The 61,594-nt window shown below is 38.2% G+C and overlaps 1 protein-coding gene across 2 annotated transcripts; it reads left to right on the plus strand.

Annotated features, from left to right (window-relative positions):
* Nucleotides 1-6,658: 6,658 nt before the first annotated feature.
* GLCCI1 (glucocorticoid induced 1) lies at nt 6,659-60,682 on the plus strand. Of its 2 annotated transcripts, none has more exons than XM_017817735.1 (8): nt 6,659-7,612; nt 27,052-27,203; nt 34,532-34,618; nt 41,873-41,986; nt 43,869-44,021; nt 50,801-51,011; nt 56,642-56,762; nt 57,822-60,682. In XM_017817735.1, the coding sequence occupies exons 1-8, from the start codon at nt 7,171-7,173 to the stop codon at nt 58,168-58,170; spliced, it is 1,629 nt and encodes a 542-aa protein (XP_017673224.1). In that variant the 5' UTR covers nt 6,659-7,170; the 3' UTR covers nt 58,171-60,682. The 2 variants fall into 2 exon arrangements, with proteins under 2 accessions (XP_017673224.1, XP_017673223.1); XM_017817734.1 differs by having other exon boundaries at nt 6,660-7,612; nt 41,870-41,986.
* The last annotated feature ends 912 nt before the right edge of the window (nt 60,683-61,594 follow it).

Raw genomic sequence — 61,594 nt, forward strand, 5'->3', positions numbered from 1 at the left:
TCCAGTGCTTTGTTTATTTGGTATTACATGACTCATGGAATAAGGTTTCCACCTCTCCCCATGGGAGATTATCCCAGCTGCTGAGACGTACTAGCAGTTCCCTTTCCTTTCTCTTTTTTTTTAATGATGCCTAAGTTTTGCATTCTATTTTAGTTTGGGATGTAAAAGCAACAAAGGAAATTCATATCCCCAAACTTGCTTTTAAATACAATTAAAGCTGTGGCATGGACTCACAAATCCAAGGAAACATGCAGTTAGAACAGAAATGCATCATATATTTCACTTAAATACTGTGCCACCTCAATGGTACACTTTTAATCTAACTGCACACTTCCTTGTTTTTACAGGTTTGTTCCTTACTGTTAAGTAAATGCACTTTTATTGTATGTAAATTAGCATTAGTCAAACTCTTAAAGCCTGTTTTATAGCTGTCACACCAACAAAACACATTTGCAAATAAATATTTGTTCTCCAGGCAAATATATTACCTACCTGGAAATAATAATTATTTCCAGCCTTTTGACTCAGTGCTGTGGCTCTGCTTTGGACCTGTTGTATGTACAGAATAGAACATTGCTTACAGAGTAGCATACCCTAAAATTCTTAAAGTAATGTAGGTCTCTAATGCATTTGATTCTTATTCTTCTTACCAGGCTGCAATATCTATATAACAAGAGAATATTCTCCTGCTTTGAAGATTCAGAGACAGCATGTTTATCTTCCAGTAGTAGCTGTGTAGTCTACCACATCACTCAACAGCATCCCATTTGGCTGGTAAAGGAACAGTGATGATAAGCTCCAAATAAAGTATAGTGCTGTTTGTTGTGCCTAGAAGGAAAGGTTGTAGTGAACAAGGCTTTATTTGTGAGAAATAGTGACGTAGGATAAAAAGAGAGGTAGAAGCAACCCAGAAAAGGACTCTCTAAAATGAAGGTTGAAGTTCCCGAACCCTCAGATTTGCTTTTCAAATCAGAATTGTTGAAATGTACCCTTATTAACACCAGCACAAACCTGACAGCTAGGGCACTGTTGTGGCAGGGGCATTCGTGCCTAACGCAGTTCAAAAAGAACAACACAAAACCAGATACAGACCAAATCAAGAAATCTTAGTAGAAAGATGTCAGGGACTGTACTATCAGACACTTATAACTGTTTTAATGATCATAATGCCTTCAAATCTATCTTGTTAAGGGGATGCTGCTCATTTAAAAAGTTAAATATCATATAAATCAAAGTACTATACAGTACATTTGTTCTTTCCTAACATCCTTAGCAAGGTAACTGTTTGCATGAAATGGTGCTTTTCCTTTCTTTTATTATATTGGTATGATTGGTAATAGATATAACAATACAAATATATTCAAATTGCTACCGGTATTTGCTTCCTGTTTCTACTTTTTCCATTCAAGGTATTATTGCTGTACATAATATAAAGTACCTAAGATACTTTGGAAACATAATTTGTTTCCTCACAGATGGTTCTATGATATAGCTTGAGAGCAGTTTTAGGAAGAATTATTTTTATTATGTCTGTGCAACATGACGTGTTGCATTATTTTGCTATTATTATTGATATTTTACAGGTAAGAGACTGGCAACAGAAATTAAGGTAAAGAAATGCTAAAAGTGTCCATTACGCTTGACATGGCAGGTTATTGGAATATTGACCATTTTACACTCTTTCAGTCAGCTTCACTTTGGTGTATAGCAACCACACATACTTGTCCACAAGTGTTCTTGTACCAATTGCCTAAAAATGGAAAAAAGGGAAAACAAACCTGCAAAACCCCTCAGCTTCTCCTGTGAAAGAAGTTGGGCTTAGTCCCAGCTGTAACAATTTGATTTTTTTCCAGATGATGAACTGGGAAAGGGAGGTGGAGATGGTGATTAAGTCAAGTAGCCAAACTCAAAATAGTAATGTAGGGCAGTGTTGCTGGCTGGAGAAAACTCAGCTTGTCACAGGGTACAGTCTGACATGGTTAACTTGCTAGCTGAAGGGAAGTGTTGAATGGAATTACCTGTACCAATGAATAGAAAGAAAAACTCGAGACTGAATGCGGAGCCCGGAAAGGTTTGGTGATTTTAGCTGTGAGTTGAATGTTTGCCTTTATGTTAGAGCAGATGCCTAAGGAATACATACTTCAAAAGTCCCAAGTGGTTGGCCTATTTTCCTGAAGAAGAGAAGAGGATGTAGCAGTAGGTCTGATTCCAGATGAGATAAGACTTTGTTATAACAAAGGTAATGTTAATGGGCAGATTCTGCTTTAAGTGAGTTATTCAATATCACAAAAGGGCTTCTGACAGATAGGAAATAAAAGATAATTATCCAAAAAGGTATTCAATTTTCTTAAGGGGAAAATCTTACGGTTTTTATTCTGTAGTTTCCTGGATTGTTCATTATACAGTCCTTACTCACAGTGACAATCCTATGCACTGAATGAAATACAGTAACAATAGCATTTGACTAAAAAGACAGTACTATAATACCTTCTGACTGAAATTTTGATGCTAAACTTAATTCTGAAATTTTCCAGTTTGTGAGTATTCCTAAATACTAAATTTGACCTAGTATAAATACTGATGGACCATAGGTTTAACAGCCCTTTACTTAATCCCTTTTCCCCATATCCAGGAAAACAAAGACACAAGGAAAGGAAATCTAACACTTGACCACATGTTTGGCCCTAAATTGGATGACCAGCAATGTTAAGGTAAGTCCTCAGTAGTGGGTTTCCTTTTATTGTTGGAGGATAACTTGAGCATGTAGAGACTTGTAAGTCATCATAAGTTGGAAGTCTCTTCCCTGGCGAGTGTCAACAAAGTCAGCAGTGGAGATAATGACATTGTATCAGCAGCCCTGGAGAATTTGAGGGCCCAACTACAAGGTAAATCCCAAGAGGCCTGGGGATAGAGAGTGCTCTGCTGATCTCAGTAGATCATATCTGTGCCATGCATCATTTGGGAGCTGTGACGAGATGGAGTGGGGATAATGAAGGTAGCGAAACCTTGTAGTAAAAATAATTCCATCCATATATATATATATATTTCCCATTCCTGGGTTATTCTAGCTAGAACTTTGTTTAAAGGCAAAAGAGGCCAAAAACTAAACCAACACCTCCACAGCTTGAGACAGGTATTTTCTAGGAAAACATGTCACTCTTGCTTCAGCAGAGTTATTCAGCTCCAGCTAGCAGGAGCATTTCACACAGGGGCCCTTACTACAGGTGGTGTTTCCATTCCTGCCTAGGGATGCTGCAAGTCCACTGAGGCAAGCCTGTTTTAGTCTCAGTTTTATCATTTAAGAGTTGCACCTTGGGTCATTTGGGGTTATTCTAGTCTTTGGCTACAGATAATGCTTTCTGGTCATCATCTCCTTCAGAATATTACAGTGATGTAAGTACTTCTTGTTATTTCTCTCTTCCCAAATATAATATTCCCAATTGAATATTTATTGCAAATAAGTGAAACACAGGGAGTAGATTTGAACATATGTGAAGATCAATGCAGTCTTTCTCATTACTATTTTTGTTCAGGTGCTGTGTGAATACTTCAGAGATGGTCACAAAGGACTTGATTCTAAGTGGAGTAGGTAAAGGGCAGCAAAGAAAACATAGAGGGAGATAAGAGAGGAATAAAAATAATGAAATAAGCAAGTAGATACACTGGGAGCAGAGTACTGATGGCCTTATGACCTGGTAAATGCCTAGAAACAAAAGCTATGTCCAGATTTTAAGAGTTTTTCCTCTCTAAAACCTTGAAGTAGGAACAAAATAAGGATTAGGATTGCGCAGTATCTAGTGACTGCTTGAAACTTCTCGGTTTCCATGGCTCATGGCACTCAAATAAACCTGTTTCTGACCTTGAGAGATGAGCCTATTATCAATTGATAATAGTAGAAGAGATGTGTGTAGCTTTGATTCACACTTGCCTGTCACTGCCCCACTCCCTAAGTTCACTCCCTAGCTCTCATGCTCTTGCTGTGATGTATAATTTCCACTGTTCTCAGGATGCCTCTCCCAGAAGCTTTGTTAACGATTTCTGTGTCTCCCAGAAGGATTTAAGATTCAGAAATACCCGTTACCTCCAGTATAAACTCCCTGAAGCACATACCAGATGACAAGGTAGTTTCTTAAAATGGAAAAGAAAAGCAAGAAATGCCTTTTATATGGCTTTTGAAAAGTTGTCTCAGGGTATTTAAAATAAACATGGGTTTCTGAAAGATATGAAGACTCTGATGGGAGCTCAGTTTTTGCTTCGCTTTCTCTGTAATATCTTCTGAATATTACAGAGCAATGGTATTCCCTAAGGGAAGTACTCTGAAACCTAGATGAAAAACATACTGAAAAATTCAGCAGTTGGTATTCCACTTTAAAACAAGTAAGAATACTTTCTTCATCTTTTCTGAAATCACTGTTTCCTGGGCACATGGCACTGTGCTGTTACACTATGTATGCTAACTCTAGTTAAGAAGGAATGAGGACGGAAATAACTTTTGGGGAGCAAAGTCTCCCTGTACAGCTGTTGATGTGCCTGGTAACCATTTGACTGGAAGCAGACTCAGTTGATCTTTTCTTCTCCAGTTGCTTTGAAGGCAGGCAAAATGTTGGTTCAGTTTGAACTGTAAGGCTGTGGTGTGGTGGGGTGTATATGTGTTCTTGTTTTGGGGCTTTTCTTTGTGTCAGACATTTACCTTGTCTTTATGCATCTGTTCTTCATGCTCAAACACTTTGCTTGTTTGATGGGCAAGAACATGATGGAAACTGCAAAATTTAGGCATTGTAAAACAGTTTCTAAACAGATAAATTCAAGAGTTATACTAGTTCATCTTTATTTTATTCTGATGTGACCCTAAGCACCGGCAATAGCTGAAACATATCAGCTATTGTCTTAGTCAAAGATGCACCTTCTCTCTCAGCTGACACCAAACGATTTTTGGTCTATAAGACATTACGGTCTCAGCAATGTTAGCTGACAAAGTTACAGACAGAGGAAAATGTGCTTACTGTTTAAAACACCACTGATGTCAGTGTGGGCAGATGGCTACTACAGGTGAATGCTTTCCAGCCATTTTGATCCCAGTGTATTGAAGCAGAAAAACTAGATGCACTTCATAGCTGTGATTAAGCACAGTGTAAAATACTTGAGGGAAAAAGTCTCTACAGCCCAGTTATAAAAAAAAATTTGTCTCATGCTAACAGAAAACAAAAAGACTGGACTAATGGAAAAATACACGGCTGCTGATTTTTCTTAAAATTAATTTATATGAGTGGCTTTGTTGACTGAGCACATGTTCATGTGGATCTGGGGTGTATTATTCCAACCCTTTCTGTAACATAACCGCGGCGACTGCGTCACATGGTGCTAGTGCAAACAAAGTCTTGCTAACAGCCCATGAATAGAAGCATTTTCCGAGAATACAGTTTCTCACTGGGACTATCGACTGGTTCCTGTGCTACCAAGGGATAAGGATAACTGTGGACAGTTTTGGAATTATAGAGTAAGTGTAGTAACCTGAAGTGTGCAAGACCATTATGAGTGTTTGTTATATAATCAAAAAGAGTACAAGGGAATAGTTAATTGTGTGACACTTTTGATTGATTAGATTGGAAGGCAGTAGCTAATATAGTAGAATACAGCTTGTGAAACACCAACTATTTTAATTCTATCTATATTCCATGTCCTTTTTGTTCTCTTAATGCCTGCAGTTTGAATCTGAGAGGCCATCACACTGAGCTGACTTCCTCCATATAGCAACACTCCCTGCATTTTCCTTCACCTCCATTAGCATCCTATTTGCATCAGATCCAACATAAACACTGCTTTCTTGATGGACTCAGCTCAACTTATCTTTCTGATCTTACAGCCATTTATTTTCTTAGCTATTAAGCTACTCATCCTAATCTTTATTTTGTTTCTGTCTCATTGTCTTGTGTTATCAATTCATCTTGTGGGAGCTTTTTCTCCTAGAACAAAAACACTTTTTTTAATATTACTGTAAAACTCTTTGTTTTCTCTTGACATTCTCTGAGAACTGTTTTTGGACGTACATTAGGAAAAAAAAAATTAATTCCATATACACATATAGGAAATGATGAAACTACACTTTAGACTTTGAAGAAGATCTTGATCTTCTAACAGAAGTAAAAATATTTTAAAGGCTTGATGGGTGTGAATAAACTTTGTTGCAGGAAACGTTGGCTGTTTCTCAGCCGTCCCCGCAATGTAGTGGAGTGAGCGAGGAGAGGCAGAGAGTCTTCTGGGAATAGGGGCAGTGCAAGACTCGGTCCAGAGCACTGGCTCTCTTTAATCAGTGCCAAGTCTGCATCGCCATAAAGTCCACTGTGAACTCAGAAGCGCATCTTGGCACCTCAGGAGCGTCCCCCATTCCCCCAACGGGCGCTGTACCCCTCTATAATCCCAAACCGAGCCCGGGCCCGTCCCCGCCCCTCCCGCGGCCGCCACATCCCACTTCCCACAGCCCGCCCCCACCGCCGCCGGCCACACCCCCTGCCCCGACGCCCCGCCCCCACCGCGGGTCGCCGCGCTTTCATTGGCTAAATGTTAAGAGCGACAGGGCCGCTGGCCAATGGAGCCTGCGCTGGCGCCCCTGTGGCACCCAATGGGCGCGCGCGCCCGCCGCCCCTGCCCGTCGCGGCCAGGCGCCGGGGCTGCGCGGTGCCATTCGGAGGGCGGGCGGCGCGGCGAGCGGATGGTGGTCTTTGCAGCTCTGTGGCGCCGGCGGGGGCAGGAGCTGGAGCAAGAGCTGGCTGGGAGCGCCTCCCCCCCTCCCCATCCTCCCTCCTCGGGCAGCGTGTACCCTCGTCGCGCCCCGCCGGCGACCACCCTGAGCCGGCAGCGCTGTACGATGTGAGCGGCCGCTGGGCTCGGCAGCGCCCCCGGTGCTCTCGACGCTGGGGCGGGCAGCGATGGCCAGAGCCTGGCGTGGGAGCAGCAGCCGCCGTCGCCGATAGGAAGCGCCGGGGGCAGCTGGGCAGGCGGCGCGGAGACTCCCTCGGGCCGTGCAGCGCTTGTCCCGCCCCGCCCCCTCTCTCCTTCCCCCCCTTCCTCCTCCTCTCCCCGCGGCCGGTGCATGCGGGGCGCCGGAGGCCGAGCTCGGGTTCCCCGCAGTCGTCGGAGCGAGTGACCCGCGGGGTCCTGCGCATCCCCGCCATGTCCTCGTCCAGCTCCTCCCAAACTCCCCCGTCCCACCACCAGCCCCCGCCGCAGAGGATGAGGCGCGGCGCCGCCGGGTCCCCCACTGCCGGTTGCGGCACGGCCGGGGGCCCCGGTAACGGCGCCGGGGGAGGCGCGGCGGGGACCAGCCGGCTGCTCCAGCCCATCCGAGCGACCGTCCCGTACCAGCTCCTGCGGGGCAACCAGCACAGCCCGACCCGGTCCCCCTCCGCCTCGGTGGGCAGCGGCACGGGGCCGGGGGGTCGCGGCGGGGGCAGCCCCCCTCCACCGCCTAGCGCGACGCCGCCGCTGGCAGCGGGAGGCGGCGGAGCGGAGCCGGGCAAGGTGAAGGGCAGGCAGCGGCGCTCGCCGGAGACCGGCGGCAGCAGGAGGAGCAGCTCACCTGAGAGACGGAGCCCCAGCTCCCCCGTGTACAGAGGTAAAGTACCGGGACAAAGCCGGTCCCGCTCCCCTGCCCCCCGGGCTGCCGTATGGGCTGGGGCCGCCCAGCCTCCGGGCACCCCGGGCTCTGCTACCCGCTGTGGGGCTGCGTTTTGTCCTCCCCCCGGGCCAGAGGAGGTGGGAGACTGGGGGACTCCCGGCCCGGCCGGAACAGCCCCTCTGGAGCCTTGGGGAGCGAGGGTGAGTCCTAAAACACTCCCTCTCTCCACCCCCCACCCCCCCCCCGCTCTGGTGTCGTGCCCGCGTTTGCCCTGCCAGGAGTGCAGCCGAACAGGGGAAAAAACATTTCGTCCCGTTGCCCTCCCTCGAGGTTGGGGGGAGGCGCCCCCTGAAATGTCATCCTCCGTCTCGGTCGAGGTGGAGATCCTGCTTGGGAAGAACACCCCTGTGCTCCCATCCGCGGGGCCTCGGGAGGACCGGAGCCGGGGCGAGGCCCAGGGGTCCCCCTCCGGCGGCTCCCCCTGCCCAGCCCGGTCCCTCGGGGGGCGGGCATCGGGGGCTCCGACCGCGGTGTTCCTTCTTCTTTCTACCCTTGAGCTCGGGCCCTGGCAGCAGAGGTGTGTAGTAGAGGAACGAGCCTAAAATTAACCCGCTTCCCTGTCTACAGCTGTAACTATTTAGTAGGGGTGTTAATGGGTTAGATTTATATCTGGGATGTCACAACTGAGTTCCAAAGTGTGTGCTAAACCCAAGCCTCAAACGCTCTTTCTTTCTGCAGAGCTTAATTTCTTACACTTGCATTTTTATAGCATCTTAGGTTAAAAGATGGGATGTTTTCAAGCACAGACTCCAAAACAAGGAAATTCCCATACTAAGATGCTTAAAAACAAATAATAGTCTCCTTGTGATATTTAATACTGAATCCTTGAAATTGTAAAAAAATCCTAACCAAATAAAACCCAACTCCAAAACCAAACAAACCAACCTCCAGTGCAGCCAAAATAGGCCTGTAAAGTTGAAAATGTAAAACTGATTCCCAGCAAGTCCAACTTAACCTGCGTCAGGTTGTCTGTTAAATTATTGAATGTGTTAAAGTAGCAGTGGCCATCTTACCTCCCTCCCTCCTTCCCCCATCACTTTAGCAGTTGAATGAATCAGACTAAATGGACTTTTCATGTTATCCTGTTGTAGCTATCAGGTGTCTCACATCATCTCTTCCTTAGAACGTTTTATGTGGTTCAATACCCCTCGCTTTTTCTATCCCTTCCATAAGTCTTACTGTGTTTGATTTCTGTGGCAAATTGTGGTCGGTGCTGGGTGCCAACATGTTTTGTAGCAGTGGAATCTTACCTTCTCCCCAGTTCCCCCCTTCAGTTTTTCTGTGTAGTAAAACCTTACGATCTGTAGTATTTCTAACTTGGGCAGATCTGTCATTAGGACAGGGGCAGTTTTTTGCGAATGAGCAAAATGTCAGTGCCAGTTTGGCATAGTTAGTTTGCCCTATGCATCTGTTTATGCAGATGACCAAATGGATTGTGTTATAATCTGAGCACAGATACTTTGTAATTTATTTTTGAAAAAGATCATCTGCTTACGCAGAAGTTTTGCATGCTTGAAAATGGAACTGAGCTTCAGTGGTTTTGCTTCATTCAAGCTCTATTTTTAAAGATCATAGTTTTTTTCACTGTATGGAGCATTAAATGTAGATTTCCTTTTTTCCTTCTTAAATCTTCGGAAAATGCTAATGGAAAACTAGAGAAAAAAAAAGTCAGTGCATATGAGTAGCAATGGTGCTGATGATGAGCATTCTAAATTATTTAATTATGGGAACCCGGACGAAAACATTGTAGTGGTGCAGTGTATAAAGTCTACGCTTAAGGTGTATTGAAGAGGGAGGAATGCAGGCAGTTACCTGCAAGCAAGGAAAATTACTGCAAAGCTGTGAAGTATTTTGTTACTGCATACGAATTTTTTTGTTGGAGGGGGCATTTTAATTTTAGAAAGTGGTTTCAGTCTTCTTCATCTGTGGGCTATTTTAGCCTTAATAAATCAGATTGTAGATTAGTACTGAATGACTTTTCCGTCACTCAACTTGGTTGAGCTTGCCTCCCGGTGAACCTCGTTAACAGCACATATAGCTTGATTTGGTTTAATGGGTGCAGTGTATAAGATCCTAAACGGTCCGTTAAGAAGCGCACCCTGTAATCTGTATGCGCTGGAAGGAATTCGTTCCCCCTCCTCCAGGTCAAGCCAGCTGCTGCTGCAGAAGCTGACATCCTCTAGCAAATCCTGAATGAATGAATGAAAACAACGTGATCGCCCTAATAATGACCACAATTGCACACGTCAACAGCTTTATTTTACCGAAATACAGGCACCATTTTCTAGTGGGCAGGGTAATAAGATACTCTATTTCTTCAGTTTTGGGAATGAAAAAAGGTTTCCAACCCCCAGCCCTCTCTACCCCCAAAACCTAGATCTGTTTTTGCACAATTTGGAATATAGTTGCATGCCGTGGGGCAGTATTTTGTCTTTGTTTCCCTGTGCGTTCCTCAGCATTTCAGTATATGATGTATGGTACTAAAAGCATTGCTTGTAGTCTATGTGGTGATAGAACTATATAGAAAACTGATTGCTGAACTGGAGTACTGCTGCAGTAATAATGGAGGACTTGGAAAAAAAAAATTAAAAAATGTTCTGTTTTCAGACATGGACCATCTTGCTGTGGCTTGTTAAACAATGTGCTACTCCAGCTATTTATGGTTGTTATCAGTATGCAAGTCTTGGGGAAGTGGCTTGATTAAGTTTTTTTTGTCAGTTTTTCAAAGCCATTTCCCACTGCTGTAAAATGTGAGCTTAGGCTGTAGGTTTAATCCTGTTGTTTTTCTCACCAGGGCAGGAGATGTTTGTCTTTGGCTCTGCAGTCTGACTTGGATTGTTTCACGAATATGCTCGTTCTGGAGACTGCTTATGATTCTGATGGATAGATGTTTTTTTCTTCTTAAGACACCTGCCTCTTCCCTGCCTTCTTTCAGCCTTTTCCATTATAGATTCCTTGAACTGACTATTTTACTAAGCCATTTTGTTGTGGATATTTTAGTAATTTGCCAGAGGTTCTTTTTATAAAGGAGATTTCTGTGAAAACACTCCAGCTTTGAGCCTCTACAGGTCACTGCAACTACCATTGCAGGCACTGACATCACCACTACATGAATGAAAGCAGCATGTTCTGTTTTTCTTCCCATCATCATCTTTTTCTCTCCCTTCTTTCTACCATGCTGTAAATGTTTTTGTTCTGCAGCAACACCCTGCGTATTTAGAATGTAAACATTTAATAATTTGATGATATTTCCTTTAAGAAAATGTGGGTATTTTTAGTTGTTAGGAAACCGTCAATGCCAGTATTAGTATTTGGTAGTATTGATACTGAATGGGCAAGAAATCATGAATGCTATATACTGTTTTCAGGGTTCCAAAAAAAAAAAGGAAGAAGATAGGGAAAAACCTTCTGATACCGTAGGATAAACCTGCTGTGTGCAAGTCTGCTCCTTTCCTCTTTCTTGAAACATGATTATTCCCTACTAGCTTTTTTTTTTTTTTTTAATAGTGTGTGTTCGTGTTTTGGAGAGTTGGCAATGGAAAAAGCGTCTGGTTGAATGTAATAACACATGGTTTTCTAAGAGGGAATATATCTGATAGAACTCTGAGTGCATAACATAACATAATCAACAGAATTTGAAGCTGTGTGGTTTATGACAAAGTACATTCCAGTAATAATCAAAAAAAGCCAAACCCTTGGACATGTTAAACAGAACTTATTACTTGCTTGTGGATGTGTCTTTAAAGAAAAAAAGCAAGTTGTTTTCTTTCTTGCCTTGCCTGGATAAAATCAGTAGTTTCTGTTGTTATGTAAAGTAGCTTGTATAAATATGAGAGAGAGTTTCCTGTTAGGGTGGCTTTTTTTCACATCGTGTGAATATTTTGTTTACGTGGAGGGTGTAAATGACTTCTATATGATTCAGGTTCCACATTTTTTTCATCAAATGCTTTGATTTGTTTAGTATTAACTCCGGTCATACTGTAATATTATGCTTCATATTTTTCTGACTTTCATTTACACAGTTTAGAGCACAAACTTTTTTCCATGTCAAATTCTGAAGACAAACATTAGTTTTAAGGACATAGGAAAAATTCTGTAATCAATTTGGCTGTTAAAGGTTCCCAGTGTCTTTTACTTCCCAAAATAACTCCTGAAGCATTGCCAACATTAGTGAGAGAAAGGAATTAGAAAAGATGCAAAACAACTGCATAACCCAGTCTTGAGTAAGAAGTATATATATCTCTTTTTAGGCTAGTGGAGTGAGGAGTGGCGTAAGACAGACAATATTGCTGATCTCTAGACTGGTAAGGGATATCAGTATTAAACCCCCCCACCCTAAAATTCAAACTTCAAAAGGCAGAAGTGTTTTAATAGCCTGGATTCAAGCCATCCAATATTTTGGCATCATAAGCCAAAAGATCAAGAAGACCTTTCCTTTATTTCTAACAAATGTAGGTAAGGAAGTAATTTTTGTGACGCTTCCTATTTCCTGATGCTTGAATAATAGCAGTATTCCCATAATTGTATGGCCAAAACAGTTTTGCTCCAGCTTTGTCCCTCTCTCTTCTCAAAATAGCTTTCATTGGAATATATGGTGAAATAAAAGACACTGGCTAAATTTGATCCAGTTGTCTTGAACTGAAAGGCTTTTTAGTTACATGTTTTAACATCACTTTAAGTGAGAATAGTGTGTTAGATGTCCTGTATAAATATGCTTCCTAAAACAAATTAATTTAGCTTCTTTCAGGTGTTAAACTGCAGGAAAGAAAAATAGAAATGTATTTTCTCCATTGAATTTGAGCAGTGCTGTAGCAAGGCGTCAGCTATGAAGAAAGAACCTCCCTGCCTCATGGAAAAAAATAACTTACAAAGTATATGCATATACCTATTTTAAACCACTACTTGACCTTTAATTCTTATTCTTTGGGTGTAAGCAAGTAATGTATGTGCGTTATGTATGGCTAAACTCAAGTTACTTGCCAACATCTGTGCATAGTAAAACAGTGGCAAATACTGCAGTTTGGTTTCTGAAATTCATGGTTCCTGTGTTTTTTTGTTTTCTTTCCTGTGATAGTGGGGGGACTGGAGGTTCTTAAAATATATCTTAAAATGCAGAGAGGGTAGATGAAGGGAGTGTATCTTAAAATCTTACCAAAAAAATTAGTGTTTGCCAGGTGTAGACTGACACATTTTGCTGTATAGCTAAAATTCACAGTGGAAAGCCAGTTATTTTTAAAATGGAGTTCATGATACTACTCTATATATCATCATGAAAAAAATAATAAAGATAACTGATGAAGTAATTCTGAAGTTTAAGTTCAGTCTGGACTTGAAAGCTGTAGTTGTAACAATGCAGATGTATTGGAAATAGAGTATATGCTACTCAGTGTTTCAGTGTAAGTGAATATTTTACATACTTTTTTAATGGGACTTCATCAGTTGATCTTCATCTGAAGAAGGTAATAACATTTTTTAACCTGTAGTGAAAAAATGAAAGTTCCTGTTTAAATCAGTTGGCAATTGCTTCGGTAGAAAAGACTGTTGCCAGCACTTGACACAATAGTTAGTTCCCCATGGATTTTGCATATGTTGAGGAGAAGTTGTTAAAGTAGTAGGGTTTAAATATCAATTAGCGTTTTGGGTTTTTTTAAATGTCTTTTATAGAAACAACATCTCAGCCTTGGCCATATTGATCACCATAACTGGTCTACTCCGGCGTCAAATCGGGAGGCCTGGAGACACACCATCTATAATGCTGCTGTCTCCTTTGAGAACGCACGCAGGATCACTCTCGAGGAGAAAAGGCAACGCAGAAAGAACCGTGTCTTGCAGAATACACCATCTAAGGAATCTTTCTGCTGTGCCTTTTGCAATCGGATATGTCTGTCTCGTATTGGCCTCATAAGTCACCAACGTGCCTGTAACAAATGTGGATAGAGCCTTCCCAAATCTTCGTTCGCGAAGCCCAGCCATGATGATGATTAAAGATATACAACTGGAAAATTTTGCTCAAGGATTAAGATAGTTAACTGTTAATGATCATTATCTTGCTTTAATGTTAGTGTTTAAATGCATTGAGTTCTCTCTGTTTCAATGCTGCCTCCCATGTAAACTTGTAGTGCCTAAACAAGCTTAAGGCATTTTAATGGATTAAGGCATTTTCAGGCAAGTAAAATATTATTCATATCTCATCATTAGAAGGGATACATCACAGCAACTTGTCAGCCTGAGATTGTGCCCTTTTCTTTTGTGTCACCATTTTTAAGGTATGGGCAGTTGCAAAATGAAGAGAATTGGAAATTAGGGTGAAAGAAAATGGGTGTTTGTACTTAATAATCTAATTCAGAGTAATAAGTCCCAGTGTGTATTTACTTCTTCCCAAATTAGATTGTCCTTCAGTTATGCTTTTTTCCCCATCTGATTTGACTCTGAAGTTCATTACTAGTATTTGTATTACGACTATTTTTGAATTGGAAACTAAATGCTAAAGTGTGAAAATAGCTGATGGGTCCTGAAAGGGATGACAATTTGAGACTTCTGCAGTATGGATACCACACAGAGTATCATGATACAGTGTGTAATACCAATCCTTTTGAATGGTGAGTTGGTCTCTCCAGCTCTTATTTTTCCAAAGCTGTAAACTCATCCATGGAAGCATTAATCCATATTTGACTCTGAAATACATGCTCTGTCAGGAACCTTTTCTTAATCTACCAGCTGTGTGATCTGGATTTAGGACTAGAACTGTTTCCTTACATTGTCCCCTTAGACTGTCTGGTGATAACTTTGCTCAGACTGTGTCTGTCTTCTGTTACTAAGACAGAAGAAGGCATGTAGCTCCTGGAAAATCTGGAAACACAGCCAGGCCAGGTGAGACCATGCTGGGGAGTGCCCTCAGCCTGCTGTCTCTGGCCTTGTAATCCTGTCTCTGCCCTGGTTGTGTTCATTTCACTCCTACACTTTCTCTGCTCCTTTGGTATATGCACCACTTCTTATTAGCTACTGCTGCTGCTTTGTACCAAACTATTGTCACCCTGTTAGAAACAGATTAGTTTTCTCTGATAGGGAGAAAAATAAACCCAGGAGGTGTGGGTGTCTACACGTAAGTTTCCTGCACAAACAATTTGTAAATAGGAATTAACCTAACCAGTTGGTGTTGGGTCAGTGAAGATGGTTTTGATAGAAAGTTTATATTTTTTGTTGTAGTAGATCTCTTGATTAGCTTTCCGTATTAGATATTGCTGCTCTGGAGACTGTACATGCTTCCCAGTAGGTCATAAAATGTTATGAGCCTGCTAGTTTTGAAACCTTAATGCAGGGTACTGTATTAGACCTCCTTATTTAGTGTTGCATGTGTGCTAACAAATGATGACACAGGTGTTGGTGTTTATAAGAACATAACTTTCACTGTTGTGTTAAATTGAGGAGTAGCTGTTTGCAATGGGTATTATTCTCTGAATCAAATACAAGTGAGTGATTAACAGCATTAGTTCTTATATGCCACTTGTTTTGCACAACCTGAAGCTGGTCTTACCCAAACTGCATATTCTGTTTCCTCTTTAGGAGGTGTATCATATTTTGCTCATAAGAGCAGTGACTAAGAACAGTATGATAGCAGCTCTGTCATGGTTCTTGAATAATTGGAAATCCACTGTAGGATATTTTCTTCTCAATCTGCAGCGAGATAGTCTAGACCAGAATAATAATTAGTTAAGTGTCCCATTCCTTGAACAGTGCAAGTCGCCTGCATGAACAAGGTTAGCTTCATCCTCCTTTCCTTTGCTCACACCACCAGGCATTAAGCAAGGAGATTAGTTGTAGATGCACTTCTGAATTTCAAGAATTAACAGTAATTTCTGCCTTCATTGCAAGATCACTAGTGTTCATACTACAAACTTGAAACTAATTTATGCAGTATGTCTACATCTGTCTTTTAGAAAGACAGATTGTTTCCTGTAAAAGTAACCGCTCAGTTGTGAACCAATTAAATGGTATGGCAATATGGGTATTGTCATATTGTGTGCCTTTTAATCTCTGTTTTGGTGTACAGTGCTTATTCTGGAGTTCTGAAATAAATAATTTGTTAAGGTTTGCTAGCTGGCTTACCTGAATACCGTCATTTTTAAGAAAGCTTCATGGTTAGAAAAAAGCTAAATATTCTAATACAGATGCTTAGGATGCAGTACTAAAAAAAATTCAAAACTCTAATTTCTCAACCTTTGTCAGCATTTGGAGACTAAGCTGTGATTTGGAAATAATGTATTCTTACCAGAAAACAAGTTTTGATTATTCAGTATTTGATCACTAGCTAATTCAGTTAATTGTAGTCTGCAGAAATTAGTCTGTAAATACAAAGCCTACTTCTTCAAATTATGTCATGCAGTCAGCAGTTGGCTACTAAGTGCAGCTATACATGCCCAGGTTTGTGAACGTGTAGCTCCCAGGGATAACAGTGCAGTTGCTTTCAATAGATGAAGCACTGTACCCGTTCTGGATCAGAAATGTTGCTGGATAAACCTTGTAAATTTTGGACTGTGTTTCCGGACATCAGGCCACAAAGACACACAGTGTGGAGGAGCCAGCTCCACAAGACCTATGAGTTTCTGTAGGTATTTAACATGGTCGCAGTGACACCCTTTCTGTACGTCACAGCAGACCTCACTAACCCAGTAAGACTAGAAAATGCTGGTGATTATAGGAGGTATCTATACTGTGGTGCAGTCTGTGCTCTGAAGGGATTTGGTGAGGGCACTTCTTGTAGAGAGTCAGCTTAAATTCAGTGCCATGTGTCAGCTAATCAGTCTTTCTGGAGTCTGGAGCCCTGGAAAGTACACTGTGAAACCCAGGAAGCTTTGCAGTGTTGACGCTATGCATTTAGGTGTTACACCTCCGTATCCAGCATATATTATTCTAAATCTTTTGCTATACGTGTTATCTTACCTTTCTGCTTTTCAAAGCAATGGAGAGTTGACTTGGTCACTAAAAGTTAAACCCAGCTTTATGCTGAGTGCCCCGGAACAGACTTTGACCAGTGTGACTCTAAAAATATCAGCTAACTGCTGAAGAATGCAGAATGAAACGTAGGTTTACACAGTAGTTGGGAAGCTTGCCAGGTTAAAGGAGAAGCTGTCTTCACAGAAGTAAATTTCTGTTGAAGGTCTTAAATTTTCATTCTTAACTGATAGCTGTGTCTGCTTAACTGTGGCAATTGACAATGGAATACCTTATACTTTCTTTCTCTCATCCTCTGATTTCTCTGGTATTTCACTTTCAGTGGCTCCTTTTTTGTACCTGATACTGTGCCCAGAATAATTATCTTTGCAATGTTTTCTTCCCCCACAAAGAAACCATAAAATACATTTGAAATACTTGATGTTCTTTTCAAGGGGGACAAGAAAAAGTCCTAATCTGAAAGAGAAAAAATTCTGATGGGCAAAAATGTAATTAACTAATGCATGTTGAAAAGTAATGTGTATTTGAGAAATGTCCATACAAGGAAGTGACTGGAGACACATATTCAATGTAGGACATTGTCCACACTGGAGATCCAAATAAACTTTAAGCATTACTGTAAGCAAGAGAGACTCATTCTTTCAAAAGAAATTGTTTATCAATGTGTGCAGTCCATATATTATTTAAAGTATTAGATGTGAGAAACTGATGCATACATCTACCTGAATTTCTTCCAAAGACAGATATAGCCTATTAAGATGATTGGAGTCTCATGATTTTGTTTAGTGCTGTGTATAGCCTTTAGTATAAAGTTGAAGGATGCAGAGAGATCTTTTGATTGCAAGACTTGTAGCAGAAACTCAGATTGGCCACATTGAAGATAGGAATTACCAAGTGTGGCAAGTGAAAATGTGGGAGAAGGGGAAGAAATGATTGTGCTGACACTGTATATACAGTAAATGTTAGATCTAGCCTTTGTTTAGTTCTGCAAATTTGCATGCATATATAGCAAAACAAAAGATCCTACATAGAGATATTGTTTAAAATCTATAAATCTGGAGTAAAGTTTTGGATTTCAGAAGGAAATAGTTCGAAAAATTGTCTGAACAGTGTTACGCTGTCTTCAATACAAAGAGAATCTGTTTTAATGAAAAATGTAAACACTATTGGAGTCTTTCAGACATAGAAAACCTCAAGGATTTGATCTGATTGCTTGGACACTTACCTCAAAAAGGCTGCTAGGAATAAACAGAGAGCCTGCAAGATACAGCAGGGAGAACTGAGGAAAGAATGTCGTATTATCAATCACTTTTTGAAAGTGAGAATTGTTAAAACCCGAACAGACTTAGACTTTTTATGCTTTAAGACAGACAATAGAAACAAGCAAATTGGAAAATAAGGAAAAAGTAGTTGCAGCTGTTCGATACCAAGAAAAAAAGATGAAGAGTGATCTGAGACCGATTTGCTAGAATGTATGGTTTCAAAATTAACTCTGAGGAGTAGTAGGAAAAATCTCAGAGGAAATAACACAGATATTTTTTTCAGTGCTTTCTGCTCACCAGAACAAAGTCTTAAGAAATCACTTCCATAATGGCAGTGATTTTTAACCCAGAAAGATTTAGGAAAAAAATTATAAAGGATGAGAGTAATTTGGAATTAGGAATAACTGAGACTACAATAAATACAGATTGCATATTTTAATAAAGTCAATTCAGAGATCTCCATTGCAGGATTTAGAAAAGCCTACTCAGAAATTGACACTTGCCTTCAAATTTCTAAGGCAATCTTGTAAATAGGAGGTGACACCATTTGATAGTAGATACCTGAGCATAGAATATACAATGCTGATGTTTAAAATATGTGAAAAACATTGCATCCAGTTCTAAAATGCAGACACCAGTTGGTGAAACTTCAGAAGAAATTTGAAGGGATGGTGGAAACCAGAGAGAACTGTTGAAGTGCAAAATGAGCTTCCAAGTTGTGTCATGCTAACTTGGTGGTTTTGATAGGAAAACTGATTTCCTAAATGGGAAGTAGATCTTATCTGCTTAGGCAAATTTTAAAATTAGGGTGATGAAATGCTTCATGAATTTTGAGAGGTTTAATTAGTACGCAGGAAGATTATGCAAGAAGTGTTTAAGAACCATGGGAATTGAAATAATAAGTTTGAAAAGTGAGATTTAAAAGTTAAAAGAAAAAAGGGGAGGTGTATGTATGCGAGGTTGTACTTGAGCAGAATATCTTTTCCTCAAAGGAGGAACATCTGATTTGAAAATGCTGGAGGGTGGAGTTGAGTGATCATGAGATCTCTAAACTGCCAACAAGAAGTGACTGAAAAAGTACTGGGCACAGGACAGGTCTTGCATGAAGAGTAGCTGGCCACACAGGAGCCTCATGAGGCATCATATGGGATCCTGCACACTCCTCTGGTGCTCCACAATTCAAGAAAGGTAGAATCAAACTGGAGCAGACCCAGAGAAGGACTACTAGGTTAGGAGTTCTACTGTGTGATGCTAAAAAAATCTGTGCTGCGTGAAAATACAGTTGCTTTTTTAGAATCCAGGGGATGGAGAGTTGAGAAGAAAGAGCTGAAGTTAGTGCTAGGACGCGATTAGTGAATTGGTTTGAGATGGTAAATGTTTATATAGAAAACTATAAGAAGACTTGAAACCATCAGGGGAAAAAAATCTTCCTGGATCACATTTCCAGTAGGAATCATGAGGCCAAAATACTCAGCTGCTGTAAGACTGAGTTTGTAATCTTTTTTGAAGTTATTGTGTTTTGTCAGTGATAGCTGCGAAGTGGGCTCCAGGTTTAGGAAGTTGTTTCTAGTCCTTTGTTTCTGTGTCTTTAACTGATAATGAAAAGGTAATTTATTTAACCATTAAAGTTGGACACTGATGTAGGCAATCAGTTTTAATCTGGTTTTACATTTCTGTTTTTCAATATTTTTTTCAGATAAAATTACTATTCTTGTTTAGTATACTTAACCCTAGCTAGGAGAATGCTTTCTATCTCTAATAATTGGTGGTCATTATGATGGCATTCTATAGCCCTCGTGCATTGATTATAGTTCTTTGAGTATTTTGATTATGAAAATGGTGAATCATGCATTCTGATTTAAGTTGTTTAATTTGTTGTTATGTCCAGCTGCATTTTTATGGAAAGTGGAATTAGAATAAAGTGTTACAAACCCCTCACTTTCTACATCTTATTAGATTTTAAGTATTGTTGTTATAACAACACCAGACATCCATTCAGTGTCACCAAATTTATTCAACAAAGGTGATAGTTTCTTTAGTTATGGAATTAATTGTGTTTATAATGACCTTCAAGACTTTATTTATTAATATACCGGAAGAAAAAAAATAACACTCCAAGCTTTAGTACTGTTTTTGGTTCCCAAGTTGGTTCTCAGTATTGGATAGATAGAATAGATCATTCAGAAGATCTAAATTAATGAACTAAAAGGAGGAAAATTTTCTGTATCTACTGAAGTACATATAACAGTTAATGGCTGATTGTGTGTTTTGGTGTGTTTTTTCTCAAGTACTTAGCTGCTGAGCTCCAATCAATTTTGTTTTAAATTCATAAATTAGGAACGTTTTTAGATACTTTATTAAATGATACTAAATTTAGGTATTTGTGTGGTGTTTAAAGTTGAAGTAATAACTTAAAGAAAAAAAATTCTAAACATGTGAAATACATAAAAATCTGAAAGATTTGAAAGTAGTGTTTTACCTACATGGCGTCCTGTTAGAAGAGTGCAAATGTGTAGGTTACATCTGTTGAACAAAGCAGGCTTTTGTGATATTAAATGCCACAGGTCCTATACATGCCAGCAGTAATCCTTGTTAGACGAATAACTTAGCTTTAGAGCACTGAAACTTTCTGCCAGATGGTTTGTTTACTTTTCTTACTGAGATTAGAGCGTTCTTTCTATGTTTGATCCTAAGGATAATGTTGATTTTAAGCAGGGGAGTTTTGCTGTGGACAAAATCGGACTTCTGAAAGATATTTGCAGTCACGTTTTACTTGATCTGTAATTGAGTGGAATAAGGGACAGGAGGCAGAGACCTTACTTCAACATACGTACATAGGCAACGAAGATTGAGTCAGCTGTAGGTCCAGTGAAATATGCCAGCAAATTCATCCAACGTGTCCTGCTTCCTCTGGGTATCTATAGCCTGGCTCTGTGCCTTGTGCCTTCTTGTATGTGCAGTTAGGTGAATGGAGCTATGTGTCCTTGAAGGGTTGTGCATGAAGCCTATTTGATGGAGCTATGTGTCCTTGAAGGGTTGTGCATGAAGCCTATTTGATGGAAGGAAATGCCTTGGTATGCTGGTTGGATTCAGTGACTAATGAGAAGACCTCTTTCCTCTCTAGGTGTGTTAGTCATATTGATAAAAGATAAATCAATATGGTTGATTTCTAAGTCCTGTACTGTGGGTCAGTGTGTGTTATTTTCCTTTGAAGCACCAAGCTGGTTTTGTTTTACTTTGTTTTCCCAGTACAGGCTACCTCCTGTCTTCACAGACTTGTGTTTTATGCAGTTCAGTTTGAATCCTCATAAGCCTTGTCAGGTACAAAACCAAATCTGCCCCGACTACCAAACTGTAGAATGATCTGTGTGGAAGACTAGTTCCCCTCTTTATTTTTTTTTCTCCCCTGAAGATTTTTGCATGTAGAAAGAACATAATTCATGGACCTGGATTTTCTGAAAAGATCTTAGATCTCATCAAGAGAGATCTTGTTTTCTGCTTGTTCAGTTTGGTTGTTGAAGCCTTGGTTAGATTATGGTGCTGTTCTGTGCCTTTTTTATTCAGTTAGGATAATGAGAGGAAATTAAGAGTGGATTGTGTCAGTCTGTTTAGAGTATTTACTTCAGAATGTCATTCTCTCTTCATTTTTAGTCATTCTCTCTCTTGATTTCTAAAAATAGAAACTTGGGAATAATTTCTGAAGTTGGTAAAACTGAACCAAAACCAATGTGGTGCACATAATGAAGACAGACGTTGTATGGAGCTGAATGTACAGTACTTTTAGAGATGTATCAGAAGGTAACTTAAAATGACTGTGTCTTCTTATATCCTCTTACAAGTATAATTTTGGTAGCAAAATATTGTACTGCATTTTAAATGTTTGAAAAAGCTAGTGTTTTGCTTTGTTTTAAGCTACTAAAGATATTAAGCTGTATAATTTGAAATTATGAAGGAAAGTGCAGTAACTTCACGTCTTTTCAATTACATATTAGAGTGTAGTGGTTTTTTTAAGATGCTATTTAAAATCCTATTTTTAGTTATTTTCTATGAACAGTACATGGGAAACAGTGTGCTCTGAACCATTAATGCAGTCATTCAACCAGTTTGCAGGTTGGGTCAGAAACAAGTCTGTCAGTCACTGGCAAATGGGAAATGTCTTTTGAACCAGTAGATCTGTCCTCTGGAGTAAAACTTCAGGGTACCCCAAATCCCTTGTTAATCTTTTTCATGAGAGATTTTGGCTCCAGTTACAAGAGAAAAGCCTTCTTGAGAATGAAGATTGAAATATTTTTTTTGAATGGCCTATAAATCCCCATTATTCAGTCTTTTTCCTCGCAAAGTCATGGAGACAAGTTCTGCAAATAAACATGCACCAGTTTGACCATCTACCTATATAATCAGAGCAGAAAAGACCAATCAGATATACATTCAGGAATCAGTGCAGTGTCACTATATACTTGCTTAAAAAGCAAACAGAAAGGCAAACCCCTTGCCCAGACTTGTCCTAGACTTACTCGTCTTGAATCTGAAAATCTGCTTGTTGTTATACTCAAGGAATCGCTGTCCAAAGCAAGGAAGAGGAGAGGTGTCCATCTTTCATGCTTGTACAAGGTGTAACAGAAGAGGGGAATTTTAGCTGGATGTGTAGGACAGTCATCAGTAGCTGCTGTGGGAACTGTGACCTAAGTGGTGTTGGGCCATCCTTCTTAAAGGTCACCGTGGGTCACCATTCTTTAGTATTCAGCTTTCCATTTCTAGTTTATGATTTCTTGGGCTGCATTCCCAGGTGCTTCATTATTTAAGAGGCATTCACACAGACACTTCTGCATCTGGTTGGGTTTGTAGATTGTTGTAAATTTGTTGTCATGTCCGGTAGGAATGCTCTAGAAATACCTGATACTCGTTCGTAGGGTGATAGACAGTCTCTGCGTATCTTTCAAACCAGACGACTAGAACTCTGACTTTGTGGCTCTTGAAAAGTGTCTTAAGCAGACTGGGGATGTCCATTGAAGTGAGAACTTCCAAGAGTCTTGAGTATTTTTGGAATTACTATTCATTTCATATGTAAAATCTGAAATTCTTCAGGAATGGATGAGTCCTAAGTGTGGGACTCACTTCAGTAGTAGCTCTTAACCAGAATGTTGTGTAGAGTGCTGGTAACTAAACTGAAGAGAAACATCTCATGAAACTTTATTGTGGAATTTAGTACTGATATTTCACAATGTCATAACTTGGCTTCTTGGCTTAAAAGTTTAAGTTAAAACAAACTTTCAAGAGAAAAATCAAGATCTTACTGCAAGAATGTTGTCTAGTCTTATGGCAAGAGTGTGTCACAATTAGCTGACATCAATAATGAGATGACAATATTAATACTTCATGTTTTTGACTCAACTTGAGAAGAGTCTCTGTCATCTGAGAAGTTCCTAAGGTAATTTAGTCTTTTGAAGCTGGTTATATCCATGCAAGGATGTGAATGGAAAAGTTCTTGCCAAACTTGAACAGCATTTGCTCACTGCTGAGAGAAAGATGGGAAGAAAAGATGCTGACAGACAAGCTCTGTTGGATTTAGCTGAAGCAGTTTTTATAATGCTGCCAATGCTCTTCAGCTGCAGGTGATTTTCCTCCATGTATGTGTGGCACAAAGTATTCTTTAAGCTAAAAATGGACTGTGAACATGGCTTTCAGATTATGCACAGGTTAGCTGCCTCTGTGCTGGATGGGAAGGCAAGCTCTTCATTTTAGAGCTGTAGCAGATGGTTTTATTTGAACCCTATGTCCTTTTCAAAAGAGCTGTCGTGTTAGTCTCTTACTGAATTACATTTTGCTGTCAGAGAAATGAAAACCTTTTTTCAGTCAGTCTAGGTGGTATAACTAGGATTCTCTTTGCTCTCAATCCAGCATGCAGAACTGTGATTTCATGCAGTTTATTTTAGTTGGTTCCTGCTGGGAGGTAGGATCATGCCGTATTTCACCAGCTGTAATATTGAGGTGGACCCTTCTGTCATTCTGTGTAACATTATTTATAACTAGAATAGTGTAGCAGTAGGCTCTAAATACGTGCCATTAAACTTGTGTCATATTTTAAATAACACATGGGGTATTTTACCTTCCTGCAAGCTTATATTTTGCTTTTCTAATTTCTAGCTGACTTTTTCAGGTAACATTACTCTGCTTCAGTGCTGTTCTCCCAAGTTCACTTGTTCTGGAGGTAGAACTGAGCTTCTTGTGAGATGTGTTAGATGTTACTGAGGAAGACAATAGAATCCTTCTTACTCACTCATTCATGTGCTTAGATATTGTCAGATGAGGTGTAGTCTGAAACTTGCATAAAATCAGTCTATAGAGATGTCTTGATAGTGTTGAAGCCTTTTTGAATGCTGAAGTCTGTTGGCTGTGTCCAGGAGCTGTTGAAGTGCTTCAGCTGTCAGATGGTACTTGATTCTGTGAGAAGCATTAATTTTCTATCCAGAGAAAGTGATTTGGTCTGGAGAAGGATATTCATGACAGTAGCATCAACATTTCATTGATAATGAAAGTTTGGGGAGAAGTGAAAGTTTTGTAGTAGCTCCCTAGCATAGTGAGAAGCCAGACTTAGGATGAGGTGAGAAAAGCAACATTAAGAAATAAATCCTGAGAGCAGGTTTAATATTTAGAGAACAGTTTAAGCTGATCTGATGTGCCACTGTTGTGGTCCAGTACAATGCTGCTCTCCGTGACATCCTGTCATCTCTAAGTACATTACTGTACAAGACAGTTTGTCAAATGCTAACTTGTAGATGTTCCTTCAAATTTCATGCTTATAGATCCCTTTTTCTGTATTTTTTATGATCTAATGATATCAAGGGGGAGGAGCCGAAACTATTATTGAACAGAGCTCAATGCTGCTGCAGCCTTGCTGTTCCTTCTCGCTCTCCTGGGGTTGTTTCTGCCCATTATGTTATGTCAACTCTGCCTGTAATCGGGAGAACTGTGTATTTATGACTTTGAGGGAATGCATTTTAGTTGTCTTTATGTTTAACTCAGTGAATCACTGTAGTAGGTGGATTCCCATATCTGTGCATGCCGTCTCAAAGGCAATGGAAAGAGCGTAGACAAGAGTGGAATAGGGATGGCATTAAATTAGTGTTAACTTGAATTGGTTTGTGCATTTGACAAGTGGTTTGTTTCCTGTAAGTCATAGGAATGCTGAAGAAGAGTAGGGACTTTTGAAACCATGTCTTCAAGTTTTCGTTCTCCTCGCTTTAGGGTTTGACAGTGTCCTGCAGTCCACTTCCAAGATTACCATGGAAAAACAAAAATGTAGTAACTTTTGGTAGTGCCTTTTTTTCCTGTTGTGTTGTAATGGTATTGTGTTAGTCGTTATGGGATTGCTGTTGCCTTTCCTCTGGGTGTAGAACAAGACACAGACCTTAGCTCATTATCTGATTGTATGTATTTTATTTGTGGTTTTTGGGCTTGTGCTTTCTTGGTTGGTTCCTTTTGGCAGCAAGCCTTTTTAAATGTAAAGTTTGCAAAGGTATACTTAGTCTTTATTTCCTCATCTTCAGACATTGTCTTTGCCTGTTTATCTGTGCATTGTCTCTAACTTATTTTAAAAAGTGTTTTTGAGAAATTTTCAAAACTTGGGCTACCTAAGAGAGTAGCGTAGTGCCATAGCATGACAAGGACAGTTGGAAGAATGCTTTGTAGCTATGTACCCCTTAGGTACACTTGTGTTTCAGTGCAAATATAAAAACTAGTTTCATTTTTAAAATTTGTCATCTTTATTTTGGATTTCATGCTGCTTTTAATTGTTCAAAGATATTTCTTAAAATGCATATTGGTCACAATTGGAATTCTGTAAGGATAGTTCTGTTTGAAATGGTAGGGATTTGATTTATATTTAAGGCAGTCAGAACAATTATATTGCATAAAGGGCAGCATGATGTATTACTATATGTCCAATTCATGCCATTATTTAGAATTCTTCACTTGAAATGAGTAGCTAATGAAGTGTTTCAGTGGCTTATATTTGTCTAAAATGGTCTGTTTTAACACTGTCATGTTCATATATCTATAACCATGCTGTATTAGTGCCAACTATACCCGAATAATTGTGCTGAATTTTACATAACACATTGATGATTGACTCAGCCTTTGGAGATCCATCAGTTCTAGGTGATATTGAAAATGCTTGTGAAGGCCAGTGGCCATGTTTGTATTCAGAAGTGTGCCAGCAGGTCTGCTCTCATGTTCTGAGCAGTGAGTAGGGTTTTGGTGGGTCAGATCAGTGCATAGCACATGATTAATTTGGAAATTAGCATGCTTGCTAATTTATTTTAGTAGGGGTGAGCAAAACAGACAGTAGCTGCAATGTAGGGCTTAGGTTGGCTAATGTGAAGTCTAGAAAATGAGTATATGAAGTAATTTTGTCTAAAGGACAAAGCAGGATGATCCAGAGAACATGGTCTAAAACTGTTCTTTCCCACATCAATCTCACAAATCACCCCACACTCTGCTTTCCAAATGAAATGCTGGAAGAAGTGTTCCATGATCTAGGTGTATGGGGAGAGAAGTCCAGGAAGGAGTCAAGAACTGCAGGCACCGTGATGAGCAAAAGCAAGCAAGGCAGCTGCTTTGAACTGAGCTCTGTCAGAGGGAAAGACACAGTCATGCTCTCAGCTTGCTAAGGCCTGTAGTGGGGTCTTATAAATAATATGGAATGACGTACACAAGAGCAATAAATTGGATGTACATCTTCTTAAGAACCATAATTTTTGTCATGGTTTGTGTTTTAGTATTTAGAAAGCTAAGCAAGCTAACTTAATGTTATACTATGTTCTATTTTCTATTTCTGTGTGTCTGGCTTTCCTGAATTGCATCATCACTGTATTTAATTTGCTTGATGTTTTTTGTTGATGAAAATATATAGTGTAAGTAGCCCTGTTCTTTGCAGATATAAACACTTTAAGCATTGGGGGTTTTGTGACTGTTTTCTCTTTTGTATTTGTTTTTCTTCTTTGTCTGATGTTATTTGCTTTAATGGGATGGCATTCTTTTCAGCTTGGCATTGAGACAAAGGTTTCTGATGTGTTCTTGCCATTATTTGTCATAGCTAGCTTTTAACATTTCACATCAAATTTAGCCTGACTTTTTTGTTGGTTTTGTTCTGGTTTTCTACAGTGGACAGGCCAAAATCCCAGCAAATCAGAACTTCTGGTACCATAAGGCGAACTTCTTCTTTGGACACAATAACAGGACCTTACCTCACAGGACAGTGGCCACGTGATCCCCATGTACACTACCCTTCATGTATGAAAGATAAATCTACTCAGGTAAAAGCTGTAAAACAAGACAACAGAGATGTTTCAAATAATTGATGTCTACTCAATTTAATTCTGAAGAAATGTGGATTCACGTAATCTTACTATAAATATGAAACCCTAAAATAGGGTACGGTAGTCTTTTTTTAAGCAGTGTCAATGCAGTAACATGGTGTGTGATGTTAATATTTTTATGCTTTTAGAAAACAGTTATTAAAAATAATTTTCGGTATGTGGGCAGATCTGTTGAGGCTAAATAAGCAGATTTCCATCTCAGCCTTGTATCTGGTTTATTTTTAAGCTGCTATATGCAAAATTATGCTGAGTGTTATTTAACAAAAAAGAAAAAAATTCCATATAGCAGTGGCTGACAAACTAAAGAGTTTACTAAATCGGGGTAAAAAATCTGCCAGTCTCAAAAAGTGTATTTGTGTCCGGGGGGGAATTGAGGGAAGGCTAACTTGAGGTTATTGATGGCCTGATACCCTTGTGATAGCCTCGGATTCTCTTCAGGGCTCTGTCCTTAGCAGGAACCTCTAGCAGGTGGGCTGCTGTGGCATTCATACTGCTCTTTGGCTAGAAAGGTGAATGTTGTTTCTTGCCTGCTTCCTCCTCATCCTGGAGCTTGTTGCCCTCAAAGATAATCACTGTCAAACAAATAAAACCCACATAATTCTAACCCCCCCAAATTTTTAGCAGAGGAGCTGCATTCTTTATTTTTCAGCAGTGCTGTTGGGATATGGAGTAAGTCATCTGAGTTTGTGTTCCAAACTAAATTGGAAATGAAAAGAAACTAACTCTCTTTGGTTGTATTTTCAGCCTGAAGGCTGCGTAGGGATGGTTTTTAATTAGTTGCTTATCTCTTGTGCAGTGATTCTGATCCATAGTTGTGGATCTTTAAATAGATTCTGTGATTCTAGTTTTTTGTGTAATACTGAAGTTTTCTGGACAAGTATATATAGTTTTCCTCATCTCTTCAAAATATGGTGTAATGCAACACAGGAAGTCCTCTGATGGGGGAAAGATAAGCATAGAATACTTAGAAAAGAAAAAAGATCTATCTGTATGTTTCAGAAATCTTATTTAATGAACTTGGTAGTCTGATGATTAAAATGTTCCAAGAAAATTTTTAGGAACTGTATGGGACCCTTTAAGAAAATGCTGTCTTCATGCCCTGCTTATTTATTTTAAAAACAGTCAGTTTTAGCAAAAAAGAAGCAGCAGTCATATTTACTGTCATGAAAGATTTACCTAAAAAGCTCTAAATCCTGGACTGGCTTTCAAGGTGACTTCCTTTTACAATACTATTCCTTGAAGATCTTTTCTGGTTTGAAACCATAATTTCTATTCAGGAGATTTTCAGTAGCCTACTTTGTAGTTATTGTATTTCTCAACCCCTCTCTTAAAACGTATATCCATATCAAACTTTGCAAGTACTGTTATGAATAGAAAATATAGAATATTTTAAGATTCACAAACAAACCTTTTCACCAGTTACAGAAAAGATAAACAAACTTATTCTATAAATATTTGAGCTTCAAGTATTTGGCAGTAAAATTGCTTTCTTAGTGAGCTCAAGTAAGTGTTTAGGTTATGTGAACTGTTGGCTGCCTCCCTTTGCCTCATTCAGAAACTGAAAATGAAGTTTTACCTTTTCAGCATAATCAAATGTAACAGAGAAGAGAGGCAGTACTGTTGTCATTGCAAGTTAAAGTATTATTTCAAAGGGATAGGAACAGGGTTGGTGGATATCTTCTAACAAAGAGTTATGTTAGCCAAACTCGAGCATGTATCAGTGTTTAGGTTGAGTCACTACTTGGGACTATATGAATATGTAAAATGGAACAAGCATAGTGATTTGCACAGTGATTTCCAGTTTGTTTTTTTGTTTTGTTTTCAAATGAAATGCTCCTAGAGAGGCTTGTAGATGATAATAAAACATTTTCTTATGTTTTGGTTGTGTGTGTGGTTTTCTGTTGTTTGAGCTCTGTGTAGTTTGAAGTATATCTAATTTCAAGAACTAAGGATAATTTCCAAGTTGTTGATAGGATGCATGCATGGCAAATTAAGTTAAATTAAATTAAAGCCTTGTACTTTGCCTGGGTACCAGCACAAGTGCTTCTGCTGCTTCATGTTTGTTGGCTAAGTAGGAGTTTAAGTCATGGGAGTTCATATAGTTTACACTGTCTAAAAATAATAACACTTGGTAGTTTAGCAGAATGGAAGATGTTACAAACAAAATAAATAAAGAAAGATAATGGAAATCAGTAAACTATTTTTTTATGAGCATGTTTCATTGGGGAATAAGTTATCTCCTGTTTTACTTCTAAACTCGTGAACAATGCTGTCAGTATAACTTACATTGTAGGTGGAATAATTATTTCTCTTTCAAGGGTACTTTTTATCCCTAATTAAAATCCAAATTTTAATTTAAACTAATTTAAAATTCAAATTCTGTGCAATTTTGTTAAGGTGATGATTATGGCTGTTCTTAGAATTCTTGTTTTTAAAAAAAGAGAGTCAGTTTCTGGTCTTCACTGTGATCAGATGAGCCCTCAATGAGTTTTATTCCAAGTCCTTGTTCCCTGCTTAAGTTCTTTCAACCTATATAATGCTCATGAATAAAACACTTCTTCTTTTTCTAAAATAAAACCATGATTAAAAAAAAATCAACAATATCTCACTATTTAAATAGAGGGAACAGAATTTTGTTTGGTTTAGTTTCTGTTGCATCTTGGAGAATAGGAGCTCTGGTTCATATTTCTGTGTCCCTCTTACTTACCCCAAATGTTTTGATTTAAAATAGAGAAGTGAGGTTGTTACATTTGCTTTTGGAAAAATATACTGTTACACTATGCATTGTGATACTTATACTGTTCAGTATTTCTCAGAATTCTGCATGTGTTTATATTAGTGTATGTATGTTTGCATACACACAGAACTAGCTGATCTTTAGGAAGTAGCATGCTTTGGATAATTAGAGGTATGCAATTTTATTTAGTAGTTTTAAGTATTTCAGAAATACAGGTAAACTTTCTATTATAGGACGTTACATGTGTTGATATACTTTGTGATCCCCTTCCTGAGCTCTTCCACAGTCCTACTTACCACTCCTTTTGTAAAATCGGAACTTTTCATTAAGGTCATTTAAAACTCAGTATAGCTTTCTTCCCCTTTTTTTCTGTCTCTGTTGGGAGCAATTTCATACACCTCTTCTTCATGCTTCATCATGTAAGTATTTCCCCCTTCACAGTGTATGGAATAATTCAGTGTTCAAATGGTTATCCCTAACCTTGAAATCTTCAGAAACATTTGGATAATTGTCAGAGTTGATGAATATAATTATTGGACAGTAGCTAAGTAATATAAAAGATACTTACAAAATTAAAAAGGAGAGATTAGAGATAAACATGATGTTGATGCCAGTTAAATATTGCCAGTTAAAGTTGGTCTATGTAATCTTTCTCAATCTAAATAATACAAAGAAATGAACAAATGACCAAATGGAATATTAGCCAGTGATTTCCAATTGACAGCTTAAACTGGAGTCCAGTATTGTTGGATATGCCTTTCTCATTGTATATGGCAATTAGGTATTACACAAATGAAGACAGTTTGCAAAATGGCTCTCAGAATTTTTGTTTCTCTCTCATCTAAAGAATAATGCAGAGTTACTAGGTTGAAATGCTTGGCTAAAATACGTTTTTCTTACGTGTAGGTCAAGGCTTTAGTGTAGTTAACCCTCATTAGACACTTTTTTTTTTCCTTCTGGATAGAAATTTTTTGCTCTAAAATGAACATCATAAACCAAGAGGCTCAATTCCATGAAACTTTTTTATTGCTGTATTAGTTGTCATTGATTTTATGAGATAATTTAATGATGTACTTTGGACGGAAGTTACAGGGAAGAAGATACATGTGTCATAGAGCTATGAATTTATCATTCTAACTTTACTTAACCTGTCTTATGTTTAGGAGTTATCATCTGCAGTCAAATTAACTTCTAACTCCTTAGGTCATTTCTTTCTGTAAAATTTCTAGAGGGCCTTTGAATACTTTAGAAATATCTGAAAACCCATCAGTTTTTATCTTCTAGTGTTGCTCTTGGGTTTCTTCTGAATGTGGAATTTCTTCAAAAACATTACTGCTTCCCCTGTAAAACCTAGACTTGTGGAGATATTCTGGGATGCAGGCTAGGTATTGTAATTGAAGGGAAGGACTGCCAATAAAATGGGAGATGTTTAGAGTAATTCAGTCTTATTTTAGGTTTAAGTAGGTTGGTATTCTATGCAGTCATTCTGATCTAATTGAAGTGGAAAGAATGTAGGTGTATGTCCCTGACATGGGTGGAAAAGCAAGGCAGAATTATTTAATGTATTGGAAGAAGTGCTCGTCTCTAAGGGGCTGGGTGAGTTAGAATGATGGTAATTGAGGTTTACGTGAAGACTGAGACCAACCATATATGGTGTTCTCAGCACGTCCTGTCCCACGTGTCAACTGAAGTGGACCACGAACCTTCACAGTTTGAAAACTAGTCATCCACCTCTTGTAGCTGCAGCATGTGTTATGTAATATTTTCAAGGTTCTCCTAAAATCTTAGTTTCTCAGACTTCCAGGATTAATCCTCCTTCATGAAGTTCAGTGCATACTTGTGTGATGCATACTTTTGCTTCTGCTCTGAAATATTACCAGTTTTGCAGGTAGTGCCTGATCTCTCTTACTGTGTTCCTGACTTGAGATGTGGCAACTTTGGTTTTGTTTATTGTGACTCGGGCATTTTTCTTCAAACACGATTTTGAGTTATATTTTTACTTCCATTATTTTTTAATATGTTTAACACATGGGAAGTACACTTGGAGCTTCGAGTGAAGGCTTCCATGGATAAGCCTGTTTTGTGGAAGTTGTAAATAAAGATGAGAAAACAGTTTTCATGAAATGTGACAGATCATGGGTGCCATACACCTCCATTTTATTTGTGATCTAAATTGACAGCATTTAAATGAGATACGAGGTGGTCATATGTGAGCTAAACTTTAAAAAACAGAATTTCTATTTGAATGCAGCAAGTCTGGAATGCTTCTGTTTGTTTTGCTTTTTTAAAAGCTTTTGCTCAAATATCAAGATTTGGGGTTATGAACCCCAAACTAATCTTCATATAATGTGGATTACAGTAAATTAGAAACAGCATTTTCTAGGGTTTGAGGAGGACTAGCTCGCTATAATATTCTGGTACCCGCTTATGTTATTTTTTTAATGCTTTTTCTTTTTTTCCATCTGACTCCAAATAGCACAGTAATATAACATTGCCTGACTTCAATACTGTGCTAGAAACATCATATAGTATTTGTAATCTAATGCTGCTAATAAAATTGAGGCTCGCAAAGAGTCTGCCCCCTGTATACTGATGGTGTATATGTATTATTGAAAGGTTGTGTTTGGACTCAATTTACCAGAGGTGGAAGCAACCATGTAATCTTTGTCTCAAGGGAGGTAGTATTTGAGTGGAAGAGAATGTCAAAGCATACTTGAGAAAGTACAAAATTTAGTATTAAATGAATGGATGTTTTCTAATTTTTACTTTTGATTTTCAACTGCAATATCAGGAATCTCACCTCTCTGCTAACAGTCACTGGTGGTGTTGCTGAAGGTCTTCAGGGTGTTGTTACTACTTTGGTTTTTGTCCTTGCTATCTGGATCAGTATCTGTGCTTATTAAAAAATACAAGCAAGCTCTTGCTTTCTACATATTTGTTTTGTTTTTGAACAATGTACTTCTCTTTATTGAGAAAGTCACTTTGGGTTTTTAGATTCCTGGTATCTTTTCTCTTTATTAAGACGTAGTTGAAAGGCTATGAGTTTGTAGTGATCCCTGCTATACCCTCCTGCACTATAAGTAAGTATTTAAACACCCAAAATGCCTGCTTCTCCTTCATCCTGGAGTTGTTCTTCAAATTATGGAGCAGTATTGTATTCAGAAAACACTCTTTGGAAGATAAATTTTCATAAAATTCCCTTTGCATTGCTAGTTTTCTGTTTCTATATAATTGTATGGTTCCAGCTGTACTTGGGATGTAGTAAAATACTGTAAGAAAAGAGCAATTTAACTTGGAAAGTAAGTTGTAATAGGTTGTGAAAGCCCATGATTCTGAAAAAGAACCAAATTTTTCCCATTTTCTCTAGTTCCTTAGAAATCTGCAAGCCACTTCAGTGTTTTAAAAACCATTTAAAACCAGCACAATGGTTTTCACACATTTCAGGGAGATGGTAAGTACCCAGTCTGCAAAAACAAGTAATTACTTTTAGAATGTGGCTCTGTTAAAATGCAGAGCAAGTGGATGCACACACAGTTAGCACACTCATGTGGCAGAGGCTGTGCTTTGGGTGATGAGAGTCAAAGATTGCCTGACTGAGGCACATCTATGTTTTCCACATATTTTTAAGTAGCTGTTTTAACTCTTCACTTTTGATTTTTTTTTTTTTCCAATAACCATATTACCTTCCTGGTTTCTTCCCCACACTCAAGTAGAAGGGGGTATTATATGACAGAATCATGTAACAAGCACACAAAACTCTTAATTTTTTTATATAAGGACTTGTTTTTTCTTTTCTGGGAACATGCAGCAAAAAGTTCAGTACAGATTTTTTCAGTTTTGCTTTCTAGTCATCCACACAGCTTGCTGGGCCTTTGGGTGACATATTCCTGATGGTGTAAAAATAGCAGAGAAAAAGCCCTGCTGAAACCATGGAAAGTGCAGAAAACACAAGTGGGATATGTAGTCCTGTGCACGCAGAGAGACCGATCACGTGAAATACTAGCACTGATGAGTTAGGTGTGGGGCTGTAGGCTGTATAATACTGTGGCAGTGTGATGGTTGTGAAGGTGTAGCCAATGCTCTGAAATTACAGTTCTGTGCATGATGGTACCATGCCTGACCTGGCATGTTTGTGTAGGGTGGCCTGGCCCTGGGGGGGCTGCTCCCACCTACCTTTGCAGGGCAACAAGGAGCTGCAGGCATTGGTTTTGTGGTGTTCCCCAAGGTGGTGTCCAGCTTCCTTCCTGAGCAGAATGGTCTCTGGGATTGCCAGACCTCTGATTGCTTCTTCAGTAACGTGCATTGTCCTCATGCTTTGTAAATGCAAGTTTACAAAGCCTTGGTTTTCTATATTGCTTTTTATTTACTGAGACTATTACTGCTGCATATCAGATTATGAAATTTATTCTTCATGTATAATGCCTAAACTCTGATGCTACCCAGATGGTAAAGCAGTAATTTGTCCAGAAGTTTTTCTTACCTGGAGAATTAAGTACAGTGTATTTTCTTTTTTTTTTTCCCCCTCTAGACACCCAGCTGTTGGGCTGAAGAAGGAGCAGAAAAGAGATCACATCAGCGCTCAGCATCATGGGGAAGTGCTGATCAACTGAAAGAGGTGAGAAGTTTTGCACAGTGGAGCTTTTCAAGTTTTGATAAGCCCAAGACGTTTTTTAAGCCCTATCTGGAGTCCAGGAAACTGCACCCTTTCCCTCCCCTTTGTTGCTTTTGAAGCAGATTTTACCTCCAACGTAAGAGTAGTTTTGACGAGTGATTCTTATTTTATACTGGTTGGAATTTCTCCCTGCATACTATGAAGTTTTTGCTGTGAAAGAGTAGTCGGAGTGAGCAGTGAGGAACCAGCTTGTTGCTTACTAATTTTTCTGTTCAGGGTTACCTTAATTAGCTTTCTATTCTTTAATGATGCTCTCCTGAAGGAGGCAGAGTGTAAGGTGGTATGTTAGCATATTCTTGTTTAGAAATGTTGTTCAGGTTTTAGGTTGGAGATAGAGAGGACACCACTTTCAAAAATGAAAAAGTGTTGGTACAGTAATGGTATGAGCACTTTAATCATACATATTTTGCTATAGACTGCAATTGCAACTAGGAAGAACCCACCAAAAGGGAAGTGGATTTGCATCATGAGAAAGTAGATATAGTAAAATGTTCTCCAGATCAGCTGAAATGACAGTGTTACAGTTTTTTCCCAATAACCTCCATTTTGTCTAGAGTTTATGTAACTAGGTCTGTCCAGAACCTAATAAGTGGCCTACATTTGGCATCATGCCACTGTCAGGAAGTGTGTAGCCTCTCTTCAAGAACCGCGCTTTTCTTTTTATAAAATGAATCTTGCAGCATGTTCCCATGAGGTGGGGCTTTTCACTGGTACTCTAGGCTTTTTGCATCCTCTCTCCTGACTGCCTGTTGAATAGGGCATTCAAAAATGAGAGCAGTATCTAAGGAGATAATGTTAGAGGCAGTATATAGTTCCCTTCTGGAAAGCCATTGATAGGAAGAGTAGTTGTCAAAAGGAGTTTAATTACTTTAATTTTAAAATCAGATTTGACAAATACAGAATAATCTTGCAATCCAGTGGTGGCAATAGATGAGGAGCTGGGCCAAAGAGAGGTTAAGCCAAAGAGGGTTGTCAGTTCCCGCCTCACTGAGTACCTCTTATGAAACCCTGATGTGTTGGTACATGGGCCTTCAGTTGCCTGGATGACTTCAGCTGTGAGGAAGCACTCAGAATCACAAATGAAGTGACCAGAAATTAGTGCAGAAGGAGTTTTGTTTCTGAAAAGTCTTGGCTTAAAGCAGTCCACCAGCACAAAGAAATTATAGCATGGACAGAAGTAGCATCTGTTTTTCTAGGATAACACTTCCTTGCTTTTACTGAGACACTGTCCTTCATATTCTGGCAGTTCCCTATCGGGTTGTGCAATAAGCAACTCTTCTTCACCACAGGACTGTGGCTGTCAGTGATAGTGAAACCTTCAGCATGGAAACAAGTCTCTGCCAGTTGACAGCAGTGACCTATTGTGCTAGGTTGCCACCCTCTTTATGTACTTGACCACAAGAGAAAGATAAGAAATGTGTGGCCAATGTGTTTCATAGTTCCTTTTTTTGATAGAACACTGCAATGGACAAAATAGGTTGTGTTGGAAGGGAGTTGTTTCTATCTAAACTTTGCAATGGTTGTTCACTCTCAAACCTGCCCTTGTCTTCTCCAGCTTACAGTTCTTCCTCTTCCTCTGTTTTCCTTTTTCCAGCTTCTTAGGCCGGTTTTCTTGCCCTTCTAGTTCCTCAAGTTCATAGTCCCAGTGTCATTGTGTGTTTATTATTCAGCCAATACTCACCTGCCTTCCCCTGTTTGAGCTCTTACTCTGTTACTTTCCAACTCCTTATCAGTTCTGTCTCTGCATTGTTTGGTTTCTGTTTTATCCCTTTCTTTTTCCTTTTGCTCACCTTTAAGCCTGGGGGATGGGGGCTGTTAAGAGTTTGTTCAATACTAACAGTTTCTGGGCACTCAGTTTCTTTGTGCCACAGTAATCTGCAGTTCCTGGAAGGATAAATTCTTTGGGGCAGTTCTGTTCAAACTGTAAAACCCACTAGAGACAGAATTACTAGTAAATGTAACTGCCAGTTCCAGACATTTTTCTTGAACACGTGCAAACTGAAATTTTTGCTAAAGCTTCACCAAATGCGAAGATTCTTCCAAGGGACCTTTGCAGCATAAAGAACCCCCAGGCAAATGTTTGGCTTTTTCATCCAAAGCACTGGAAAACAGAGCTTCTTGGGGAAAAAGCTACAATAATGTGTTTTGGCACATAAAATGGTAAAAATCGCTTCTGACCCCTTTTCATTCTGAATCACATTCTTAAAACACCTCTGCTACTTGTAATGAAGTTCTTGATGTGAAGGAGGTAGGAGAGCAGAACGTTGCATAGTAGACTGCAGAGAAAATTTGACAAAACTATGGACACCTGAAAGCAAGAGCTTAAGTAATGGATATAAAAATATCACCTTCTCCTGGGCGACTGCATTTGTTATGTGTAACGTAGGTAACAGTGTTCTGCTCAGCATTTTGAATTGTTTCCCATAGCATTCAACAGTAAACACGTAGGTAGCTGTGTGTAGTTTCCTTGGCTTGTCTTAAGAGTTTGGATTCATGTTTTCTTGCTTCAGCAATTAATGGAGTGATTTTTAGCATATATTTTTTATTACATTGCTGACATAAACTAGCCAAACACTTGTACACAGAATTTTAATTGATTTTGATAAAATAAGATTGAATATGCTATTAAGTTTAAAAAAATATTTTCCCTTGGTTAGTTTGAGTACTGTTACAATCAAATAGATTTGTTTAATACAGCTGGTTAGCTCTTTGAAAAAGGTCTGCGTTATAAAAACTAAAAGTGGGTGTGGTATACACTTAAGATCCCAAGCAAGAAAATGAACTCTGTATTACCATCTAAAAAAAGAATTTCACTTTGTGTAGTGAAGCTTATTTTGCCCTTGATTGAAATAGGTATGTGTTAGGATTGAATTTGTCTAGCACTGAAATAGACACTGTTTGCTTTCCTGTAGTGGGTCTATTAAAAATTTAAATGTCCTCTGCTGTCACTATGAACTTCGTAATGATAGAGTGTGCATTTTTAATAATTTCTTGACAAAATCTACTTTTAAAAAATTTGTTTATTCTAAAGGGTGAAGTTTGATTTTACGAAGCCTTGAGTTAACTCTCGTAAAATAATGCCAAACTGCTTTAACATTATTTTAATAGATACACATCTTGACTGGGAGATGGAGATTGCTCTCAAGTCTTTGTACTGGACACAAACCAAGTAGTGGTTTGAACTGCTGGTAATTTTTTCCCCTTGCAACCTGAAGAGTTAGTTTGAAATTCTTTGAAGTTGTTCAGGGACAATTTTAGATACAGCTTACCCTGAACTGGAATTTACCCAGAACTGGGAAAAACCCACTATTTAAAACAAGTAGTTTTTGCTCTGTATAGGTTTTTAAAGACGTATTTCAGGCAGTTGATATTTCACTTCCCTTAAGCAGCTCTGTGTGCTGTACCTGTTACATGGACACCAGCAGTCCCCCATTGGAAGGTCCCTTCTGCTCCAACAGAGTACTTGAAAAGGATGTGGGAATAAAAGAGAATTCAATATGAGAGCTTGCATGCCTTATGTGCTTTCATATACCAATTGAAAGATTGTATTCAAAGGTTTAGAGTGAATTTCTAATGCTTGTTTTGCTCTTTGACCTACTCTTAACTTGTTTATTAACAAATGGCTAATGAATGAGATGGAGTTCACTCGTTAACAAGGGGTTCATGGTTTGTTCAGCAGTAGGAAGTTACCATGTTGTGTAGCCTGACCTGGAGAAATACAGCCTGTTGACTGGTAAATATTAATGAGCATTTGGAGAGTGACATGTTCCTTTATATTAATAGTCTGCATCTAGGTCCCTTCAAAAGGGAAGAATTACCAGGATATTCAGATTATCCCAGTGTTGTAAAGCACCAAGGTAATTTGGTTATTTCTCAGGTTTTTGCCATTAGTTATATTCTATTGCATGCATATTATGAGTGGCATAGACAAAATTCATATTTATTTCAAGTACACTTTGAGTTGTAAAAATATTCAGCAAGCAAAAAATATATTTATAGGGTTTTTTCCTAACTTGTTTTTTTAATAATCTGTGATGGTCATCTTATCTTTTGCTGTATGACAGTAAACCATCGAAGCTGAACTGAAAGTTTGTGCCCTGAATGACTTTGTGTAGGTTTATTTCTGATAAGATGCACTAATCTTTGTGTTTTCTTGGGGATTTTTGTTGTTGGGGTTTTTTTATAAATTACTTTGAAGTAGGTGAAGAAAAGAGTCTTTCCGATGCATGAGCAACATTGCAGAGAATGGTTGCTGGAAGAAGAAAGGCTGACCATTTGAATTGGTATACTAAAATACTTGTAATATTTTATGGACCTAAGTGCACATATGTGTAAGGCTTTGATGTCTTTGACGAGTGGATGCTTTAGGATACAAATCTTTTGTGGTGATTTACATGTGTTCCTTAATATTATTGTGTATGCCCCAGTCACATTCATGGTCAGGACTTGGGCGTGTGAAGGAAGTGGTGTCCCAAAGCCCTTTCTGTTTTAGCTGCTCTGTGAAAATGGAGCGTGTTGTTACTGCACCTCTTCCTGTTAGTAGTAGTGGCTTTATTTCAGTTTGAGACAGAGAATAATCAGCAATTAAAAGGTAGTCTTGTAGAAGAAAAATGCTATTGCAATTTCAGGATTATCTTTAGCAAGTGGCAGATTCACCGTGAACTCCCCTTGATGAAGAGATGGAGCATAATTTAGTTTAGAGAATTTCATATACTCGGTGACACTGCCTGCTTGCTGGTTGCCTGTACTGGCAAGCCTCTGTCTCCCATGTCCAGAGCATAAATGAGAAATTTGTATGACTATCTTTACTTTCTCATTTTTTGTCCAGTGGTAACTACCGCATCATGGACATCCATGGTCCTTCAAGTTCAGGGTTAAGGACATATGTTCTGAAAAGGCATATCTATTTCTTCTCTGCATTGCATGTTTGGCTTAAGTGATCATATCAGTTCCAGATACAGTCAAATTCTTCAACAATTTTTCATCTTTCTGTTTCTTCCGGATGACTCTTTCTGTCTGTTACTGTCTGCCAAAATATACATAGTCTTGAGGTGGCTGAGAGAACCTTAAATTGCAGAGATCCATGATTCCTTTCACAGTATCAGAGCTTCAAGGCTTTGGCTAGCCTAGAGACATACCAGCCTATCAACACTCTTCCATTTAGTGCTTTCACTATCTGAATTGTACAGTGAGAGGCTATGTTCTCAAAGATTTGCAAGCTATTTGTGACAGAAATCAGTCAGCCAGATCTCTGAGGTGGAATTGTGTAGTTAGTTTTTTTGAATAGTGTGCTCCTAGGGAAAGCCCAGAAAACAGATTTCATTTAAATTAAAGAAAACAGTGCATTTAACTTTTTACTAGGAGGAAGTATTCAGCATCAAGGAGACACAGTAGAAGTGAAAGATTTATATACAGCACTCCCTATGCTTTCTGGTTATTATTGTAGCCAGCCATCTCTATCCACAGCTGTCTTCTGATCTGGACATCATTTTTCTCTTCTGTTTTTAAATTTTTAAAGGGGAAGATGAAGATTATTTCCCAGTTCTCTCCATTCTCCAACATTCCAATGTAAGACATAAATATTTGTAGATGTATGTATACTTACCTGCTTGGTTTTTCATCTGTGGAGTTAGGTTTCATAGTGGCTGGTACTCCTACAGGGAGAATGGGGAAGTTCTGGACAAATTTATTTTTTTAGAGATGAAATATCTCTTCAGACTGCAAAATTTCTTCCAACATGGTGCTTGAGTTGCACCCTTCATCAAGAGATTATGAGCCAGTTCTCTAAATGTACCTCATCTGTGTTCGTAACTCAGTTGTATTAGAGCTCTGATTTTCTTGATGTGTTTTATACGCAGACCCTTTTGGAAGTGTGAACTGTTTGTCTGTTGTTGAAAGATGAAAGTTTTCAGCCATTTCTGAGTAGCAGTTCTCTGAATATGGGTAATGAGCTGTGGCAAGAGGTGATATGAAGCCTCGAAGGTAGATTGTTCTTTAGTGAGTGCTACCAGAAACATCACAAGGAAAATTCCACAACCTGGAGCAAAGCTCCATCCAAACCACACTGTCATCTCTGACACTTGAAGAGTGACATGAAGTGATTCTGTACCACAGAGTTGCTTTTCAAGAGTACTAGTGATATATTTAACTACTTCGAATTAACCACACAGTGTGTGTACTTGTAAGCTGTCACTCAGAAAGAGAGGTTAGTTTCCAACTGAAGAAGTTCTTTGACATATGAATTCCATGTGCATTCATTCTCCTTACTTGCCCTTCAGGTTTTTAAAAATTGTATCTCTTTCTGAGTTAAAAATGAAATGGGGCCATATGTGGCCTTTTATTCCAGTGTGCTGAGCCTGAGGAACAGTGGGATTTGAGCCCAAGGGAACAAATTATCCAGTTTTAAGGAAGAGTCTGTACCTGTTATATGAATTTACACAGTCTAAACTTCTGAGACAATGTTTATAGAGGTAAATGCTTGCTTTCATGTAGAAATTTCCCAGGAGGAATAAGTAAGTGGAGGAATCCCCAAATGAAATTCTTTGGTTTCTTGTTAGGGAGGAGGTCAAATGGATAATGTCTTTAGTTGTATTTGACATTTAAAATATGTAACTTTTGATTAGACATCTTTGCAGCAGACAGCAGAAAAGATAATTCTGTCTGTCTCAAGGAATCTGTGATAATTTAGCCTGCAGGGAAATGCTATTAAATGTATTAAATAAGGTCTCTAAGATGAGTAATGCATTTTGATTGTCAGTTGTTTGTGAAGGCGTTTTGCTTTTATGATGAATTACTATTGAAAAACTTTGGTTTGGTTTAAGATCAAATAAATTAAACTGCAGGCTTCAAAGTCCCCGGCTTAAACCAGTTATAGGTCAGAAATTGCTACAAATTGTCATTCTTACTGCTTTTGTTTGCATCAGTTATTGCAGTCCTTGTGTGTAAATGGGAAAATTCAGTAATTAAACTCAGCCTGTTGGTGTATTCAGGTTGGTGACTAGGGCAGATACTTTGGAGAAAGTATCTGATAAGCATAAAGAAGCTTTAATGCTCATACTTCAAGGAAAGGCAATCCTATATGCCTATAAAATCCTCCAAAGAGAATTAAAATGTTCATGATTCATTTTCTATGTGAAGATTTGAGCAGTTACCCATTTGGTAACTCATTCTCACTTCACCTGAACTTCTTTCCAGCAGATTGCCAAACTGAGGCAGCAGCTTCAGCGCAGTAAGCAGAGTAGCCGTCACAATAAAGAGAAAGAACGTCAGTCACCTCTCCATGGCAACCATATAGCAATCAGTCAGACTCAGGTAAGTAGCCTCCTGCCTTATCAGGGTTGGGAGAATGGCCTGCTGAGCCTTCCCATCTGTCTTCTGTTTGTGCTCTTGTGTGGCACACAAAAATGCTTAACAATCTGATGCTACCATATCTTCGCTGAAGTTTATCTGATGGTCGTCATATAATTAAAAAAAGGAGCGTTGCAGCAGGATAGCAACTGTAATGTATTATGATGCTGTAAAAATTCTGAGCGTGACCAGATAAGGCTGTGCTTCCAGCAATATGTACTTGCTTTCAAGACTGATTTTTGTGGTATGCTTTTAGAAGTATCTGCTCCTCTGGAAGGTATTGGCCTGTCAATTTTGCAACCTAATTTCTTCTAGACTAGTTAAAAAGTAAAAATAGAAAATAAAGAGGGTAACAAAGCAGGGTGCAATGCCCAATGCAGTGTTTGCTGTAGTCATTACAACGTGCCAGCAAAACTGAAACCCAATTACAGTTCCAAAGCTCAAGCAAGATTCAGTCAATGACTTCATGAATCTTAAGCCACTTGTGGAAAGCATTTAATCATGGCTCATTTGACAGTGCAGACATCTGAGCCTGATTAAATTTCACCTGTTGGATCCTTAAATTGGACCATGTTAGTAACAGGCCCCTGTTTGAACACCTGAAATGCTGGTTCTGTCCTGGTATTTCCTACTTCCTGACTGCCTTTTTAACTACCTTGTGTTTTATAAAGGAGTGGTTGAGCTGTGATGGCTGATCCTTTATGGTCCTTCTGTTTGGATAAAATTTGGTAGTTAAAACCTGATCTTGGGATGAAGACATATAGGAATTCGATATTCTTCCTGAACCTTTTATGCCTTTTTAACAAGGAATTCTACTACATTTGCACAGGAAAGGGTTTGCTTTACATTTCAAAGTAAGCTGTGGCAAGTACCTGTGCCATTATAGTCGCAGTACAAACAGTCTTTGGATTGAAATCCACCTAGGACATATGTTTCTTCATGGCATTCCTTAGTACTTGGAGCTTACTTTGTCATTGCTTGTGCAACGTTTTGATTTCTCAAGGTGTTCTCTGATGAAGCTGTCCTGCAGGTAGTGTTTTGTCAAAGAATGCTTGCAGATCACCTTTGGAGCTGCACATTGTGCAAGGTTCACTTGATAAGAACTCAGAAAAAATTTTTACATTTTGTCTTAAGCATCTTGTGATTCTGTGAGCAAGAGGAGAACACAGTGACAAGCGAGCGCTGTTCACGGCTGTCAGTGTAGCTGCCGCCAAGGTGAAGCTTTCAAGGTTGATGTGTGTGCACTCCTGTGAATGTTTTCTGTTGGTAACAGAGCTCCGCTCCAACAGGCTTTTCTGAAAACCATATTTGTATTTATTTATGTGATTGATTCTTAAATTCAGGATGATTTCTCTTACAACCTTTGACATAAAGTTCTGAAAAGCTATAAACTAATGAATGAATGTTTTGTTTTTCGTTTGCTAAAGCCAACCAAAAGAGAATAAAAGTGCATTAAGTGAATATTTTAGTTGAGTTGTTAAGCTTTAGCAATGTTATGAAATGCCTTTTGATCGTGTTAAAACATCAGCATCAGTGCTCCACATGCTCCCCATTTCCCTATGGTGTATTCCATAGTCTGTGCATCTGGGAAGTACATATATATGTCTACTTACTGATAAGTGAAGTAGTAGAATGCTTTGATTATAGAATACTACTATGAGTTAAGTAGAAGTGATTTTATTGGATTTAGATTTATACAGGCATTTGTTTTTATTTGAATTCGCCAAGTGAAGGTGATCTTCTAGATGGCAAAATTAATACACAGTTTCTTACTGATGTTTTTATCATTGGTCTCAGACTTCTGTCTTTATTCCATTTTCAAATCATGTTGATTTCTACCTTCTAGGCTTGTATTTCCAGATCAGTCCCTATGCCACTGTCAAACATTTCAGTGCCAAAATCATCTGTGTCACGTGTGCCGTGTAATGTGGAAGGAATAAGTCCTGAACTGGAAAAAGTATTCATTAAGGAGAACAGTGGAAAAGAAGAAGTATCCAAGGTAAGCTTATAGTAACATGTTTATGGTGGTTTTTTCTTTGTAATCTATAAACACATGGAAAACCTTCCTCGTGAGAAACTTTCCTTTTGGCTGAAATTACAAATAATTTTCTTCAAAGAAATGTTTGTTTGAAAACTTTGTTTCAATGTTTTAGCATGGTGGGGTTTTTTTTTGGGTTTTCTGTTTTATTTTTAAAGGGCTTCTGCCCAAACATACTTTGTTTAGAGTGCCCTTTCTGTAGAGAACTTGAAAGTTTTTGTGCAAAGTGCAAGTGCTTGAAAATTCAGATACTTCAGGCTGCAGTAATAAATAATTAGAGACCAGAAGATTATTGTATTTGCTTCTTTTTGCATTCTTTTTCTTGAGAAAGATGTAAGTTCGCTGTGCTATGGTCTCCTTTTTTTTGTTTAATGCTTTTTTTCCCCATAAACTGAATGTGGACCATTTTACTCCCATGAAACCTGTGGGAGAGCTCTGCATGGGAAATACTAACAAATGAGGCAGCTTTGCATTAGAGCATTGGAGTTGTCATTAAGGATCTTAGTTCTTTGATGACACTTTAAATGTGAAATACTTGGTTTACAGCCACGGTTTCCTAAATAGCCAATGAAAATTTTCTGCTGTGGAATAAACTACTCCACTGTTTTTCTAATCTTCTCCAAAGTGTAGGTGCTTTTCTCATGAATGGTCATGTAATAGCAATTCAGTATATGAGTCAAGCTATAAAACTTTAATCAGAGATTTAAGATTCTGAAACCTGATGTTTGTAGTTCTTCGTTTTGGTAGTAAACTTAAAAAGTTTTGGAGTAGTTTTGGCTTCTCCGGAGTCTTACTTGTGTGGGCAAACCAGTCTTAAGATTGAAATATTGTAGTAGTAGAAGTATTATGCTGTTTGCTTTCCTATGGATGTCTTATTCCTTTAGGAGAGGTGTGTATTATAACAGGGGAATAAGGAAAAAAAATCAGATGTGAAAACTGAAACAGTAAGCCCAAATCAATAAACCTTGTTGCACCATCTTCAAAGAGGGAATTAAAATGTATGTACTGCAGTGGAACCATTGATGTTGCTATGGCTAGGGTTGTAATATCCTATAGTGAGAGGATATTTCATTTATTTATCAGACAGATCATCTTTGTAAATGTTGTCCGTGGGTTTTAACAGCTTATTGCTTGGGATGCAGAGCTCTCCTGTGTTACTGAATGTACTGACTCTGATCCAGCAAAACAGTTAAGCACATACTTAAGTGCATTGTTGGATTTGGGCCAGAGGTGCTCAGCAGTTTACAAAACCAAGGCAATAGTGAACCCTTCCTCCAAACATTTAGCTGGCAAGAGTTTTCAGACACAAAAGAAAGTCATAAATCAGACATTGCCCTTGAAGTCAAGTCCATCTTTGTGGGCAGAGGGTTGTTTCCTGCTATGTAACTGTTAATTTCTGTGAAGTCTGGTTATGTGGGACCTAAAGTGGGACTCCTAGTGCTGTCTTTGAGATTACTAGGTCTCAGTTTGCTTATGGAGGATCATAACAAGATCATAATTTACTTAATCTTACTGCTGGTGAACTTTCTCCTAATACAACAGTTTAGCTGTATTTTAGCCTGGGGGAGTTGGGGTAGCTAGGTTAAAGGTTAGGAATTACTGAACAAAAGATAAACCATAGGAAACCAAATTTCATTAGTTTCACTGCTAGAGAAACAATTAATTTTCTTTGTTTTCTACCATTCTTTCTTGCTGTAGTGTTCTGTATTTTTAGAAACTATTTTAAAAGAGCAATCAAAGGTAGTTGATTGCTTTGGGTGATGTGTGAAGGATAGATCATTCTATAGACTCACTTGTAATGGATGTGCATCTACATTTTCAACTGGTTTCTTTTAGCCTGTTTCCATGTTTACTTCACAGTTCTAACAGTGCATGTTCAAACCTTAATTTTCATATGAATTGATCTATCCAGCTGCAGAAACACTTTGTGCCCTAATATTAATCTGTATTCACTTGCCAGGAGAGATATGAGGAATAACACAAAACCTGCTAAAACCACTGAGAAGGAATAATATCTTTAGTTTAGTTGCAACTCAGTACCCAATTTTCAATTGTTATTCATTATTTTCAAATTTAGGTACTACATTAGTAGCTTTGTGATTTCTTTCATTTCAATACCACATTTGGGCTGTCCCAAGTAAAATAAAATGCATTTTAACTTTGTTAATTTTTAAAATTTTACTTTAATGTTCTTGAATTTTTTTCTGTTGGTCTCTCTTCAGTATAAATTTACAATTTTCTTTTTTCTAACAAGCTGTTTCTTAATTCATATATATTGAAATCAAATATATAGGACAAATATATATTGAAATCAAATATATAGGACAAATATAAGGTTAAAGCAGTTTCAAAGATAGTTTTATAGATATTACATGAATTACTTTTTGAATTTAGCTCCCAGGTCAAATAGATAACCAATGAAACTTTCCTCCTAGTTTCATGCTTGCTTCATCTTCAGATACGCAAATCAATTTAATTTTTTTTTTTTAGATTTGTTTTTAGTTTTGTAGGGCATGACATTACATACTTTATTTTCCCTTTTGCTGACTCGAATTTTTGTAATCCTACTTTAAAAATTTATAGATCCATTTGAAAATGTTTTCTGTCTTTTCTCATGCTGACTTAGTTCTGATAGTTCTTTGAAACCTGCTTTTTTGTTTTTTTTAGTAGTATCTTAGTGTTGATTGTGAAACACAAAAATAACAGGACAATAATTTTTTTACTTTCACAAGTACAATTTCAAAGATAGCTTATGATTAGTAATGTCATTATGTCATTATGTTTTAATAATCTAATTGACCATCAAGTTTAGAGGGATTGCATTGTAAGTGGCCAAAACATTAAAAATACTTTAGTCTTTGCAGTTTAGCTATGGTATGTGTATATTTTTTCAGATAATTCATCTTGCTTAGTTAGCTAAAGATGTTCTCTTTTTGCTTTCATAAAACTAAGTTGACTTTATTGAGTGACTTCTTAATCATCTTTCTTTTAAATTTATTAATAAACTTTTAATTCATGTTCTAATGCATTTATTCAAAATTCTTGGATATATTTTCCTTCCTTTTTTGTAGTTTCCTGATTAACATTGAAAAACTGTGATGGTGTGTCTCTGTTCCCACCATACTTATAAGATGGAATTAGCTCTTTGTGAAGTTGTGGCAGGCTTTTGTTCTCTAACCCATTGTGACTCCACAACACAAACACTGGAGATTGTGGTACAATAAGATGATGGACTTAATTCCCTTAATGTAGGGATTGGGGGATAAGAGATGTTCCCTCTTACAGAATACATTATGAAAATCATGGAAAGTGCCCTGTAGGAGAACATGGGCTCATAGGTCTCCTATTAGGAAAAACATAGTACTGGAGTTATCTTTCAAGTGTACAGAAGTAACTAGAAATGAGGCAATTTTGATGGACTGTCACACAACAGAAGTAAAATGATTACTGTTTTCCTTGTTTGCTTTCTAATGCTTCTGGAAATAGATAGCAAGATGGTTTTATGAACCTATCAGAAAATCCTGTAATAAAAGGACTTTTTCTAATTTTACAGATGCAGAGAAGCTTTACTTAAATCTTCATAGCCTTCATCTGAGAAGTCTGAGTTTTTTCCAGGGGTTCCTTCCCAGGATGCATTATGGTTTTTGCATTTGCAACCTCATCTAGTGCATTGATGGCTTCATTGATGCCAGTAGGAAGAAGCACTTTCCTGTGTCCGCCTTTGTGTTCCAAAGGGGAAGGTTTTAAAATCAAAAGCATTGAATGCTTTGTTCTCAAGAAGTTGTGTCCAAAATAGATGTACAGCTTGTGAGGAGCAGATATTTTTTTTTAAGGCTTCCAGTGGTATATCCTTATAGCATTCCTGATGTTCCTCCTAAGTTGGGTGTTCTTGGTTTTTTTTCCAGCAAAAAACATTTATACTGACAACAAGGTGGTGAATATTAACAATGTATTCAGAAATACATGTTGTTGTCAGATGGAGCATTTCCATACCTTTGCAGGGAGATGAGAGCAGTATGTAATTGTGTCCAAGAACACACTGTCCTGTAGGGGCTGACAGGTGTCCTGTCAGAATGCATTTGGCATAAGGTTAGTACATGACTAGACATTCTTGCAAAAAAACCTCTCAAAACCAGCAGAATGCAGTAATTTCTAATTGTTTTCCATGCATTGGGCATTATGGAAACTAATAGCAGCTGCACCAAATGAGTTACCCTATTTCTGATGCTGTAAGGTTGTGAGAACTTCAGTTTTACAATAGTTTGGGTATGACTCATGGAAATTAACTTTGGAAGTGGTTTTTTATGTTGATTTGGTTTAATACATACAGTATTTTAACAAGCAAAATACTTCTAGTTGGTATTTTCATGGAGATTTTTGCACTTCTCAAAACTTTGATTCAGTATTAAGGGAAAAATAAATACAAAAACACAGTAATCTGAAATACTCACTGGCATTTTCTATGCCTTAAAAGTTATTGTAGTTGGAAAGAATGACAAATATTTATCTTTTTCTACTTGTGTGTATATTTAGATACATGTCTAAAAATATGGAGTATTTTTGTATCTCAGGCTTTAATTGAGGGGAGATTGAAATATGTGATTTGGGATATGCTTCCTGACTACCTAAGATTACATTGTTCATCCAGGTGTGGAAGAACATCTGTGTTATCCTAAAGCCTTTAATTATGTGATCACTTACTTTTTGTTTTTCCCCCTGCCTGGAATTCTTGCTTTACCTGTTACGTAGAGCATAGTATTTGCCCTTCATGAGCAGTTGTTTGGTGTTCTTCTTTTCTCCTTATTAGATTCGTGTCCTCATGCTTACTGTTAAGCTTTGCTTTGAAGTCAGAAAGCTAAATTTCTGAGGTTTTGCTTCTGCATAATAGGAGAGTGTGTGAAATTTTGTTCTCTTTTTTTTTACCTCACTTCTATGAGAAGAAAGATATTATATACACTTTATGGATGGAGAAACACAAATCCATCAAACACAAAGCCACCTATACTGTGGCTCTTTAGGTAACATAGGATACTTCATCCCATTTTTTGAAGTTTAAGGTGCAGCTCCCATAGTTTCCTTCTGCATCTGTGAACACGGAAGACTTTTGCAAATCAGACCTATAAAAGTGGGCATCCAGAAAAATCCAGTTGATTTTCTGACATCTCACAAAATTTTTGTGGCAGAGACAGAAATAAAAATACTGTTCTGCATAGCAGGTTTGTATTTTTGTTATGATAAGACTAATTTCTTTCTTCAGTTCTTCTTGCTTCAGTTTTGGTTTTTACCTCTCTTCTGTCGTGTAACAAGTGATACAATGCTTCAGGTCTTTTTGTGCATTAAATGAGTCATGGCCTGTTGGGGGTGATGGGAATAGCAACATGTAGTCATGTTGTAACGCATTTGCAATGTGAACTGAGCTGTTGGAACAGACCACACAGCTGTGCCCAAACTTTACAGCATTTGATGTAGGAACTGTAATGTTCTCTTTATGGTGTGTTTCTTTGCTCTTAATTGAAATATGAAATGGTATTAACTGGAAGGCTCATAAGAGGAAAATGATCTTCCTGCTCTGCTATGTCTGCCTTTTTGTTTAATATGTGGTAGTTTTCTGGAAAGACTTGCTGAAAAGGGGAGAATGCGATACTTGGCCAATAGGTTTCATGTCCTTGTTGCTGGCAAAAGTGTTGGGTTGAATTTTAGGCTCTGGAACAAGCTGTAATGGTTTTGGAATATATGGGGAAGAGGAAGGCAATAAAATAAAAATGTTCGCTTGAAGTGAGAAGGAAAAAGACATTAATTTTTTGTAGCTAGAACATTTAAACTGTTCTCTGTGGCTTGGTCACAATCCTCACTGAAGTGAGGATAAAAATTATGTTTAAATCTTGCAGGCATTTTTTCCCTTTCACTTCTAAGCAAAACTATAATTCCCATTTGATTTCTTACATTTAAAGCAGCACTGTCTGCATTATAAAAACTAATTTTCCACTAGGAAGGACAAGTAAGTAGAGCGTGCCAATCTGCTGCTGTGAACATGTCTACGCAGTATATTGCAGAATGGGATGCAGTATCACTCTGGCCAGTGCCAGCTATGCTGATATGGGCAGGCAGAGCTTACTAGCTTAGGTTCAAGACAGAGGTTGAGAACCTTGTTATAAGCCTGTGTGTGCATCATCTGTAGAAGTAAAGGATGGAACGTAGGGCTGTGCTAGAAAATTATGACTTACTAGCAAAACATGGATGGTTTCTTTTATAGTTGTATTTCAGTTGGTTGTCATGGCAATAGTATGTCATTGTATTTGACATTTTCTACTGTTTCCTTTTATCCAAATGTGTTCTCTGTCAGGGTACTTGTTTTTCTTTTAGAATAACAGTGACCTTTTTATTGAAAATTGTATAACTAAGTATAATTAGAGGCATTTGCTGGTGAGGTTTGACTTTTTAAATTATCAGAAACAACGTAAAAACATAATACTAGCCTATGTTGAAGTGCATTTTGGTGTTAACTTTGTGTTAAGAAGATGTAGTTGCCTTGGAACATGTGCACGTTGTCCCAGAATTCAGCATAATTAATGTATATTGTGTCCATTGCACACTGCGTTATTTTCTTGTGTAAAGTCTTCCTGTTCTTTGAAAAATGGCTTCTTGTTCTTAAAGGCCTTCATTTACGAGTGCTACTGGCTGACATTGCTTATGAGTTTGATCTTTTCTCTGTAACCTGCATTGCTTCGTTTCTCTTGCAGCCTTTGGATATCCCTGATGGTCGAAGGGCCCCATTACCTGCTCACTATCGTAGTAGTAGTACACGAAGCATTGACACTCAGACTCCGTCTGTCCAGGAGCGCAGCAGCAGCTGCAGCAGTCACTCACCATGTGTCTCTCCCTTTTGCCCTCCTGAATCTCAGGATGGGAGTCCTTGTTCAACGGAAGATTTACTCTATGACCGTGATAAAGGTGAGAGTAGAATGGCCTGCCTTTATCTGTGGGAGGCATGTGATGTCCTGCTTTTACAACTACCTTCATTTTACTCATTACATCAGTTTTTGTTTTTGTTTGATGGCTGTGGAGGGATTGAGGATTTACCTTAAAATTGATTTTGTTTGTTTACATATCTTTTTCCCTCTTGTTTGTGGAACTTCACAAACATCTTCCATAAATACGTCAGAGGAGCACAGCAAACAGTTAACTATTTATGAAGATTCTAATGTGAAGAATTCAGACTGTAACATGTTTATGTTTAAAAAAGGTTTCAAGAAGATTTGTGGTAGACTGTATATTCGTCGTGGGTGAGTTACTTGCTGTTCAAAATGGTGATGAAGTTTTGGACTGCTTTTAAAAATACTCTGCTTCTGAACTCTTACATTCCACTTGAAGCTATTTGGTGAGAAGCTCAGATATGAGTTTGAACAACCTGATGGAGAGTAATTACTTCTCTATGTATGTTGCATAACAACTCAGAAACTCTGAATAATTTATGTGTTTATATGTCAATATACTGTGCTGTTTTTTGAAGTCTGTAAAATGTTCTTTGGTTTTATAGAGGGAGTACAACTGGTGTTCCAGTAATTAAGAGTTACTGACAGAACATGTAGTGTGAAAATAGAGGCACCGGTGTAAAAAGACTGGGTTTTTTTGACAACTGTTTACTAATGAAATTACCCTTGTGCTTCTGGTCAGCTAGCTGAAACATGGACTTTAGTTTGGAGGATGCAGAATTTGGGTAAAACATGCAAGCTAAGAGTAGTAAGTTTCACAGAGGAAATGAAAAATTTTAAGATTTAGCATAGATTTACAAATGAATTAAAGACAACAGTATTTTGAGGCTGTAAGTGAGGGTAAACTTTTTTGTAAATACTATCTGTTGAATAATTCTTAAAGGAATTTGTCAGTAAGATTGGGGAAGTCAGGAGAAATACTAGCTTTTCTTGGTTTATGAAAAGTAGTATTTTCCTGCCTTGGATTTAAAAAGACAAAATGAAAACAAATCCATCTGCCCAAATCTTGAATTGAGGGTGGGTGTGTACAAATGTGTAAGTTAACCACATTAAAGTAAAAGTCTTAGATCAACATGATAGTTGGCCGCGCTCCAAAAATAAGAGTGATATTAGCTCCCCCCCACCCTACTTCTTTCTTACACTACACATGTGAATTTTAATGTGTTGTCAAGACCAAATCACTATAGAGACAGCCACTAAAGTATTAGCACACAAAAATCTATCTTGATAGGTAGATTGGTTCCTATATGTCCTGATAACAAATAAAAGTTAAAAAGTGAGGAAATGAAATATTTCTTTTGCGGTTAGTACTCCGTTATCACAATAATAGAAATTTTTAGTGGTACACTATCAGCTGTAGCAAGTGAAGACAGTTTGAAATAGTGCATCTAACCTTCTTAATGCTTTTCAAGGGTTTTTATCTCCTGTCTTGGATTTTTTGAACAGCTAACTGGAGTAAAATTTATGAGTAGTTACTTCTTTGTGGATTTCAGTTTTAAGGGTGGCTTTAATGCTGGGCCTGTATCAAAAGTCTGCTCTAGTAGTAGTGTGTAGGTGACAGTGATAAACAGCCAGCTTTGTAAAGTCATGATAATGGCATTTTTAAATTAGTTTAAGTAAGGTACTTACTATTGTGTGTATGAAAGATAAAAGCTTGAACTGTTCATCACAACTTAGGTCTTTAAGGCAAGGTAAAAATTAGGAAAACATGGTGCGGTTTTCTGAGAGAAAGTAATTTGTTCAGAGCTTATAAAAGTATAGTCAGAAAGATGCTTTTCTCAAGTCGTCAAGATCCTGAAGGCCAGTTGTTCTGAATAAGAATGTTATCTTCAAAATAGTTAAATTATAGATAAATGAGGCATATAGGTAGAAATTATATGGGAACAGCAAATTTCGAGAGACATTTTATTACATTTGTTGTGAATATTAACTGCTTTATAAGACCAAAACTCATGAAGGTTTTCAGACCTTCGTTTTAAAGGGTTTTGTGATGCTGGGATAAAACTGTAGTGAGTTTGCTGTTGTGTAACCAAATGTAGATGTTTCAACCCCAAGTTTTTTTTTTCCCTTTCTATGAGAATAACTTGACATTACCATTAAAAAATACAATTATCAGTGCTAATAATGCTTCTGGGTGTTTTGCTGAATGGGAGAGGAAGGTTAGTAGTTTAACTGAAAGACATGAGCAGCGAGAGGAGCCAGTGCTCTGTGCAGACACAGCACTGCTTTACATTCCTAAAGCATCTTTTATTTCTTGTGCAAAGTGGTGTTTTGGCCTGAGGCCCTCACAGCTGCCCTTCGGACCGTATCAGCTGTTGGGTTTACCTTTTGTGCAAGAAGCTGCAAAATTACTGAGTTTTTCAAAAGAAAGTGAAAGCTCATTTTCAGACAATATTGTTCTGAATGGAGCAGTTATACTGAACAGTATTGATTAGAGGAGAGAAGGTATTTTAATGGCACCTGGCTGTATGATTTTGTATTAAAGCTACTGGTTTCACTAGATCTGTTTTATGATGTTCTGGTCCATGAGATTATAATTCAGAGTGCTGCATAGCATGCTGAGTAGCTGTGGCAGAGGTAAAGTTCAAAGCATTCAAAGTTATAAGGGGATGAAATTTGGAGGAGCTTTTTCGTACAAAAATACATAGTATGACCTGTTTTTTAGGGCTTTCAGTTTAGGTGCTTTTGTGTGCATTTTAGGTGCATTTTGTATTCTCACTGTTGCCAGTAGACTCTTACAAGCAACACATTCATGAAGATGACCTGAAGATACTTGTTAAATTCTGGGCATCTGATTCATAGTTTTTTAAATTAAGATTGTTAGTTAAGTCTTAGAATAGTCTTAAAAAGCAAAGGTATTTTTGAACCTACTAAAACAAATCCCAGTGTGCTCACTGGCAAAGTTTCTTGTTTCCTTAAAGTTTTGTCATTTAAAAAAATGTTTTACAGATTCTTTTTTAGTTAGCCTCCTTTGTTGTTCTAAAATATGCAGGCTATAATTACGGGTATTAAGTGTTCTGGTTAATACAGTATTTTTAGTGTTTTAATGACAATCTTAAAACCTTTTCTAGATAACAGAGTATATCCGTTTAAAATATTTATGTTTAGAAATTCCACGTGATAGGGCTCCATATTGTCTGCTGTGTGTTTGTGGTAACAAAACTCCCGTTAAAGGTTCCATCTGTTAATGTTCAATCATTGTCAGCGGGATGGGGTGGGATGGGGGGCACGGAACACGCCCGCAGGGCACCCCCTGCTGACGGGAGCCATGAGGCGCAGACACAGCCCAGGCCTGAGGGCTCGGCCATGGGGCCACAGAGAGTAACAAACTTGCACGTAAAACACTTTGACAACATGCATTTATTTGCAGTGTCATTAAGGATTAATAACGTGACAGTTTAGCACTTAAGAGCTTACAGGATACACAAGTGGAGCCTGGGTTAAGCTGTGAATTCCACCTCTTGCCACTTCAACTCGAGGCCTGTGTTCGTTCCCAGTGCCCTTCTGCTCTTGCACTGCTGCTGTATGTGCTGGACCAACAGCCAGTGTGTACGTGTGAGCCTCCTGACAACCACACGTGTGTTTCGAATAGAGGCATGCAACGCGTTTGGTCAAAATGAAAGTCTAACAGCTTAGCAAACTTTAAAAGCAGAGAGGGTAAAGAGAGAGAGTTGTTAAGCAGCTGTCTTATATAGAAAGTTTCAGCCAGACAGGGCTAACTAAACGAAAACCTTGATTGAAAGCTGAACTGGCTAGTAGACAAGACTGAATCTTCCAAGAACTGACTTAACTTCGAATTCTGTTTGATTCTTCCCTTGGATGTGCTGCCACGGTTTTCCACTATTTGGTGGAATGAACAGTAGTGCATTTTATGTCTCAGATTTTTTAAATAGAAACTTGGATCTTCAATTTTAAATATTAGAAGGAGGAAACAAACTGTCTGGGTTCTGTTAATGATTTCTGTGTTTGGAATGAGCTGTGTGGGCCAACAGTGGAAAGATGCCAACAGGACGATCATGCTCCCAACTTGGCAAATATCTGTATCGTCTCTTAAGTGTTTTCTGCCTTCATAGTTAACACTGAAAATTCTGTAAATAGAAGTTCTGTATTCACTCTATGGCAGGAAAGAGCTGAATAATCAATATATTGCTGAGGTTCACTTCAGTTTGGTTGTTTTGTTTTTTTTTTCCTTCTCATATCTTTCATAGTAAATCTTCAAAGGGGAGTGTGATGTTTGAGTTGATTTGTTTCTTGTAAGAGGAAGCAGAAATGTTTTAACATGTCTAAAGATTAGTCTTTGTATTTGAGTCATGGTAATACAAAAGTTTATGGAGCTACTTTTTGCAAGCTGTTAAAGACAACTTTGTACACTTCAGTGAAGCTAGATCATATCCTTGAAGCTTGGGTTGGTTTTCCACTGTTGCTGAAAAGGCACAACATGCATGCACAACAGCAAAGTAAACATAAACTGAGTTAAAAATGGTAAGGTACTCCAGATTGGTGGAAAGACTCAAAAGGACCTAAAGCAAGAGCAGCTATTTCTCTCCAGTTAAAGTGTGTTAGTAAGTTGGGAGATCCACTTTAATTTTGCTATTTCATTTTTTTCATTGTAATCCCAAGCAGGGAATAGGGAACCACTAGTACTAGCCTGAGATAGATGTTGCTCTTTGAAAAGGTAGAAGCTACTGCAGAAAGCTATTTTTCTATGAATATTTTTGTACCTAATTTCTTTCCTTAATGCATTGACTATCGTGTTGTCAGCATGACTGTTTAAAGTGAGCCCTTTCATAGTCTTAATATTTCAAACTTTTGTGCTTCATCAGACTTGAGCTTTCTCTCTTATGTTTTCTGAGTACAAATATATCTGCCCCTTACCTTTTGTCCTAAGTTATCTAAGTTTGTCTTAAAATATACACAGATGGCTAGATATATGAAGTATGCCTGTATCATATAGCTAGTAGTGATGAGAGAATTAAACTGTAGAAGTTTTATTTTGGATATTAAAACAACTTCACAATATGAAGCAAGTAAGGTAGGGCATTATAATGATGAGGTATCAGTACCTGTGTTACAAACATACTTTATTTCTTTGCAACTTCTGAACTATTCATGAGACTAATGAGGTCAATATTCCAGTAAAGTATTATTTTAAAATAAGATACATGTTGTATGCACACATTTTCAGTAACACTGTTTATACAGTGAGAAGTTATATTATCATTACCACTCATAATTCTTCTGCATGTATTATGCATATTACCCTGTTCATTTATGGGTTTTGAGCTACGTAATAAAGAATGTATTTGTTTCCAGGATCACAGCTCTGCTTTGTTCTGATTGCAGTGTTCTGGATAAAAATATCCTCCGGTTACGTGTTGTTATATGATAGATTACTCCTGCACTGGAGCTCTTATTCAGAAGAAATGTACTATACAAGGGTGTTAGAAATAGCCTGCAATAAAGGAAGCGTTGTGGTAGAAGCAAGCTGGCGTAGTGGCTAAATTGTGAAAAAAGGCATCTTGTTTGGAAATCGAATTTAATTAAAAAGCACTCTCAATCTCTAGTAATATAACTGCTTTAAATTTTCAGACAGTGGGAGTAGCTCACCGTTGCCCAAGTATGCCTCATCTCCCAAACCAAACAACAGCTACATGTTCAAACGAGAGCCCCCAGAGGGATGTGAGCGAGTGAAGGTCTTTGAGGAAATGTCGTAAGTAATGCCTTTTATATCAGCTGGTATCTGCAAAGCAGTAAACCTGTTTACTGAGCCTATTCAACTGCAGATGAATAAACTATTCCAGCTGATGGGTTTTTCAGGAGCAAACTATTCTTACAGTTTGTACAGAAGAGAAGTTGAAGTGTTTAAATTGGTTTGAAGAGGAAATGGAGTCTTTTAACTCTTTTTGTGCATTTATAAAAGGCAACTAAACTCCAAGCAGAAAAAATAAGGTACATTAATTTCCTAAACATTTATAAACCTCTTTCCGTATATTTCTAATAAGATTTTAAATTTTCATGGCTTAAACAGAAACTCTCCTTGTCATAATTATCAGTTTCATGAATAGGCTGCATTTTAATGCGTATAAAACATATACAATGAAGTGAAACATATGTAAAGGGTTTGTAGATGGTAGTATGCTTATGACACAGACTTTGCTCAATATTTTTGCTGAGCAAGAAATTGGAAATTACACCCTTGGACATCATGTCTTTTTCCCTTAGACCCAGCAGTATTTGAGCACAGCACATGCTGTCGAGGTTGCATGCTTAGCTCCTGTGGATGAAAGAAGTAAATAGGGGATCTTTCTTGCTCTGACAGTATTCATTGCCTGCTGGATGATGAAGGAGCAGTGTTGGGTTGTGGAGAAAGCCTCCAAATAAATTATGGAGTATGAGAAAGGAGAGGTCTATTTTATGGAGGTTTTTAAAGGGATTTAAAATGACTAAATGTGTTATTGCTGCATTGCTTTTATCAAAGAAGAATTTGTACCATTCCAAATTACTGCAGTTTCTCATGTGCGTATGTACTGCAGATTTTTCTTGCTGGAGGTTGCATGTTTGTCCAGTAATTATCAAGTCATTTTTGTGACTGTACTATTTTTAATGCTGTGGATCAGTTAGCTGACTACCAATATGGAAGATGTTTGCCCCTCTGTCCAATTAATCCCATTCCTTGTCATTCACATTTTAGCAACATGTAGAACCACAAAGTTCGTGACGTAAAAAACATCTCGTTCGGCCAGATATATAATCTTTTTTCTCATTGTAGGTCTCGTCAGCCTGTCTCAGCCCCTCTCTTTTCATGTCCTGACAAAAACAAGGTTAATTTCATCCCAACCGGATCAGCTTTCTGTCCTGTAAAACTTCTGGGCCCCCTCCTTCCTGCTTCAGACCTGACACTGAAGAGCTCTCCAAACTCTGGACAAAGCACAGCTTTGAGCACCCTGACTGTTGAGCAGCTTTCGTCTCGGGTCTCTTTCTCATCTCTGTCAGATGACACCAGCACAATGGACTCCACAGAGGTCCCGGTACAGCAGCCGTCCCAGCAGCAGCAGCCGCTTTTGCAAGAAATTCAGACTGAAGACCATTCCTCTGCTCAGAGCTACGTGTTAATCTAGACAAGGCGGAGCAGGCCTCTGCCCCGAAACAAGGACTGAGGAGATCGTAGCTCAGATACATCTGCATGAGGTGGCAACCTTTCAGAACAACACGGAATACTTAGCAGCACTCGAAAAAATATCTCAACACTGTTCTTGGCAGGGACAGAATCCGTATTCAGCATTTTTTGTGAGAAAGCAGTAATGCCTGCAGAATCCATATATCATTAAGCGTTTTAAGTGGAGACTATGCATTTCATAGTACGTTTGACCAGATTAGTACTATGTCCTGTGCTCTGTTTCAAATTCTACAGTATAAATAAGCTCCTTCTCTCTATATATATATAAAAAAAATGTTGCCTGTCTGAATAGAAAATGTCTTGCTGTGTTGTGTCCTATGGAAAATACTGTACTTCAGGATTATGTTTACAATTGATCCAGGTGTTTGTTTCTAACTTCTGTAATACACACAATGCAAAAAAAAAAAAAAAAAATGGCCACAACAGTTGCACAGTGCCCACCCTATGGCCTAGCTTCAGGTACTTCTCTTGAAGTCTAAACTCAGGTAACTTGGAATGTATATCATATTGGAATATAAAATATTTTACAGCTACAAAGCTAAAGAGGGAACATCACTCTTTTGCCTTTCCTTGTTTTATGCATTAATATTTCCTCATTACATTCCACTTTCTTGGAATAAGTGCATTCAGATCCAGGTAAACAGTGACCCTGGACATGGGTGAACATGAGGAGAACCAGCAAATCTGTGGTGTATATCACGTTGTCATGTGCTTACAAGTAAAACAACTGTTGCATTTACTTTCATTTCAATAGATGTAAAAATGTGGCATTTAAAGGTTTCAGGTGTTGCTCAGTTAATGACTGTTAAACTGTTGCAAATAAAGTGTTCAGTACTAGGCTGTACATGAGAAACATTCCACATTGTGCGTGAGAGGATTTTGAAAGACAAGAATGTTTTTGTTCAAGGACAGAAATGCTTTCAGGTTTCACAGGGGTTGATGGGGATTTCCTCTCATGGTTTTTGTTGGCAGTTAAGGATGTGAAATGCTACTGTTACTGTCTAAAAGTCAAATTAATGTTTAGTTTCTCTTTTGGAAATGTTCATTCATTTGCTGGTTGGAAATAGGTTTTCAGATTTTGTCAAGCAGTGTTAGATGAGCAGCGTTTTATTTATGTAGCGAGTAATTGTGTTTGGATTAAAGTCCGAAAGTAGCAAGTGGGTGTTCTAAGAGGGGTGGGGAAAAGATTAGTTTTAAGTTCATGTTACTTAAAGCTTCTCCCATAACTTTCAGTTACTTAAGTTGTGTGTGTAAAAGTGTGCTTTCCCTTCTCCCTAAGTGTGAATAAAAGAAAAATCCATGTAAAATAATCCTGGTTTTGCAGGCTGGACACTTTCTCAAAATAGTACATGGCAAGATCAGGTTCGTGGTGCTCTTCTATTGTACTGGAAAAAGGAGCATTGCTGTCAGAGAGAATTTCCTGTGATACAAAGAGAACCCCAAAGGCAAAATAACTTGATGTTCTTGCTCTGTTGCTTTCAGCTCAGTGGAACTACATTTATGCTGTCTGCTCCTAAGAGAATAAAGTTCACCTTTTCCAGGAATTGAAGAGATTAGTAGCCTGCAGCTCCTGAGCATTTAAACTTGCTCCTTTATGTTCTTTTCCTTTTCTGAAGATGAGGTTGGAGGAGGGGGGGTGAGAGCCACCAGTTACTACTCACTAAATACGTGCTTTCTTTGGAGATAAAGCATCGCTTTCTTTTTATTACTGAGTTTTTGTTTGTGCTATCTTACAAGGTGGAATTTGCAGCCTACAAAACAGTTACTGTTTTTTGACTCCCCTTTCAGAAAATATAGTAGGAGAAAGAGGTCTCTAACCATTTTCATGTGAAAATCCTTTAAACACAACAGCCATCTTTAACCCTACTAATCTCAGGCCTAGGTGAAAACACTATATATTTTATAGACTGAAGATAAAGGGGAGGAAATACTCTTAAGTATCAATTCCTTTTAATATTTTTCTTTCTAGATTAACATTGCAGTATGATGAACTTTTTATGGTCTGGTTGTGTCCAGATAAGAAATTGTAGTCTCAGTTATTGGTGTTAGGTTACCAGGGGATATGATGAGTGGTTTTTAGATCAGTGCTGAACTCTGTACAATATTTGCAATGCCATAACATACATGTTCTTTATATTTTTTCCACGAGAAACTAAATATTAATTAAATTGCACATTTGTTCTTAGCAGATTTGGAGGTTTTGAACCAAATGTGTTAAAGCTAATGCTTTGTCATGTAAATTTCCCAGCAGTTGTTTATCTCAATTGTATTCTACATGCAGCTGTAGAAATTTGTCAAATATTGTTTAAAGTTTTGTACATAGTTGTACTGTTATTTCTAGCCACTGTGCTGAACAGTATTCAAGTTATCACACAATATTGCTTTACACAAGGAAATGTGTGGCTTTTGTTTTGTATTTTTTTCGGTATAGAAGTTCCTGTGTCTTATTTAAATAAAAATTATAGTTAAAAAAAATGGTGGGGACAACACACAAAAGCAGTGCCTCATTTATTTGTTTTGGAAACTGTGCATGAAATACTGTAGGATGAGATTGAAGTTAAATATTGTTCCAGATTTACACCTGGAATAATGTCAACCATGCTGTCTTTAGAACAAGGTAATATTTATTGATTTTTGCATAATGCTCTGCTGGGGGGGGGGGTTGAGAATCCTAAAAAATAGTCGAATGCTTAAATATGCTTTAAATAGCATATTTTATTTCTACATATAATGAGGTCTTTCTTCACAGCACAGAAAAAATCAGTTAAGAGTTATTTGAAACTGTATCTGCTGCTGTGTTTGTGGTATGGCTAATTTCAAGTTATCTGTTGAAAATTATGAAAGCCATTAGATGTTTCACTATGTGAAACTAAACTAAACACCTAAAGGATGTGGTGTAAATCTACTGACAGTCTTGGTCTCATGTTGTTTAGTATGAGTCAAATGATTGTCATTTGACTTGCAGAATAATTCTTTCTAGATGGGGGGTGAGGGAAGGAAGAAGGATAATATTTAAAAATATGTAAATCTTCCAGAGTGTGGGTGTTTACTGAAGAGCACTATGGCAATAACCATCAAGAATGGTTTAGTACTTGCTGTTGTCAGTCAGCGGAAATTTAGGTTTTCAATATCCCAAAGATTACAGGGTTTCTATGTGACTATGTTAAAAACATTAACTGAAACTGAAGTAAAAGCCCTGTGCAGGGCTGGGAGTTGGACTTTGATGATCCTTGTGGGTCCTTTCCAACTAAGGATATGCTGTACGATATTCTGTGATCCCACCCTGCTACAAAAATACTTGGTGTCCTTCAGTCAGAAGCAGCATTTCAGCCATTTCATCATCAGCTTGAAGGGGCTACTGGGAA

This window comes from Lepidothrix coronata, unplaced genomic scaffold, assembly GCF_001604755.1.
Source record: "Lepidothrix coronata isolate B3197 unplaced genomic scaffold, Lepidothrix_coronata-1.0 Scaffold62, whole genome shotgun sequence".
NCBI lineage: Eukaryota > Metazoa > Chordata > Aves > Passeriformes > Pipridae > Lepidothrix > Lepidothrix coronata.

Bases quoted from the DNA above. Each gene is read 5' to 3' on its own strand.
- GLCCI1 (XM_017817734.1), top strand. From the start codon at position 7,171: ATGTCCTCGTCCAGCTCCTCCCAAACTCCCCCGTCCCACCACCAGCCC. The intron at 7,613-27,051 runs GTAAAGTACCGG...GGTTTTCTACAG, and splicing joins CAGCTCCCCCGTGTACAGAG to TGGACAGGCCAAAATCCCAG. The intron at 51,012-56,641 runs GTGAGAGTAGAA...TTAAATTTTCAG, and splicing joins ACTCTATGACCGTGATAAAG to ACAGTGGGAGTAGCTCACCG.